Below are 70,921 nucleotides of genomic sequence, written 5' to 3'. Positions count from 1 at the left end.
GAACTAATTGAAAATAGTAACCATCATTCAAAAAAGTCGTTGAATGTCCAAAATTATCAACAGTTTAATTTCCTACTTTTTATCAATGGTTTTGTAACACTATTTTCAATTCATATTATTATTTTTTCAAATCTGTCCACTTACTGTATTTGTATATATATTTTTTTCTTTTCAGTATGGGATGTTGTTAACAAGGTGGACAATTTGATAGGAAAATTGGTTGTTACAAAAGTAGGAAATATGTATTATTTGAAGATTAAGTTTTTAAAATGCAGAAGGCAAATTTTTCTAAACGCAATGCTTGTTTTAAAGAGGTACTCAATAAAGAAATCCATTTTCTAAATCAGTTAAGGTGTGATGAAAGTATAACCTTTATGGTAATTAGACTTAATAATTGGATTAGTTTTATGTTTCATCTTTGCTATTCAAAGGAAAAAGATTTATTTTTTACTAGAATATTAGTGGAAATGTCTAGATTTTTTTGTTATTTAATCAGGTGTGACGTACATAATATAGTATGTCAAGTATAAATTGGGTAAACTTATTTGTGTTGATGTCAAATTTACTTGGAGTTGGTCGAATGTGCACTTCTACTTGCTTGCATGAATAATCCATCCACTGAGGGTTCGGTCAACTTCAAAGTAGATTTGAAATTGATACAACTAAGTTTATTCAGTCTAGACTTCACGAATTGTATTATGTACATTGCATCTAATCCAATAACAAAAAAACTAGACTTTTCCACTAATATTCTAATCGGAAGTGAATCATTTTTCCTTTGAATATCAAAGATGAAAAATACGACTAATTTCATTCTCAAATCTCATTACCACTTTTATCACACTGTAACTGATTTACATAATCGATTCCTTTATTGAGTACCTCCTTAAAACAACTTTTGCCTTTAGAAAAATTTGCCCTCGTTATTTTAAAAACTCCCAACTTTAAATAGTATGCATTTCCTGCTCTTGTAACAATTATTTTTCTTTTTTAATTGTCCACCTTGTTAACAATATCCGATACTGAAAAAAAAAAAAAACATATAATAAGTCTACAGATTTGAAAAAGTAATAATATGAATTAGAAATTGTGTTACAAAACCACTAATAAGAAATGTTATATTAAACCATTGATAATTTTGGACATCCGACTACTTTTTTGAATGCTGACTACTATCTTCAATTAGTTCTCTTTATTGAATTAAACTCTATTGATTCTATTATGAAGATTGTATAGAAAGTTCGAGACAAAGATTTTTGTTTGCTTATAACTCGAATGGTATAAAGATACTGAATGTTAGAGGAAATTCATTTTTATCATTCCATCAACCAAATCTAGCTTGTCAAACATGAGGGACTTTCTACCATCTATATATTATAATTTGTAATGTTAACTAAATCACACATTGAATATATCTACATTTTATCGATTTCCAAATCAGTTTTTAACCTTCTATGAACAATTTAAAAATAGTAATATATGACAAATAAATTTGTAAATGATACTGAGGTTAATTTGCACAAAAAACAAGTAAAAAAAGATTACTGAGATTTTCTGATTGAGATAAGGTTCTGCAAAATACTCAACAAATTTCATAACATCAAAGAGAAGTCATAGCACATCAAATTAGGCTAGATTATACAAAATTGAAGAAATGTACATTTTATCAATTTGAGATATTAGTTTTTAACTTTCTATGAACAATTTAAAAATGGTAATATATGACAGATAAATTTGTAAATAATACTGATTTCCACGAAAAACAACATTCAAGTAAAAAGAGATTGACTAAGATCATTTGATTGAGACGTGTGGCACTTTTTCCCATTATATTAAGGAATGATGTCGACCTTGCGACGTGAAACAAAACTGTGTTGCTCTACGGAGGATGAACTGCTCAAGGTTTGGAGTTGTTTCTTAAAGGATTTGCCACAATAGACAACTTGGCCCCTGTCATGGTTTAAGGGTGAGTTGTGCATTACAGTGGTTGTTGCTGGATGATAATTTAAAGTTTGCTTTCCCTCTGTTTGTAACGTTCTCTTTTGTTTATCATTGAACTGTACTAGCTGCTGTTCCTGGTGCAGCCAGTGATTTATTCAGCCTAGATTTCGTGAGATTTTGAATGCTGGGCGTCTTTCTTAGGTGCTTGCTTTTTGTTTGACTAATTTTCTTGACCAGGTTGCTCGATATGTAAATTAAGCAGATCAAGGATAATGTACTGACAATTAGTTTATTGTTTACTTGTGAAAGACCTTATTGGACCCATATTTTGTGGATCGGTTAAAGAATTATAAGAAGAGTTGAAAATGGTGGCATGAATTTTAATGTGAATGAATGTGTTGGTTTATATTCTGATATGTTTTATTCCATGTGAATACTGATTAGTTTATTCCATTCTTAACTGATTCCCACATTGAAATTTTTACTGCACGCTATTTTTTATTTTATTTTACATATGTTTGAATGTATCTTTGTGTTCATCTTTTAATACCAATTTCTGGCACCGCTTCCCTCTCAGGTTCAGGTGATTCCAAACTGTAGTATTTTGGCAGCAGTTGGCCAAAAAATTGCCTGTACACCAAGAGTTAGTGCAACTCTTTTCAATGCACTGGCAAAGGTTAGGGATTTATTATCATTTTGTTAATTTTGGCAACAAGTTGGATTATTTTATTTGATTTAACATTTCATGGTTTGTACACTGGTTTACAATCCGGGCTACTGTAGACTTTGATTCTACGCGTTTCTCATAATCCATTATTTACAATACGAAGGGATCTAAGCTGTTTTATGAAATGCAGGCAAACATTAATGTGTGCAATTTTCATGGTTGTACTGAGTACAAAATTACTGTAGTGATAAAGCAGGAGGATTGTATTAGGGTTCTGAGAGCAGTCCATTTTAGATTATATCTTTCAAGAACCGCAATAGCAGTGGGCAATATCCGACCTGCTCAGATTGGTGTCACATTATTCGATCAAGGGATCATGTACTTAATTTCCCTTTTTCTTCAGTTATTACGAGGCTTTTGTATAATATTTCACGTGTAAGGTCAACTGTTGTTGAAAATATTCATAGCACTTTGGAGTTCAAAATTTTGAGGTGCTCAGTTAGTTAAGAGTGTCGTTCTGCGTGCTTTGTTGGTGGCCTTTTCTGGTTATTGCATATGAGTTCCCATCCTAGTTTGTGCAAAGAAAACACGGTCAAATGACTGGTCAAAAACATTCCGAGACCATGCATGTTGTTCATTTACAGCCACATGCAATTCAAAATTTGGTTTTACGGCCCCCAATTGAACATAGAAAGCCAAGGGTTTTGGCCTAACTTTCAAATCATCAAATATGCTTATGTAGAGACCCATGTTCAGCAAGAATAGAAATCTTATTATTGATTTTGGTTTGATCTTTTATTTCCTTTTTTTTTTTTTTTTGTTCTTTTGTAGTATTTAAGTCTTCTCTTAACTCACACAATCAACCAACATTGCAATTTTGTTTAATAGTCTGAAATTCTTATTTCATCATATACACTGGGAGGTGTGGGGAAGTATATCTCAATATGAAATCACGCATTTGTGTTGACATTAAGCTCATGTTTGATATTTGTGAATGTACGAATACTTAATGTTAAGGTAAGTACTCATTATAACCACTTGATTACAGAATAGATTATGTCTGCTTGTTGTCCATTTAGATGAATATAGAAATTCATTGATGAACAAACACTGAAAGGCTTTGGAATCTTTCATTGTAAGAAATGATTTACATTGCTAGAAGTCAGGGGTAACCCAGAGTCTTTCCTTTATACAAGGATATTTGCTAAGGAGTTGGCTGATCCTTGGATTTAGGGAATTTGTGAGCCAAGGAGGGCAAAATATCCTGTAAGTTGATTTTCACCGTCCCATCATCATGCATTAGCAGGTGCACCTTAGAAATTGTCTCAGCAGAAAATAAAAAAGGTGTGGCTTTGCGAGATAAAAGACATGATGTTCAACCTAAACAATGTTGGACCTAAACAGTAGCAAAAGAAGTAGAGTTATTTAATATGCAATAGACAGCCGAAGGTTGTTGCCTTATGTAGAGACCCTTGATTTTGGTTTGATCTTTTGTTTCCTTTTTGTTTAATAGTCTAAAATTCTAGCTTGAAATCCTCTTGTTGGTTAGTGAGAAACAAGAAGAAAAAGAATTGGCATACAGTTGGAAATGTTTGGAAATTTGTTGTCCTGTGTTTTGAAAATAGACTATAAATTTCCAATATTTGTGGTTTGGTTTTGGTTTTGTGTACTGCCGCTTGCAAAAACTTTTGATCAAGATGGCTTCGCAATCGGTATGATGATGAATTTCCAGCCCATAAATATCCTAAATCACGCGGTTAATCATTACTTCCTTGGCAAATATATATAGTTCTCTTGCACATTTTTACTTATTGGACTGGCATTTGCTTTTTGTATGTTAACATTTGGATAACACATTTGGAATTGAAACTTGTATTTTTGTATGATCAAGGATGCTTTATTTTTTTAGTTAAGGATCAAGGATGATTTTAAGTTTTGACTGAACGGAATGTTGCTTTAAACTCAAACAAAAACTGACCCAACAGAATGAATCATTGGTGCTTTATATTCTGTCAGCACTTGCTTTTATGGCGTGTTGCTGTTTTCATTGAGGTAGAGATCCTCTGCCCCTGATTGCCATCGAGACTTAGCTTGCATGTAACCTAGTGACTGTTCTTGATTTGTGCATTTGATTCTTATTTTCCCACACAAGCCATGAACGTTCTGACCCAGAGAAAGGCTCTTCACTTTGTAGCTAGTTGGCTGATCATGGATTCAGGGAATTTGTGAGCCTATGAGGGCAAAATATCCTGTGAAGCGGAGTTTCTCCATCCCATCATCGTGCATTAGCAGGTTCACCCTAGAAATTTCTCAGCAGAAAATAGAAAAAGGTGTGGCTTTGCAAGATGGAAAACATAAAGTTCACCTTGTTTGCAGGCTTGGCAGTGGTAGACCTAAATTGTAGCTAGTACGTGATGTTTAACCGTCATTACGCCCAACCCTCCCGGAGTCATTAGATTTTTGTGGTCATCAAGAGAATACGTGTTAAGTGGATGATACCTAAAATTATAAACCGAGTAGCAGTCACTAGATTTTTGCATATGTTTCCTTTCTCGTATTTTATGTGGACACAGTTGTCCTAGTTGGGATAGAAAATGGCAGCAGCAGATACATATAAGTACGTTTTAATTATATATATATATATATATATATCTGTTTATTTGTTATATATATATATATATATATATATATATATGCTCTTCTATGTATTTCGGCTTCACTGTAAAAATTCTATTCAGTTGCTTGCCTTATGGAGTGTTCTTCCAGCAAAGCTTTGTAGAAAGGGAAGAGATCCCATCTCTCCCACCAAGTCCTAGGGATCTGGAGATCCGTACTCTTGAAATTTGATTCAACGGTTACAATTATTATAACTTTTAGAGGGGTCCTTGTTTGTAACCGTTGGATCAAAATTCAAGAACTCGGATTTTCGGATCCTTAGGATTTGGTGGGAGAGATCCGGATGGGATCTCTTCCCTTGTTGAAATGACCCATCTTACGTAGATTAGCTCGTTCTCTGCTTCTTAGGCCATGGGATATAGAAAATTTTAAATATTTGATTGTTATGTTACTAAACATGAAAAACATCAATTCTCTGATGCTGAAATCAATTCTCTGATGCTGAAATCCTACGTCTTTCCTTTGTTGCCTTACAGATTTTAATGTTGCAGCAAACTCAGCAGTGAAAGCTTTTGATTATTCAGGTTGTTACAGTTGGCATTGTATCGTGTACGAAATGATATGGTGTTGTCGATTTTGATTATTGTGAACCTTGGTCTCCTTGTTCCACTTTATGCATCGGAGGTGAGCGTGATTTTAAGTATCCGGTTGATCCTGAATTGACTAGCTTCGAATTGGTGTGTGAAAAATATAACACAGGACTCCTTGCTACTCTTAGAGATGGCATCACAATTGTAAAAGTAATAATCGAAATCCACTCAGAAACCCTAAGCATCGAATGCCATCACAAATCGCAGCTTCGCTGGTATAGAAGCTGTTGATGGTACTGCACAAATTCAAAACAAAGAACGAGGTTACCAGGAAAACAAATATTGTAGACTTCTCTTGGGTTGGTCGCGATAATGTCACTTCCTTTAAGACATTTTGTGGCTTTGTTCAAGTTGTGCAAGCAGTCAAAAGTACTACGACGTCCCCAGGATAAAACAGCCTAGAAAACACCTCTGTATAGACCTTCCTTTGCACTAAGGAAGATACCACTATTTTACTCAAAGTTCTTCCAGTTTTTCTTAGTTTTTCTCAGTGTGTTTTACGTAGCAGAAAACCTTAGTATTTATACACAATTGCAAGATTTTAGCGTTGAAGTAGTTGAGCAGATCACGCACGAAAAATCTGGCCACAAAACAGGGGAGTAAAGCCACTTTGTTGAGAAAGAATAGGTCTCCCAAAAAATGGGGCCCCAAAACAAGGGAATAAAACCTTACAGTAAATTTTCTCCATAAAATAGGAAACCAAAGTTAATCAGAAAACTAACTCTAATAAATTTAAATAAACATAAAATCCCAACAATCCTCCACTTGGTTATTTAAAGCTTGCTCCTTGAGTACATCATCATAGGGTTGTGCATTAATAATGGTGTTATGTAACTTGAACCATTACATAGTGCTTAAGCTTCAGATAAACAGGAGTAACACTTAGTTTTGAACTCAAAATTTGACAACAAAGCACACACAACCCTTCTTGGGTGAAGCTCGAAGCCAGCATGATTCGGTCATGTGCCTGTATCCCAGTTTAGTAATAGTGCTAGAAGTTAACCCTATAACTTCATAGTAGGCGGCCTCACCTTCACCATCACAAAGGTGAAACTATTAAAGATACTCCTATAGCTAGGTATCTCACAGACTCACTCAACTAGAGTATAGTTTTCATTAAGAGTATTATAACTCATCCTTTACATATGCTACAGGATTTCATGCCTCCACTCGAGTTTAACGCCTTCTATAAGAAGTATGGCATGAATCCATATCACTCCATGACTTGTTATTACCTATTGAACCAATTTCTTGGGATCTCTAGTCCAACGGTTAGGTTACCATCACAAGTGACTCAACTTAACAATAGCTTTAACCCCATTCCATTAGAGGTTTTCCAAATTTTCTCTCGTGCTAATCCTTTCATCAAAGGATCAGCCAGATTATCTTCATACCTTACATGGTCTATTCTGACAGTTCCTGTGGAAAGAAACCCTCTCATTGTGCTATGCTTTCGGCGAATCTGTCGTATCTTTCCATTATAATATCGATTTTCAACTTTTGCAATCGCTGTTGTGCTATCACAAGGAATAAGCACTGTAGGCAGTGGTTTTTCCCACAAAGGAATATCATACAACTGTTGCTTGTGCTATTATTTCAGATTCCATCGTTGACTGAGCAAGAATGGCCTGCTTCTTAGACTTCAACGAGATTGCAGCCCCAACTATGTTAAAAACATAGCCACTCGTCACTTTAGAGTCTTTTGAAAGTGTATTCCAGTTAGAGTTGCTATATATTTCAAGGACAGCAGAAAACTTTTCACAGCATAGAACAAAGTTGATGTCCTCTTAAGGTATCTCATTACCCCTTCAATAGCACACCAGTGCTCAACACTTGGATTGCTCGTGAACCTGCACAAGACGTCCATTGCATAGGCTATGTCTGGCCTAGTGCTATCAGTTGCATACCTTAGACTTCTGATGATGTTTGCATATTCAGTCTACTGCTGTCTCGAGTGTTCTTGAAAAAAGAAATATACTCCATTTTTTACTCTTAGTCAAAAGATCTTCCAAGACCTCCATTCTGAAATGTTTATAACGAACTTGCATTTGAAAATTGGAATGCGCTCAACAAATTGAATTGGAACTTGTATGAAATATTTGATTTATAGTTTCATCGTTTAATTTTTTTTCTTTTTATATTTTTTTTCTTTTTATTTTTTGTTTTACTTAGAGCAACTCCACCTCTAAAAAATGCGCTAGCACTCAGCCCATTTAATTCACTCAATAAATAGTTAATTGGCCGAATGCATCTCAATCCTTAAAAAATACATTGTCACAAAGTCTAAAAAATGCGCTGGCACAAATGCATCTCTACTCTTACAAAATGCGCTAGCATCCAGCCTATTTAAAATATTATTAATTTTTTTTATAAAATAATAAAAAATTTAGGGATGTAGTCCATTTGGATTTCACAGGATTTTAATAGACTTTTTTTAAGTGACAGATTTGAAAAGATTTTAATAGATTCACAATTCCGCGTGGATTTTGACAAATTTATATGGATTTCTATTATTGATTTTTATGGATTTGTATAGATTTCTTTCATGGATTTCTTAGTATTTTAGTTGACCTCTACAACATAAAATAAATTTCTTTCCTAATTCACAATTTGAAAGGAACATAAACATATATCTATTGATATAGAATACAAACCAATGAAATATGTAAATAGAATGGGTCATTGAGAAGGGTTATTATACAAAATGATCCCTGAGATTTGCATGATCAATAGAAATAGTCTCTAAGATTGAAAATCAATAGAAATGGTCCCTGAGATTGTCCACCATCCATAATTTTGGTCATTCCGTTAAAAAACGATTTTGGGCAATTTTCAAACCTTTGTAACTCAATCGTTTGTTAACCAAATTCAACTCATAATATATCAAAATGAAGATAGAAAAGTGTAGAATAAGACTATTTGGAAGCCCAATAGTTACCGGAGATGGTTGGAAAATAGCCTAAAAGGTGACTGATCCGCATGAAAACTGGAAAACTCGCTGGAAACTGGGTAAACTTTAAACGTTCATAACTTCTTCAATACTCAACTAAATCGAGTCATTCGAAAATGAAAATAATACTTCTTGATGAGATGAAGAGAATGGTACCATTTTCGAAGGCTAACTCGCCGTTGTTTGGCTGGAAAACTGCTCGAAAGTGGCTAACTCAAAAATGGTTAGCCACTTTTGAGCCGTTGTCTGACCAAACGACCAAACCACGGCGAGCTAGAAATAAAGAAAGATACCATTCTCTTTGTCTTGTCGAGAAGTATGATTTTCGTTTTTGAATCACTCGATTTCGTTGAGTATTGAAGAAGTTATGAACGTTTAAAGTTTACCCAATTTTCGGAGAGTTTTTCAATTTTTCCGCGGACCAGTCACCTTTCAGGCTATTTTCCGGCCATTTGTGGCAATCATTGGTCTTCCAAATGGTATAATCTTGTTCTACACTTTCTTATCTTCATTTTGATATATTATGGGTCGAATTTGGTTAATAATCAATTGATTTACGAAGCTTTGAAAATTCCCCAAATAGTTTTTAACGGAAGGATGAAAATCATGGATGGAGAACAATCTACCATTTCTATTGATTTTCAATCTTAGGGACCATTTATATTGATCATGCAAATCTCAAGAACCATTTCGTATAATAACCTCATTGAGAATATTGATCCAAGAGTTTGAATAATTGTAAAGGATAGCTTCTGCTTTAGAACATCATATCCATTCAAGAATGATGATTTCATATTCAAGAACAGCATATCCAATCATGAATAATAATATATGTGGAGGAGTACCAAATGGCAATCGAAATTGAATAGGAACACATATGGGCAGCAAAATCCTGGAATAAAAACATTTTAACCACGGCCAAAAAAAAAAAAAAGAAAAAAAAAAAGAGGGCATTTGAACTCAAAAACATGGAGACCAATTATTCGTGAAAAAAGAAAAGTGCAAATGGGAAATGCCCAACTCAGAAAATCAAAAGTGCAAATGAAAAAATCCCAGTTTGAAAAAAGCACGAAAGCAAAACAACAAACAGCTGTAATCCCAATTCAAACAAATTATGGTCCGATTGTTACTCATCTTCCTAGATGAACAAACCAAGAGCATGAATTCAGAAAAATACAAAAAACATGAAAAACGCGGGAGTCTACTGGGAAATGCCCTGAACTCATGGTAGGACTGTTCATCTTCTATGGTTTGGTGTGAAAAGAAATCTGAGGGGGAAAGGTTGGATTGTTGATAGCATTTGGTATTTATATCATCCACTCTCAAATCCATTAAAATTCTTCATTCACAAAAATCCTAGCAAATCTTTGACATTTCCACTACACTTAGATTTGTATAGGCTTTTTAAACTTTTAATTGACTACCTATGGATTTAGATGTATTTTTTAAATCCTCCAAAATCCTAATCTGACTACCCTATGATTTTAAAATCATTTAAAATCCACATTCAAACTCTTAATTGACTACACTTTGATTTTAAAATCTATTAAGATACTATCAAATTTTAATTTGACTACAACTCTTTAGTTTTAATTTCGGATAAGATTTTTAACCTATCTTGTCATGCCACGTATCATTATCCGAAAATACTATTTCGTGGATAGATTTCCAATAAGATTTTCAACCAATCTCGACGTCCCACGTGTCACTATCTGTTTATAATAATTTAGCCAAGATTTTGATTAGATTTTCAACCAATTTTGTCACGACACATGTCATTATCCGAACGTACTATTTTATAGATAGATTTCCAATAAGATTTTTAACCAATCCTGATACGTCACGTGTCACTATTTGTATACAATAATTTAGCCAAGATTTCGATAAATTTTTTTAACCAATCACATAATACCACGTGACATTGTCGAGAATCTTATCCTTCTTTTTTTTTTGTCTATATAAACCCTATATCCATCATCAATCATATACTAAACTCCATCCTCCTTTTTTTAGCTCATAATACTTTTTTATTGTTTTTAAATCTTGAAATCTTATAATATTTTCTTATAAAATCGATGAGCAATAAATTGTTCAACCCCTCACACTCACCCGTCCCAGGACCCCAATAACGATGCTGTATTCGACCCCTCTTCCATGACCCTCGACGAAGATCTCAAGCCCAACGACCACTCTCCCCGAGGCATCGCTGCCAATTTGTCCCGCAAAAAGGGACAGCCTCCTCAGCCCTCTACCAAGAAGCTTGTCATCAAGCTCGGCAAAGGTAAGCCTTCTCGAACCTAATACGATGTCGTATTTTGGGGCCAATTTTGATAGACTGGGATCAGATAGTATTTCTAGGTTTTGTAGGATTGGAGAGGACTCTGCAAATGGTTAGAGACGAAGAAGTTTGAAGGTTTTGGAATTCCAGGTGAAATGAATTAAAAATATTTGATGTTGCTGTCAAATTTGAAAGCAAAGTTATGGGCTGTTATTCTATATCATGACACATCAAATTTAGTTTTTCGGTTGAAAAATTTTGTTGGTGTCTTTTATGATTATTAAAGCTGATTTGAACATTTTGACAGCTTCTTTGAAGATTAGAGCATTGGAAAATATTTGTGTACTCACTACGGGGTACCCAATTTCCTGACCAAATGAGAACAGCTGTCCCTTTTAATTCTATATTAAACTTTTGCTATGTTGAGAACCAAACAGCCCTCTTCTTCCTCCTATTACCTTTGCCATGTCAAATATGGACAAACCCTATCCTCTTTCAGCCTTGATCAACCCCACCCCGTGACCTCGTCGGCTCCGGCATCATGTGCAAGCTTCAAGCTCACTGGCCATTCCTTAACCGAGATACCCCAATCCGTAATCCTCCCAAACAGTTAGTTTATTGTTTACTTGTGAAAAACCTTATCGGACCCATATTTTGTGGATCAGTTAAAGAATTATAAGAAGAGTTGAAAATGGTGACATGAATTTTAATGTGAATGAATGTGTTGGTTTGTATTCAGATATGTTTTATTCCATGTGAATACTAATTAGTTTATTCCATTCTTAACTGATCCCCACATTGAAATTTTTACTGCGCTCTATTTTTTATTTTATTTTACTTATGTTTGAATGTATCTTTGTGGTCATTTTTTAATACCAATTTCTGGCACCGCTTCCCTCTCAGGTCCAAGTCATTCCAAACTGTAGTATTTTGGCAGCAGTTGGCCAAAAATTGCCTGTACTCCAAGAGTTAGTGCAACTCTTTTCAATGCACTGGCAAAGGTTAGGGATTTATTATCATTTTATTAATTTTGGCAACAAGTTGGATTATTTTATTTGATTTAACATTTAATGGTTTGTACACTGGTTTACAATCCGGGCTACTGTAGACTTTGATTCTACACATTTCTCATAATCCATTATTTACAATACGAAGGGATCTAATCTGTTTTAAGAAATGCAATCAGACATTAATGCGTGTGCAATTGCTCATGGTTGTACTGAGTACAAAATTACTGTAGTGATAAAGCGGGAGGATTGTATTAGGGCTTCAAGAGCTGTCCATTTTAGATTATATCTTTCAAGAACCGCAATAGCAGTGGGCAATATCTGACCTGCTCTGATTGGTGTCACATTATTAGATCAATTAAGGGATCAAGTACTTAATTTCACTTTTTCTTTGTTATTATAAGGCTTTTGTATAATATTGCACGTGTAAGGTCATCTGTCATTGAAAGTATTTATGGCACTTTGGAGTTTAGAATTTTGAGGTGCTCAGTTTTGTTAGATTTTGTCATTCTGCGTGCTTTGTTGGTGGCCTTTTCTGGTTTTGCATATGAGTTCCCATCCTAGTCTGATTTAAGATTTGAAAGCAGCAAGATGTACTGATTCATTCTTCTCGTGTTTATGTGGTGGGATATGCACATCTAGTTTGTGCAAAGAAAACACGGTCAAATGAATGGTCAAAAACATTCTGAGGCCATGCATGTTGTTCATTTACAGCCACATGCAATTCAAAATTTAGTTTTACGGCCCTCAATTGAGTTATCCTCTCTGACTTTCTTCATGTTCGTCATAAGTTGTACATTGCTGCTTGCTTATTAACCAAACTTTGATGAAAACCAAGTACTTTGAATTTCTTTTATGTGGGTGGGCAATTCATTAAAAATTAATTTTTTTAAATCTTTGCATATAGCTACCCTCAAGGAAGAGTTTAACATTGATTTGCATGTTATGGGAATTACTGGCTCACAGACAATGCTTTTGAGTGAGGCTTAAGTGAAAAAGCTTTCAATGGAATATGATTTAATCAAATGCTTTGCATATTCTGAAGTAGACCTTGGAGTGGTGGTGGTCTTAATTCATACGCGTCGTTAATGAAATGTTTTTGAGTTGATAATTGACCAACGTGCTTCCTTTAGCAGTGGAAGTTGCTCTTTTCTACAGTTCAATTACTATATCTACGTACGTTTTATAAGTTTTTCTCTTTGTTAGTCTTTTCCAATTTCAACCTTTTCCATTGTATTTTTTATATTTAATTTACAAAAATAAAGTCATCCATTGCTTCCTAGAGGCCGGTAGTAATTAGTTAAAATACATTTACTTCTTAAATCATTGTCATTTTATAGTTTCACTTTGAGGGACATAATTTACTTTTTAATTTTTCATTGTTGTACGGGTGTTGACTTGTGTGTAGATGGTGAAAACTCCGAAAAGAGAAAGCAGTTGTAGCAGATATGGAAAAGTTTGTGCAGCATGCACATGGGAATCACGTTGTTCCAAATACCGTTTTGGTTGACTGCACAACTGACTCTATTATTGCAAGTCATTACTATGATCGGTCGCGGTCACGAAGTTACTTCTGACAAAAAGGTAAATTCAGGGTTGCTTGATCTGGTAATGTCTCTTTTTATACTTGCAAATTTCTTTCCAGTGTTTTTTCTTTGATGATATCTAATTGCATATTCTTGTTTCTGTAGTAGGTATAATTCCAATTAACTGAAAAGAACAAGAATGTCAACCATTTTTCTAATTAGTTGATCTACCCAAGTGCGGTTTGTGGTTTTAATTAATAGTCTTGCATCCAAAACCCATGAATTTGGGATTTGTTTCTTTCTGACGATTCATCATATAAGCATGATCCAGTTTATAACATGGTGGGATAAATATTGGATGAGCAAAAGAAGTAGGGGTATCTAATATGGCATGGAAAGCCAAAGGTTTTTGCTTTTAACTTCCAACCAATATTGCAATTTTGTTTAATAGTCTAAAATTCTTGTATTCATCATATACACTGGGAGGTCTGGGGAAGTATATCTCAATATGAAATTATGCATTTGTGTTGAAATTAAGCTCATGTTTGATATTTGTGAATATACGAATACTTAATGTTAAGGTAAGTACTCATGAAAACCACATGATTACAGAATAGACCGTGTCTATTTAGATGAATTTAGAAATTCATTGATGAAGAAACACTGAAAAGTTTTGGAATCTTTCACTGTAAGAAATGATTTACATTGCTAGAAGTTGGGTAACCCAAGAGTCTTTCCTCTATGCAAGGATTTCTGCTGAGGAGTTGGCTGATCCTTGGATTCAGGGAATTTGTGAGCCAAGGAGGGCAAAATATCCTGTAAAGTTGATTTTCACCGTCCCATCATTGTGCATTAGCAGGTTCATCCTAGAAATTTTCTCAGCAAAAAATTAAAAAGGTGTGGCTTTGCAATATAAAAGACATGTTGTATAACCTAAACAGTAGCAAAAGAAGTAGAGGTATTTAATATGCAATAGAAAGCCTAAGGTTTTTGCCTTATTTAGAGACCCTTGATTTTGGTTTGATCTTGTTTCCTTTTTCTTTTTCTTTTTTAGCATTTAGGTCTTCTCCTAATTCATACATTCAACCAACATTGCAATTTTGTTTAATAGTCTAAAATTCTAGCTTGAAACCCTCTGGTTGGTTAGTGAGAAACAAGAAGAAAAGTAATTGGGATACAATTGGAAATGTTATTAATTTTCACCAGTTGGAAACAAAAATTGGAAATTTCTTGTCTTGTGTTTTGAAAATAGACTATAAATTTCCAATATTTGTGGTTTGGTTCTGGTTTTGCATACTGCTGCTTTCAAAAACTTTTGATCAAGATGGCTTCGCACTCAGTATGATGATGAATTTCCAGTCCATATATATCCTAAATCACGCGGTTAATCATTACTTGTTTGGCGAATATATAATTTTGTTGCACATTTTGACTTATTGGACTGCCATTTGCTTTTTGTATGATAACATTTGGATAACTAAATCAATTTTTAAGTCACTTGTGAGAGTCATTTTTCTCATTTGATATAGCTTGTATCATTTCACTTTGAAATTAACTAGTTTCAGATCAATACAAACAAAACTCATTTCCTCGAGACACCCAAACTAAAATTGAGATCATTGAGTTACCTGGATGAGAGATGTGGATAGGGCTAAACCCAGCATAGAGATCAATGATCTGGAAATTTAACACATACAAAAACAAAAAAGAAAAATCGAAGAGAGCAAGGGCATCCTGACCCATTGACGACGTTGATGATTCCCCCAATTTTCTCTCTTCCTCTTGTTGTTCAGTCTTCGTATATATATCCCTTCAGTTCTAGTTGAGGCGACTGAGAATTAGTCCCATTAAATCTAGACCTTACGGGGTACAAACATAGGACTTTGGACAAACCCTTAGTCCAGTCCAATGAAATTTGGTGAAGGAAAACAAACACCCCTTGAGAGGTTTGGAGAGGGTAAAACGATATCAGTATCTTTTGGGGCTCTCCCACAACCAACCAACCTCATAGACAGTAAAATGGACTCCCATATATCATTCATACTTAACAGAAACGTAATGGCACTTCAAACAAGACCAGTAATTTAACACGACACTTACATGTGTTCAACGTTAATTTAAGTCATAATAATTAAAAGCCTGAAAAAGGAAAGCGTCGCGCCCTCCAAATTTCTATAGCAGCGGCAGCATCGGTTTATGATTCCTCAAGTTCCCCAGGCTCCATGTCCCTCATTCCTTTCCTCAAGCATCATATTCATTTTCCTCATCCTTCCTTTGCACGGCCCTAAAATATGGTTCTAAGTCCAAAAATTCTTTCTCGGGTTCCTGTATCAAACAATAACATTCATCCTCTTTAATGTCTTTTCTCCATTTCGCAACTTCATCAGGCCCAATGCGCGGGCAATCTGCAGTCCAGTGCTCACCCCATACCAAACAATGGCTACAAAACTTGAGAATAGCATCACAAGTCCAGCCCCGGCGACCAGGATGCCCACCAGGCCGACCACAACACTTGCAAACCATTCCATACCTACCATCAAGAACAGTTACCTCCAGAGGGTTTGGGATACGTTCTTTGCAAGGGCACTCATCAAGCCAGTGGTCTTTCTCCTTTCCGCAAATTCCACAAGGACCACATGTAAGTTTTTCCGCTGCTAATTCTGCTTCGAAGTCCTTCTTTCCTGCCATTATTAACAACCAAAAACAAAAAGAATAAAAATCACATCAAGGCCCATATTCCCAACACACAAGATAAGGCAGAACAACATGATATTAAGGTACACACACCAGCTGATCGTAGAGTAACATAAGTAATTCATTTCACAAATTTAATTTAAAGGACCGTTTGCTTTCTCAAGCTTAAATAAGTAAGCTTAGCATAGCCATGCCACCTGCTTAATATATTCCACTAAAAAACTGTTTAGCGGCAACACAACTGTAAAGACAGCCTACCAGAACTAAGAAAGAAAATTACAAACAATGAATTTCCGCTATGAAACTTTAAAGCGCATATTTTCAATTTTAAAATAGTACCACAAGCAGAAAGTTTGCTGAGAAAATAAAATCTTGCATGGTAACAAAAAGCAAAGACGAAATGGAGATTTTGCTGACAGAAAAAAAAACTCAATATATATGGGGTAGAAATTGTAGACGGAGGTGTTTACAAAATCTCATGAAATAATTATCACACTCGGAAATTGACATTCATAAGCAACAAAAATAGTCACACTATTGAACCAAGTACACAAACTCTCAGCCAACTCATTGTCATCGCAATGTTAATGGGTAGCCTATGTAGACTAGACATACTCAGCCAACAACAAATATCTACAAGAAATAAAACTGAATTCAACAATTTAATAATAGTTTAATATCTGTAACGACATAATACCCATATGTTTACAACTGAAATACATACTCTAGGGTTGTTGCTGGGGGAGGGGGAGAGGATTTTACAACAAAGTTATCAATCATTTAATAATAGTTTAATCTCTGTTACAACAACAAACCCCATAGAGTTACAACTGAAAAACATACTCTAGGGTGGGGGTACATTTTATCTGGTAGCAACGGAATTGAACTTCAAGGATAGTACGCAGATGGATATTTTATTTACCAAACTACAGGCTCAATTAAACTGCTAACCAAATAGAAGCCATGCACAGGCGTTGAAAGTAAAGACAAAGGGTAAAATGAAAAGCATACCTTGGGCCGCACCGCAAACAGGATCATCCACAAGACTGGCACGTCCCATACGAATCACTTCACCACGACTCTCTGGTTTTTTGGTTACATCTCCATGAGTTTTTGGTTCTATTGCCTTGTGATCTGTTTGAATTTTGCAATTCCATCTTAGAGTCAAATACAAATAAAATGCGAATTACATAATGTCTAGATCATACCAAGGAGCATCTCAAGGCCCGTGTAATAGGAACATCTGAAATTTTATTGCATAAACTCCCTAAAACAATTTATTTACATAAACTCCATAAAACAAGCCCTAGAAGTGCGTAATAAACCCTAAAAAAAGAAAAAAACTTACGATTACGAGTTCCTCTGTTCTGCCCCTGCGCCGATTCTGACTTGGCTTTCGCGTGGGCCTCTGCTTCTCCGCCGATTGCGCGGCGGAACATGGCAACGCATTCCTGAACGCGGCCGCCGATCACGGGAGCGGATCTGAAAGTCCGGCGGATCATGGCTCTCTGCGAGTGAGAGAGACCGAGAAACCTTTGTTATGGCTCGTTTTTGTGTGATAACAGATGTATAACTCTTCTGGGCGTTCTCGAGCAACAGCACCAATTTTCCAGTACGTGCGTTTACAGAATGGAATAATAGCCGTTAGATCGTTTTGAGCCTACCGATCTGACGGCTCCGAGCAACACAATTCAGTTGTGGGCCTGACGGGTGACCCAGCTTTTGGGAGGTTCTCAAGCAAGATATATATGAATTCGGGTGGGTAATCGGAATAAACCCAGAATTCGAAAGGGCATTAAAATACAGAAATTTGTATTTCTATGTATACTAAAACTGAAAATAGCCTTTGGGCGAAGAAAAAAAAAAAAAAAAAAAAAAAAACTCAAAATAGCCTAAAACACCGTTCATTGAACAGTTTGCTTCCAATTCTGCCCTTACTTATCTTTTATTATTTTAAACCTTGCCCCGTTTGTCTTGTTGTCACTTGCAGCACATTCTTTGACACGTGGAATTCCATTCCATAGACACTTCCCAGTTCCTACCTTTTAGGAAAACCAGGATGAGATGCCATTTTCCAATCAACCATGCTCAACTTACACCATTGCCCAGAAGGCTCTAAGGCTACCTCTGAGGAAGAAATTCTATGATGTTCATTTTAATGAGCTACAGGTATTTAGTGTCGTCACGTGATCCTGGACGTATATCGGGATCGAAGCGTGACAGTAAAGGATGTTGGGGCTAATGTTATTATGTTATCTCAGGTTATGTCATCCTCTGAAATTGTGTTCATGGTATGCTGAAGAAAGTAAATGCTGTTTCTGGGTTACTGTAGTCTAGATTTCGTGAGATTTTGAATGCTGGGTGTCTTTATCAGGTGCTTGCTTTTTATTTGACTATGTTCTTGACCAGGTTGCTCGATATGCAAATTAAGCAGATCAAGGATAATGTACTGACACTGACAATTAGTTTATCGTTTACTTGTGAAAAACCTTATTGGACCCATATTTTGTAGATCAGTTAAAAAATTATAAGAAGAATTGAAAATGGTGACGTGAATTTTAATGTGAAAGAATGTGTTGGTTTATATTCAGATATGTTTTATTCCATGTGAATAATGATTAGTTTATTCCATTCTTAACCGATTCCCACATTGAAATTTTTACTGCGCGCTATTTTTTATTTTATTTAACATATGTTTGAATGTGTCTTTGCGTTCATTTTTTAATACGAATTTCTGGCACCTCTTCCCTCACAGGTTCAAGTCATTCCAAACTGTAGTATTTTGGCAGCAGTTGGCCAAAAAATTGCATGTACACCAAGAGATAGTGCAACTCTTTTCAATGCACTGGCAAAGGTTAGGGATTATTATCATTTTATTAATTTTGGCAACAAGTTGGATTAATTTATTTGATTTAACATTTCATGTTTTGTACACTGGTTTACAATACGGGCTACTGTAGAGTTTGATTCTGCGTGTTTCTCATATTCCATTATTTACAATACGAAGGGATCTAATATTATATATACTAAAACCCAGTTGGGTTCCAGCACTGTTCAGAAATAGTAAAATGGCTGAAATGCCCTCGGTTTCTTCCTTGCTTCCCGTATTGTTTACGTTTTGCTACAGTATAAAGTCCATTTTACCCTCATTTGCCACGCGTGTACTTCGCGAACCGCAACCTTTTTCCTCTTCTGGATTCTTCTTTCCATCTTTCTCTCTCTCTCTCTCTCTCTCTCTCTCTCTCACACACACACACCCTTTTGTTTCTCTCAAACCTCTCTTTGCCTCGCTCGCTCTCCGATCTCCAGAGAACCTCTCTTTGCCTCACTCTCCGATCTCCAGTTCTCTCTGTGTCTCCTTTCTTCCAGAAAACACTCAAGTTAGTCAAATTTGTTCAGATCTTTTTGTCGGGGGCTACAGATGGCAGCGCTCTCTTGCTGAAAAATAGTGGTCTCGATTTAAAGAAAATTTGAAGCCCATAAAAGATCGTGTTTCCTGCTGCCGATTTGGTGTGGGTAATTCTCTGCTTTGAATGTTATGTGCTTGGGAGTGTAAATTTGGATTTATAAATGGGTTTTTTTGTTCAAATTTTTTGGTTGTGATTTTGGGGATTTTGTTTGTAGCTTCGGATTCTGGGTGATGATGGTTAATTTGGTTTTGCTTTCGGTTTCAGGAGATCGGGTTTTTCGAATTTATGACTTTTCTTTGAAGCCTGCGAAGACCTCTGTGTTTAAGGTGAGTGCTTTTGAAATTCCACGGTTTTGATTCGACTTGCAGGCTGAGGTGTGATTTTAGATATGAAATTTTCAGGCTTCAGATCCCTTTCCACCGTTACTACCACCAATTCACCCATACCTCAGCTTTCTTTCCACGATTCCTCAAAACGTTCATATCGGTACGTACACTCAAGTCCGATTCTATTTGAAAAGATCGATTATTTTCCTTTTTTTTTTTCAGCAAAAAGCACCATCTTTGTCTAATTTTTTTGAATTTTTCTCAGGATTTCTGGCCCATCATTGAGATTTTCTGTATGGGTTTTGGTTCTTTTGGATTTGGAAGGAGATGGAGATCGGAGTTCGTTGCTATCATCTATTCAACTTAAATTTTTGGGGATTTGGTTTGAATTTCTGGGTAGGCAAGTGTCACCTTTGTTCAACTTAAATTTAGTTTTTTTTTTTCCTCAAATTTATTTGATGGCATGATTTTATGATCCTTACTAAATAGTTGTTAAGAAATGTTGAAATTTTTAATAGTTCTGAATCTTTTGATTTCTTCTGAATTTGTTTTTGTGTTTTACTATCATGTCTCATGCTTTCGAATATAATTGGGTAAATTTTCCCAAGAAATGGGTAATAAATGGAAGGCTCATAACATGTAATAGAAGAGAGTTATCAATGATGATAATTATATTTTACTATTAAGTACTTCAGTTGGACATCTCACAAGACATAAAAGCCCTGTAAGTTTTCTTCTTTTTCAAAGTGCATGTCTTTTTGGTGATTCTTTCAATGCTTGGACATCTGTTAATTTTGTGTGATTTTGCTTTGGATGGTTGTTGGGTTTGATTGGATTGCACACTTATTTAAAAATGGATAATCATTCTTCGAGTTAATGGCTGAATTGTAGGCTTGGCTTGATTTTGCCTTTTAATTTCCTCTAAAGTTGTAGGTTATAATTCAAATTATGGCTATCTTGAAGCATGTATAATTTTTGTTCTCTTTTATCAATTCAGAATAGGCGTGTGTGTGTGTGTGTGTGTGTGCATGTGTGATTAAAGCAATGATGTTTTTGTTTGAAATTTTGAAAGTGTTTGTTTTCCAGATTTTTAATCACTAATCTGTTAGAAGCCAAAAGATTCATATGCAAACAAAATGTTTGGTGTGTAAAGTTTAAAAGAATTCATTTTTATGAAAAAGATAAATAGGTAACTATAAGAACCTACTTTGGTTATATTAACGGGGGAATGCAACTATAGCTATTCATTAAATGCGATGATATAATCTGATAGTATAGATTCTTTTAAAGATTTTTTGTGATTATTTTACAGTAAGTATGTTGAGTAATTTTCTGGAGAGTAAACCTTTTAGATTTGAATATGCAGCAATTAATGCACTAGAAGGATTCCTCTTTCAATGGTGATTTGTCTTTTTGACATATTCATTGCAAGGACAAATGAGAAGTAATCGGAGGCTGTTGTACCTTACATTAAGGTTCATTCGTTGTGTTATATTTGGATTTTATTATATAATACTGTCTATGTATGGTTTTTGAAACGGTGCTCAAAATTATCCTGTGTTCTTTTTGTATATACAGAGTGAACAGTTCATCCTTTGCGAAGGACAAAACAGGAGACAAGGTTTTTTACTCCATATGGGACGGAGAGGTTAGTTTGATTGTGGTTACTTTTTTGGTTTAGTTGAATTGAAAATTGGTCATATTGAGTCGAATTTAATCATTTGCTTACATGGATTGAAATTACTGGTTCTATTAATGCTGATGACGGAAATCAACCCGAGTTCAAATTAAAACAATATGATAATTTTGGTTATGGTAAGAACTAAAAACTTAGTACCCTTTTTTTTTTATCTTTCCCCTTTTTGGAATTAAGAAATTAGGTTACCTTTCTATACCTTTTCTGTGATCGTTCACTGAAAATTTGTTAATTTTTTTTAACATATATAAGGAAATATTTTTACTTTCTAGAATCCATTTCTAATGTTTAGAGTTTGCATGATTTTACATTGTCAAATAGTATATAAGTTTCCATGTTTAAGTGTGTCAGTGTGCTGTTGCACTACTTTAATTGGATGTGATAAAAGCTGACATGTTTTCGTCAAATTGAAGTTTTTAGTAATGAGTTTTTTCAATGCTGTTATTTTTTGAACATATAAAACGATATCGTTATGTTCATTACGGTGAGAATTGGGAACTTAAAACACTATTTTTTTAGCTTTTCATTTTTTGAAGAAATTGAATTACTTTTTTTTTTTTTTTTTTTTTTTTTTTTTTGGTGTTTATATATATCTTTTCTTCATTCAATTAAGTATTACACCATTTAGTTTAAATTGCAAAGATAGATGTATGAACCGTATTTGATATAGAACGTTTTTTCAACCGTATTTAGTTTAAATTGCAAACAATATTTTCTCCTATTTTTCAACCATCTTTTATCTAATATAAATTTGTCATTTTCAATCTTTGTTATACATCTAAGATAGTGAGCCAAAACAAATCACAAAGGCAAACACACAACAGTTTGATGAGGTGCTGTAAAATTGCTGAAAAAGGTAACAATACAAAATCCTTATTTTCTTCACGGTATAATTCTACTGTCATATAAATTCATTTCATGTGTTTCAATATTTTTGTTTCCTTGCCTAGGCTGCTTCCTCAACAATCAACAGAACTGGAGAAAACCTTTTAGCGTTGCAGTAAACTACTTTTCTCATATTTTGTTATTCTAGATAATACAATACAACTTCTGCAACTTTTGGTGTGTCTCCTGCATATATAAAATCTTTCATATGTAAAAATCATCATTTCCTTTTCAATGTAAATAATATTAATCTTTTATGTTATAGTCTTTAAATCTTTCAAACATAATCTTTCTTACAATTTTTAATCCCGCAGCAACGCGCGGGCACAACTTTCTAGTGTTTTACTAAATGCAGGCAAAACATTAATGTGTGTGCAATTGCTCATGGTTGTACTGAGTACAAAATTACTGTAGTGATAAAGCGGGATGTTCGTATTAGGGCTCCGAGAGCTGTTAATTTTAGATTATATCTCAATATCAAATTATGCATTTGGGTTGAAATTAAGCTCATGTTTGATATTTGTGAACATACGAATACTTAACGTTAAGGTAAGTACTCATTAAACCACCTGATTCTGTTTGTTGTCCGTTTAGATGAATTTAGAAATAAATTGATGAACAAACACTGAAAGGCCTTGGAATCTTTCACTGTAAGAAATGATATACATTGCTAGAAGTCAGGGGTAACCCAGAGTCTTTCCTATATGCAAGGATATATGCTGGGGAGTTGGCTGATTCTTGGATTCAAGGAATTTGTGGGCCAAGGAGGGCAAAATATCCTCTAAAGTTGATTTTCACCGTCCCATCATCATGCATCAGGAGGTTCAATCTAGAAATTTTTTCAGCAGAAAATAAAAAAGGTGTGGCTTTGCGAGACAAAAGACATGATGTTCAACCTAAACAGTAGCAAAAGAAGTAGAGGTATTTAATATGCAATAGAAAGCCAAAGTTTTTGCCTTACGTGGAGACCCTTGATTTTGGTTTGATCTTTTGTTTCCTTTTTCTTTTTTCTTGTGTTTAGCATTTAGGTCTTCTCCTAATTCACACATTCAACCAACATTGCATTTTTGTTTAATAGTCTAAAATTCTAGCTTGAAACCCTCTGGTTGGTTAGCGAGAAACAAGAAGAAAAATAATTGGGATACAATTAGGGATGGGCAAAATACCCGCGGTTACCCGTCCATTTAAACTTCATGGTTATGGTTATGGGTAACCGTTTAAATAAATAAATGGTTATGGGTATAACCGTTTACCCGTGAAAATTAAATGGATGGTTATGGATATTAACCGCGGTTAAACAGGTAACCGTTTACCCATTGTTTTCTATAATTTGAAATGCATATTTAGGAAACACAAGAAACATTAATTTGACTTGTATGGAGTGTTAGTCATTTTCAAATTTAATTCTTTTAAAACATGCTATCAAGCACATTTTACGCTTCGTTTTTATTTGAAAAACGAAAAATTGCTTTAAAAAACATTACCAAACGGGCAAAAGACACCTGTAGTCGTAGCCAAAGCAATAGACGAACATGTTTCTAACATATAACATGTATGCTGTCAATACCTGAATATTATATACGATGAGGAGTGGCATGCACAGTAGGAAGCAAATTAAACTCGTAGATAATATGGAAACTTATCACAGGTCCTTAAAGTAACAGACACAAACACAAAGAAGAAAGAGACTATAGACTCGAAATAAATAGCGACACAGCACCGTGCTCAAGTCAATTTGCCTTGCGTCTAAGCACAACCAGATAGACAATTGCCTTCCCTGCCACAACAATGGATTGTTGCTCTGCAAGTCTTTTTCCATACAAGTCAAAGAGCTCGTCCAAGATTTCATCTCCAAAATGCTGCTTGATGAGTCCCTCCAGGCTACCTCTGATGTGAGATGCAAGTAGTGGGGGATTTTTATAGACACTGTCATGTGCAACGAAGTGATGCAAATTTTCCCTTCTGTCTAAGCTAAAGCATCCATTTAGTTCTATAGCAGCTTCTAGTTCTTTGGAAGACATTAAGTAATTGGGTAGGTTAAATGAATCTACTTTCTCTTCATCAACAACTCCCTGCATGCATAAATTGAAAACACACATGTATGTATAGCAGCTTTGGCATTGTAAATATTCAAAACTAATGAGATGTTATTTGGATTATATTTGTACATGGTTTAATATAACAGTAAGAACAAATTACCAGTAATTGCTTACCTTCCTAGCCATATCCATGAGGCAAGATCCCAAAATTTGAAAGATCACATTTGGCAGAGTTTGAGAATGAGGGGTACCGTCTTGGCGACCTGGAATATTAAGTACCATGAGTCCTCCATTCACAATTTCTTGTGCCCTCGCATTGAGGAAGCAATCCATGTCCTCAACATGTTGTGCTTCATAAGCCCTTACTACTTCATCTGGGGCATCTGAGTAAAAGATTCGACCTTTATTCCAGGCAGGACTGTTTTTATTCACTACCTCTTTTGGGACTCGAGAAATCCATGGAATGGAAAAGGAAGAGTAAAAAAGGTGGATGGAATTATTAGGAAATAGCCGACCATAGAAGGAGCCTGGCACCCCAGCGGCATAGTATTGCCTATCGTGTGGGAGGGAGTTGAAAAGCAGATTAAAATCATTTGATGTAAGATCATTAAAGAAAACCTGAAACTCAGGTAATTGGGAGCTCAGCCCTTGGGTTTTATATTTCAACTGCAGAGCTTGAATTATGTTTTCAACTGAAAAAAATGTACTGGGCCCAACGGAGCAACCTAAATCTGCAATTCTAAAGGTCTTGGAAGATAACAAGATTTCCAGGCCAAGTTCTGCGATTGCCTTGTTTACAAATTCCTTGGAAGCCTCCGCACCTCCTCTCTGCACAAGGAGAAATGTTCTAATGTATAGCTTGTGTTTTTGGTTTCAACAAGTAATAACTTCTAATGCTGAAAAGCAATAATGATATATATGCTTATCAGTGACTAATTACCAGCAACTACATATATATAGTTTCTTACTTACAGTTCCCTTCCGTTAAGGATCCCTCAAATAAGCTTATTTGAGAGATCCTTGGTAGGGCCCACTCCACATCATATTTTAATAATTCAACTGTTCATCTTTTAGGTCTTTCTCTCAAAGATCATCACTCAAAAATCATCTTTACAAAAAATAACTTAAATCCGAAACTATTTGACGGTTGGATAACCGTGTTTCTTTAAAAAAATCGTATTCATTTGTTTTTTTCACTACAATAGGATGTCTTACCAATTCTGGATTTTTCGTCTAATTTTTTGGAAGAATAATCTATGAATGGTGTACTATAATATATACGGTTTAGATTGTCAAAATAAGTTACGGAATCTACACCACAAGGTGTCCTTCAAATAAATTATTCGAGAAATCCCTCAACTATAAATTATTTGAGCGATCCCTCAACGAAGGGGACTGTTCTTAATTTTTCATTGGCAATGTACACACTTTATGCATACAAGGAGATCAAAGACTTATTAGTGGAGGTTAGGACTAAATTCACATAATTAAGTTATAACGCCCATTTGATTACTATCTCGGTTTTAGTTTTGGTTTTATAAAACTTGTTTGGTGACTATTTTTAGTTTTCATAAATAAAACCAATAAATTTGATAGCTTTCAATATTGGTTTTAAATAAATAAAAATTTGAAAACTAGAATTGGAAAGAATTACAAAACAATTTTAAGTTACAAACAATTAAAATGGTTATCAAACAGACTCTTACTAGCATGCAATTAGTTTCGATATAAGGACCACGTACTATGAACATATTTTACATTTTATGTTTGAAATTCCAAGAAAAATCCCGTTCGACAAGGATGAATCGACTAACGTTTGGCTATCTCATATATACATGCCTATATATAAAGCTACATGCAACAATTGCAATTGCATTAATTAATGTTCTTCACTTCTTTGGTCAAATTAACAAGAGAAAAGGGACGTTACAAAAGTCATGCCCAGAAACAGACGCTCGGTCGAAATGCCTAGAGAAAAAGACAAAACGAAACAAACAAAGGCAAGCAAGTACCACTAAACCACCCCAGAAAGGAAAAAAAGAAGGCAATAAGTTACTAGAACAAGATTAGTTCAGAAGGAAGGATCTTCCAGTACCAGAGGCAAACCCTAGAGGAGGACAGATGAGAAATAATTATTAATTCGCCAAAAAAGCGATTCCAAACCAACAGGATTTTTTTTCACAACTCGAATTGTTTTCACGATCCAAACCCACAACCCTTCGATCAAATGACTATTCCGTTTCACAGAGGCTCGCCCTTATTATTAATTTGCAAAACTTGAAGAATTTTTTTGTTTCACACCTTCTCTATATATAGTTTCATGAGACGAGGTAATTATTTCTGGCAATTGATTAGTTCAAATAAAGTCTAGCCAAATGCAGTTACAGAGATTCATAGAGAACTGAAGATACCTGGTAAACGGAGATGTTGGCATAGCTGTTGGCTCTGTGTCCACCTTTCATTGGATAAGCTTCACAAACTTTGCTGTTTTCCTCTGTTCCTGCCATCTCTCTCTCTCTCTCTCTCTCTCTCTCTCTCTCTCTCTCTATGTGAATATTATCAAGTTGTATGATACGCGTTTAGAGAAATGAAAATGATCAGTTCCTGTTCTGGATTAAGTGAGCTGCTATTTTGTTTGCATCCCCAACCCAGATGCATGCGTATAATGTGTTGTCAAGAATCTGCAAGCACAGTACGTGTCATATAATAAATGAATTTGATAAACAAAAACCCAGAAACAAAAAGTTAAATGGTAGTGGACGCTTGTATCGACCATGTATGCGTCTGCAAAAGTTGTCTGTACGAATTTATTATTATTTTTTACTTTTTATATAGATTCTTTGTTTCTTTGGAGGCCAACATATAGTGCTGAAAGATGGTAGATAAAGAAGGAAAATTAATTCTAGTGGAAACAAATCCTATTGTCGATTGATTATAGTAAGAAATGTATCACAATAGGTAATAAATCATATTTACAATACGAATTAAATCTTAATAACAAAGGATTTTTGACAATTAATATTACAATTTAATGATATTAACAAGAAGATGATCCCGTACGACGCCGCAGGTTTCAAAACTATGTGAAACATGTAAAAAGTTAGAATATGTGTCAAAGAGTAGTATCTATATACATATATTATATGAGAAAACTGAGGATGTTGATATGCTGTAGCTAGAGAGTGCTAGTTAGATTCTTTATTAAATGACAAAAATCAGGAAGGTAGTATGCCATAGTCAGGGAGTCCTATTTACATTCATATATTACATGACAAAAATTGGGGATGTTAGAACGCCATCCTCAAGGTTTGTTTTTCAAACGCTATGCTCCTATCTCAAGGAATATTTTACGTCTAAAACTGTACAAAACTCAAAAATTAAGGTTTGTTCTATCAAAACACCCATATGCGTAACTCTGCTAATGGTGTCTCTTTCGTCCTGTTGACAATGATGAGTTGAAAATAAAAATAAAATTCAATCACTTATGAATTGAATGACCCTATATTGCATATGAATAAATTGAATGACAACTTTGTGCCATATTTAAGTATGTTAAATTTCATTTGCAGCCATACAAAAAATATAAAAATAAAAATAAATAAATAAATAAATAAATAAAAGGGGGAACTTGGGTTCTTCACATTTTGTATCAGTACACTCCTCAGAAAAGCATAAGCAAAAAACAATTTGTCACCTCAATCATTTGTTTTGTTTACGTACGTAACTCTAAATTTATTTATATATTTTACGTCCATTAGTGACATTGACATAACGATGTACGCTGACCGACATCCAAAGGTGACGTAGTCAAAAAGATGAGTGATGTAAAAATATGGATAAATTTAAACCAAACTAGGATTTATTAAAGCTAATAAAGTGAGTGCGCAGTAGTGGGAAGAACCCATAAAATATAAATATTCAAAGCATAAATGACAGTACGACATAAGTAGAACAATCAAGTCTAGTTAGGATAATTATTACACAACCAGGAAATAAGCTCCTACATTTATTTAGGGGAATGTCAGAACCACCAGAGATCTCTCGTACGCCATAGAGAATTCAGCTATCTAAGTCTTGGAGGGGCGAAAAACAGAAGGGTGAGTGGGCAAAAACAAAGGTTTATAAAACATAGTTATTTTTCGAACATACTAACCCCTCGCTGTAAAACAAGTATAGTTTCCAGAAAATTATACTACGTATAAGTATGAAATCAAATGCAATTCAACAGTAAAATCAAGAAATACACAAATCATGATGTCTTAATCATGGCATAAGAAAATCAAGTGCTCATCCGTCTATGCTGACACACGAGTTCATGCAAAGGATTTCTGACATGAATAGAATTGGGTGTAATATATATATATATATATATATATATATATATATATATATATATATATATATACGCCCTAGTGCTACAATCACATAAAGATTGGCACTATTCGCGGTGACATATGAGTCGGAGTTATCAATTGCAACCTATACGACAGGACTGGCACCTACTTGGATCCAAGGCGAGCGTGTGGTACGAATGTGAACATACACGTGAAAGAATGGCCCTGGCCCTGGGCGAGCACTAACACCTGGTGCAACAATGTATGATGAGTAAGTAAAATGTATATGAACATGTCATGACAATATATAAATCTCAACAATATAATGACATTTTTAAAATTAAATAAAACATGGCATGATCGGCATAAATCAATCCAAAAGCATTTTTGGAAACTATAAAATTATATATATATATATATATATGAAAACAAATGCCCACTCACTGATACGTAGTCGGATCGTAGCCTCCTTACCTTGCTTGACCTCGTACTTCCTCAGGATAATTTTCTCTTATATGTGAAATAACTAAAGTAATTAGCTAATTAACACATACACAAAGAGGCTAGGAAAACCCCCCATAGTTTGCTCAAATGGAGGATTTAAATATACGAAAACGTTCTACACGAAGTCACGGACCCGTACACGTCGACACACGTCAGCCGAAGGCCGAACGCGCCCTCACAAGCCGCCTAGCCCACGGCCACACGTGCTCCCATGCATAGGCCACATGCTGACAGACCCAAGGAATATTCCGTCAAACTTGACGAAACATTCCGCTAACAGTAACGGCGTTACCTAACGACGTCAAAATAGTTCGTCAACTTTGACAAAATATTCTCCTTCTTCTTCGGTTGAGCTCCACCGTCTAGTTCGCCAGTTTTTTGGAAAAATTTCAAAAATTCATATCTTGTTCATTTTTTAACCATTTTTCGCATACTTTATATGGAAATGAAGCTCTTGAAGAATAGAACAAGTCTATACATTTCAAAAGTCCAAAAAATGGACGAAAATGGACTGAAAAAGCCTGAAGCTCTCGGACCTATTTTCTTCGTCTCCAAAATCGTATGTTTTCACGTTGGCTCCTCTTCAAACTAAGGCTAAGGACTACAGGGAGTTGTGTGGATGCTTGCATCACGTCCAAAACCTTGTAACACGGCCGAGAAATCGTCGGAAAACTCCCACCCAAATCAGAGCTCCGAGTTGCTCCAAGTTGCTCCAAGTTGAAGGTTCAAAACTCATCCATTTTAGAATTGGCTCATACGGCTGGGTTCATGGGAATGAGAGGAGCACGATGGTGGTGATCTGAGGTTCGATCTATGAGATTGGATGTTTGTTCATGGTGGTTGCAGAGAGGAAGGAGTTACGAGGTGAGAAAGAGAGAAGGAGAAGAAAAGAGAGAGAGGGAGAGAGAATCTGATTGGTTGAGAGAGAGTGAAAAATCTGATTGGGTGACAGAAATAAGGAAAGTGAGTGATTGGTGGTGAGGGAAAATAGGTCACATGTCCAATTTTAAAAGGAAAACTAATTAAAATGGCTTGAAAACTTTGAGTTTTAACCAAAAACCATGTAATAACTTTATTTAATGGTTAGGACAAAACCTAATACTAAATCAGCCTAATTAAAATCGCCCAAATATTGAGTTTACGATTTTATCCCTAATGGCAAGCTTTTGTCCGTCAATCTCTCTTCATTATGGATCTCTCTCATATTCTCTCCCCCATTTTTTCCTAACATTCAAAACCTTCCATTTTTCTTTCTAATCTCGCATAGCAACTCCATTTCTATGACTATGTAAAAACCATGGCTTCGACCCCAAACGTAATTTTGAGCCGTCTCCATCTCTGTGAAAATCGGAAACGATCTCTTATAAGCAAAACAGTATGATTTTGTCACTCTCTCTCTCTCCCTCCCTCCCAAAATTTCTCACACACACACTCTCTCTCTTCTCTGTAAAGATGAGAAAGGGATTTGCACTTTCACCGACATCGGCAAAAAAGCCAAAGATGAATTTCTGCCTTTCCCTCCTCATTCATCTGATTATTAACCTTTCAATTTGATAAAGAAGAAAAGAAGAATTCGAGGTACTGTTTTTCAATTTTTCTTCTTTAGTGGAGTTCATCGTTTGTTTCTCCAGAAAATAAATTTGAGATTTGTTAGCTTTTTGTTCATTTTTTTTTCAGATACAATATTTTTTTTTTTTCCAGATATAATTTTGCCAACATTTTTTTCCAGAAACTATGTTATTTTTTTTGTTTACCAGAAACAATGTTATATTTTGGTTTTTTTTAGATATAGTTTTGTTTGTACACAAACAAAACAAACTTTGTATCAGATTATTTTTCATGAAACAGTGTTATGTTTTGGTTTTTCTAGAAACAGTATTATGTTTTGGTTTTTTTTTTTTTTTTTTTTTACAAAGACTTTTAGTTTTTTCAAAAAACGGTGTCATTTTTTGGTTTTTCCAGAAACAGTTTTATATTTTGGTTTTTTTTTTTTCCAGAGACAATGTTAGTTTTTTTCCAGAAACAGTGTGATTTTTTTGTTTTTCCAAAAACAGTTTTATATTTTGGTTTTTTTTTTTTTCCAGAGACAATGTTAGTTTTTTTTCCATAAACAGTGTTAGTACATATTTCAGTTGGTTTATAGTGTTCAAGGGGGTCTTTCAAAGAGAGCATAAGTAATTGATATATAATCACTTACATAAGTAAGAGAGCATAAGTAATTGATATATAATTGATATGTCATCAATTTCATCACGAACACCGGCTACGGATGATGCCTCGTTCTCAAAAATGGTAACAATTTTTCCAATCAAGAGGTCTGCTATGGGTAAAGCCATATTTGCCTTTGATTCAAACTGCATAATCACTTACAAATTCATATATGAAAATTAAATGAATCAGTATTTACAGAAGGTTGGAAAAGCAAATTCCTGGTGACCGATTTGAGTGGAAATCAAATAACAAAATAAAGAAGTTTGAACGACGAGCCAAAATATTCAAAGGTGAGGATTCCAACCGGTGGTGCGGGAATCCAGTGCAGTGGAACGTGACTAGAAATTGTTCCATTAGTCAATGTTGGTTAAGTAATTGTAAGGCTATCTTGGAAGAATAAGTCAATGTGGGAATGCACTATTTGTGCTGTCATGATATATAAGTCAAAGTCCACTATTTGCGTTGTGATGATATATAAGTCAAAGTCCACTCTTCCATATTATATAAGGATAGTGCTTGCAATCTCCCCTTAGTAATGAGCTCATTCCTTTACTTGTAAATAATGTATTTTTACTACAGAAATTTAGTAATCAAAACTGTTCAATTCCTTAAGATTCATTAAGATCATCCCTACAATAACTAAATTGAATCGAAGTTCGTTTGTCATCCAAATTATCAAATAAATGAACAATTAATCATGAATATGTTATTTAGTACCTACACCGTTGATCTATTTGATAAACTTGAATAACTAAACGAACTCCGATTCAAATTAGTTTTTGTGGGTATGAACTTCAAATGGATCTTAAGAAATTGAACAGTTTTGATTACTAAATTTTTGTGGTGAAGATACATTATTTGCAAGTAGAGGAATGAACTCATTACTAAAGGGAGATTGCAAGCACTATCCTTATATAATATGGAAGAGTGGACTTTGACTTATATATCATCACAACGCAAATAGTGGACTTTGACTTATATATCATGACAGCACAAATAGTGCATTCCCACATTGACTTATTCTTCCAAGATAGCCTTACAATTACTTAACCAACATTGACTAATGGAACAATTTCTAGTCACGTTCCACTGCATTGGATTCCCGCACCACCGGTTGGAATCCTCACCTTTGAATATTTTGGCTCATCGTTCAAACTTCTCTATTTTGTTATTTGATTTCCACTCAAATCAGTCACCAGGAATATGCTTTTCCAACCTTCTGTAAATACTGATTCATTTAATTTTCATATATGAATTTGTAAGTGATTATGCAGTTTGAATCAAAGACAAATATGGCTTTACCCACAGCAGACCTCTTGATTGGAAAAATTGTGACCATTTTTGAGAACGAGGCATCATCCGTAGCCGGTGTTCGTGATGAAATTGATGACATTAAACAGGAGCTTGTGAGCATGAATGCCTTCCTACATGATGCTGACCGAAAGAAAGCACAGGCCGAAGGAGAGGCGACGTGGGTTGCAAGCGTCAGAGACTTGGCCTATGATGTTGAAGACATCATTGATGAGTTCATGTATCACATGTATGAGCAAGGAAGTCGTGAGGGTCGATTTGCAAGGTGGTTCAACCAAACCATACGCATTCCCAAGAATGTGTGGTTTAGACGCAAAATAAGCAGCAAGTTAAAGAACATCTCAAGAATGATTAAAGCCATTCCGGAGAGGAATCAGAGATTTGGTGTTGGTGGATTACAAGGGACATGTAGTAGCACTTGTGATGATGCTTGCAGATGGGTGCAGAATCGAGCAGAGTCTTCACTTTTTATTATGGAAGATGAGCTCGTACGGAATGAGAGCAAGAAGCAAGAACCGATGGATTGGTTGATGAATGAAGATCAAGAGCAAATGGTAGTCTCTGTAGTCGGGATGGGCGGATCAGGGAAGACAACTCTAGTTGCCAAGGCCTTCAACGGCGAAACGGTGAAGAGACATTTCAATTGCTGTGCGTGGATTACTGTTTCGAAAACATATGTGATTGAAGACTTGTTTAGAAGCTTGATCAAGGAATTCCACCAAGGAAGGATGGAAGAGGTACCTGCAGACATCAATTCCATGACCTATAGAGAATTGCTACAAGTTATAATCAACTACTTGGAGTCTAAAAGATACATAGTTGTGTTGGATGATGTGTGGGATACAAAACTCTGGGAAGAAATAAAGATATCTCTTCAAAATAGACGGCTTGGAAGTCGAATTATTCTTACTACTCGAAAAGAAGATGTTGCATCCTATTCTTATGGAGTACAAAGTCATATTCACCGCATTAAACCCCTAAAATTGAATGAGGCTTGGGAGCTATTCAGCAGCAAAGCATTCTCACCTTTCCAGAATAAATGTTGTCCATCACAGCTTGAGTCATTGGCTTGGGATCTTGTAGAGAAGTGTGAAGGCCTACCGCTCGCGCTCGTGGCTTTAGGTGGTCTGATGTCTTCCAAGACTTCATCGGAATGGATCAATGTTTACAACAGCTTAAACTGGCATCTAACTAACCATCCATTACTAGAGCCAGTGAAGAGCATTTTGTTGCTTAGTTTTGATGATTTACCATACCGGTTGAAACATTGTTTTCTATACTGTTCCCTTTTCCCAGAAGATTATTTGATCCGAAGAAAAAGGCTCATTAGGTTGTGGATAGCTGAAGGGTTTGTTGAACATGTCAAAGGGATCACACTAGAAGAAGTCGCAGAGGGCTATCTTATGGAGCTCATTTTCCGCAGCATGCTGCATGTCGTTTGGAGGAATGAAACTGGAAGGCCAAAGGCATGTAAGATGCATGACCTTATGCGGGAGCTTGCTCTTTCTATATCAGAAAAAGAAAAGTTTTGTGTTGTATATGATGGAAGAGAAGTAATGGAGGAAGTTCGAGCACGCCGCTTGTCAACTCAAACCACTGAAGGAAAAATTAAATTTTGCACTGGTATGTCACAACTTCGGTCTTTTCTTGTGTTTGTTACTGACACGTCCTCATTGTCATTCTCAAATACATTGCCTTCTGGATTCAAATTGTTGAGGGTTCTAGATTTGGAATATGTCCCAATTGATATACTGCCAAAAGAAGTTGTGTACTTGTTCAACCTAAGATATTTGAATTTAAGGGCAACTCCAATTAAAAAGCTCCCAGAATCCATAGGAAAGCTCCACAACCTTCAAACTTTGGATATCCGGAACACAAAGATAGAGGCACTTCCAGGTGGAATTTCAAAGTTGAAAAACTTGCGCCATCTAATCATGTACCGTTACACGAGAGAGCATAAGGGCTTCAGATACGTCAATGGGACAAGAGCGCCAGCAAACATATGCATGTTGAAGAAATTGCAAGTCTTGTCATGTGTTGAATTAGAAGGAAACATTGTTAGACTCGTGGGAAATATGACTCAACTTACCAGGATTGGGATTACCAATGTAAAAGAAAGAGACGAGAGGGACCTATGTGCCTCAATTCAAAAGATGAAGCTCCTTCACTACTTGTTTTTAATGGCAAGCGATGAAGAAGAAGCTCTTCAAGTAAATGCCCTGCAGTCACCTCCTCCCTACCTTCGAATGGTTATTTTGGTCGGCAGACTAAAAAAGGTACCACGGTGGTTTTTCTCACTTCGGAGCGTCACAAATATGTATCTACATTGGTCTAGACTTGAGGAAGATTTACTACCTTACATTGAAGAATTGCCCAATCTCGGAAGGCTTACACTTATTAATGCATATGTTGGCAAAGAGTTATGTTTCAGAAGCGGCTTTGAAAAGCTTACTCATTTGCAATTGTTTATCTTCCCCTTGTTGAATAAGATAATCATAGAAAAAGGGGTGATGCCAAATCTCCAATCCTTGTCCCTTGATGACTGCACAGAATTAAACGCATTGCCAGAAGGTCTTCAATACCTTGCTAAACTAGAAACATTAAGACTGGAGCTTGTACCAGAGCAACTTGTAGATTCTATACGAAAAGGAGGGGTGGATCATGGAAAGGTACAACACATCCCTGAGATCATTATTCCAGATGTTTTATGAAAGCTTGTCATAGTTCTTTGTCGAGGAGGTACATAAGGTTTTTTCTTTTCTCTCCATTTTTATTTCTTTTCCCCTTTGGTTTCTCAAGTTCCATATTATTGTTCTCATTCACAAGTTTGGAAGGGCCATGTGGTTTTGTCCATGGACTAAATTTGAAGTGCTTAGTAGTTAGTTCCAATCAAGAAATATTTGTACTGAAACTTTGTTTGATTAGCATTTTGGTTTTGTCATGTCTTTTACCTTGCAGAGTTTATCTGGGAAGGAAACGCTTTTACCCAGTTGCACCAGGACGAACACTTTCTTGTGTGGCTTCGTAATCTTAATTGTTTTCCACCGCTATCACAAGTTTTATATGAAGGCATTGTGATCAGTAGTGAGTTCTGTGTGGACCATGGAATTGTATTTAATTTCCCAAGTAATATTTTCATTTGGTTGTGTTTACCATCAAATTGCATCAGCCACTGCTGTACTTGTACAATGCTGTTCATCTTCTGCTGGTATATATTGTATTCTTTTAATTCCGTTGGACATGTAAAAATACGTGGTTGACAATGTTACCGAAGATATATATTTGACTAAAGTTCTGCAAAACCATCCATTCTGTGTTGGACTCTGCTTTACCTGGTAAAGAAGAAGATGCAGAATGATCGCTAATTCGGTACCTCATTCTTGCCTGTGAGCCTGAGAAAAGAAGGACATTTTGAGTATAAGGTGGAACTGTTGTCTCATCAGTCATCACTATGGATAGTTTTGTTAGATTTCACCTAAGTTTTTTGCCCACATAAGCTCTTTTGAATCCCAAAACATTTCAATCTGTATTTGTTCAAGTCGACGAACTTCAGATTACATAAATTTATATTTTGTTTTAAACTGCCTCGAGAGACTACTAAACACTACTTTAGACGACAACATTCATTTGTTAAGAAAATGGATGCAGACCATGAATATGGATTTGCTTCATAATTTTGTAAAACCACCCTTTCTAATTAACTTGACTCTGTTCTAGTAATTATAACAGATGAAAGATGCAACATGATCGCTTATCGGTACCTCTTTCTTGCCCGATAGCGTGAGAAAGCAAGACATACTCAGTATAAGGTGGCTTCAATTACAAAAAAAAAAAATATATATCTCAGGATCTCATGGAAATGGGTTGGTTATCATTATCCACTTTGTAGTGAGTTTTGTTCTGGCCACCATCATGTGATTCACCAGTACTAGGAATCAAACCTAGAACATGACGTGTGGAATATGCGCCTAGAATTCGTCTCAACCATTGGGCCGCCCCGTGGTGTTTTGAGGATGGTCGTTGACATGGGGCTCACTGCTCAAGCGATTTCTCGTTTGATCAGGGGCGGTATCATGTTGCCTTATTTCTTTTACCTGGTTATACTGAACATATCTTATTCTGAACATATCTAACCGGCTACAAAAATGATCCAAATGTTAATTCTCTTTTGTTTTCTGTTTTACTGGTCAATATTGTATATGTTACTTCTCACTTTTACATGAGATATGAATATTACAAGCAAGCAAAGAACCCATCTGTTTTCCAAATTCAGTGAATGAAAATTATAAACAAGTTAATAATGTTTAACTCATAAAGATGTATTTACTGGAGAAAATCATGGCAGCACCATGCACGGTAAGTTTAGTGAGTACTAATAAGTCCTTTTAAGAGGACAGTAATTTGAGATTACTCAAGTTTTACACAAAAGAAGTAGAAAGATCAAAATTATTTGAAGTGATACATATATTGGGCATCAAGGAATGCCAAATTTGAAATAAAAGAAGCTCTATATATAGATCTTACTGTCCCAAAACTTCTGATTGCTAATGCATCTTATCCAATAATAAATCCACTCTGTGATCTTTACTTTACAAGGGACTGTATCAGCGCAGACTAATTACGTCAAAAACAAATCAACAAGGATATATAATTTTGTTCATAATTAAGCAGCTCATCAAACCAGCATATAACTAATTTCAAAGCTCTGCATGCTTCCCTCCGATTAGTGCATTGCCGTGGATTACATATTTGTCGAAGATTAGAGATAGAATCAAAACTAAAGTAGTTCAAATATTACTGTAGTGGCCAGTGGCTAGACCTTTCCATCAGATGAAGGGACGTTTCTATGAGCTTCCAAAGCATTGGAAGAAGATTTCTTTGCCGTGGATTGCATATTTGTTGAAGATTAGAGATAGAATCAAAACTAAAGTAGTTCATATATTACTGTAGTGGCCAGTGGCTAGACCTTTCCATCAGATGAAGGGACGTTTCTATGAGCTTCCAAAGCATTTGAAGAAGAGTTCTTTGCCGAGTTCGTGCCTTTGGAGGGAGACGACGAAGGAGTTGGTAGCTTCTTCGGCAGCATCTGATCCCAATTAGGCAACCTTGATGCTTCCGAGAGAATAATGAAGGAAACAACAAGAGTGAAGAGCAAGCACTTGTGACTCCAAGAAGTTGACATTTTGTCGAGAAGTTGGAACAGTAACATGAAAACTTACAGGCCTGCTGCTTTAACTTGCAAAGATGGCAGCTGCAGCTTTAGAAGTACTGGTGGCAGCAGACATGTTGAGTAATGTATGGAGACCGCCAACTCGTGTTGCTTGAGGAAAGTGTGGCAATGGCAGACAATGGGGTATTTGATTATTCTAAAATCTGCGTGAAGCAGCTCATGTTGTTGCCCTCTTTGTGCAGAATCTGTTCAAGTGAAAAAAGAAGGGTTTAGGGCTTTTTTTATAATATCATTGGACCCTCCTTTGTTGGGTACAAAATTTAAATTTTCCATGTCTGGTAACAAATTCTTGTTTTAAGGATTGTTCATAGTGGTATAATTAGTAATGCCACCTGTACAAGTTGTGACCTAACTATAAAACAATTTCACCAAACTTTGTAGATTTCCATTAATTTTGTTGTTGTTGTGAAATATGTATTGACAGTTAAAGTATCATCAAACCAATTAAATTCAATGAGGTATGCATCATTCATGAAAAATAATAAAATATAAAAACATATGGTTGAGAAAACCCAACCTAAAATTATAGCACTATTACTATTATTGTTAGGATTGGATTTCAATCATGCAAACATGAGGGGAGAGTTTCCTTTTCCATTGTTTGAGATTACTCACAGCAAAACAAACAAGCCTAGCTATTTAACAGTTGACGAGAAGATTTCTAAAGGAGTTCAAAGGAAGCATCTTGACACTTTTTGTATGCTATTTTGCCAACAAAATAAATAGTTTTACAACAAAAAGGTAATGGCTATCAGTGGTGTCAGTGAGATTTTAGTATATTTTTATGAAAAGGGTTGTGATTAGAGCGCCACAATTTCCTAGTTAGAGGTGCATCCCTTGGTCGAAAAGTGAATTCATTTCGACAAGCAACAGAAAACTTTAAGGTTAATCAAACTTAAGTCAAAAGCTATGAGTTCTGGCTCAATAGGAATACAATTTAGTGGTGTTGTTCGATATTTGTAAGTGAAAGTTTTTAATTCGATTATATGAATATGAATCACGAGTTTAATATCATATTATTATCAAGAAGAAAAAAAAAGTCCTGATTTTATTACAAAGCATTACAAAATTCCATCTCGATATTATGACATGATACTTTTATTAAATTATGAATTATACCAGATTAGCTCATCGGGTCATGTTACAATGATGCAATCGAGAATATAACATAACTAGGCCCTTTATGCAAAAGGATTCCTATTTTTTTTTTTCAAAAAATGGAGATTAGGTGTGAAGCCCACTCCACATTGAATTTCAACGATCCGAATAGTCTATTTTTTAAGTCTAGATTCATAGATCATCCTTGCAAAAAATTAATTCAATTCGAAACTATTTGCCTATTTAATGATCAGGATAAAATTTCATTATTTCTTATATAACAAAATATTCGTTAATTTCTTTGAACTTAATTAGATGTCTTAAACTTTTTCGATTTGACTAATATTTTACAAGAATGATCTATGAGGTGTAACTTGAAAATAGACGGTTCGGATCATTAAAGTTTGATGTGATGTGGACTCCACAACTAATCTCTATTTTTATAAAAATATGAGGATCCCTTCTCGTAAAGGTTTCTCCTAACATAACAATTCAACATTTGCAATAAATAGATATTTCAAAACAAACACTTGTAAATGGCAGCCGTCAACAAGTATCCACAGTGCTAGTCTGTCATTCGGCAGTCTATGATTAGGATCGAATAACATTGTCCTTGTGATATACTAACAAACTTTCTGCGCATTCGATATAGCTAGGTCCTGCACAGATAAAGAGAAGATATTGCCGATATAAAAGAAATTTTCAGCGCATGTGTGTCTGAGAATTATAAGATCGTAAAAGGTGGAAGAATGTCGGGTGAAAGATTATCTTTAAATTTATGCAGGCTCATTTGGGACAAGAGGAGTTGGAAGGAGATGGAGACTGCACTCTATCTCAAAGTGGGAGGGTCAGTGTTAGACAAGAGTCCATGGTACAACGTAATTAGTGATTATCCTGGAATATTCTCTTTGTAATTTACCACGTATAGGACTCTTGTTGATCATGCACTATAAAACTCATATACGTTGATGAATGAAAGCAAGTAAATTCCAACTATTTCTCTACCTGTTAAACTCTCTCTCTCACTCTCACTCACGTTTATACTTTTTTACAGGCAGTTGCCACTCAAAATACTGAACTATGTCTAATTGGTCAATATTTTTAATAGAGTCATTTTCTATTCTAATCTTAGTTACCTAGAGTGTGACTCGAACTTGAGTGCAGAAGAGAAACAGCCGGTCTCGTCATATGGATTTGCATGGTATGGCCCGTATGGGTACACTTTCACTGTGTCAACGATACAATACATGAATAAGTTTTTCTCCAATTGACGTTGTTTGAATGACAGAAGATGCATGTAATCAAGTTGCTCTCCAAGTCTAGGGACTCGAGATTACATAATATCACTGTTATAAAAATATCAGCCTAGCGCCGCCTAGGCCACGCTTAGGCACTAGGAGGATTAGTCATCGCTCCGATTAATTTCAAGGCATTTAGAAATTAGGAAAGGGCGTCTAGACCACCTGTTTAGGTTGCAACTCTTACTTAGACAAAAAATACATAACTTTTCATTTTGCATTTTTATTTTTTAATAAATTGTAAGAGCCTTGTTGAATACTTAGATGAACACACATTATGGGTTTGTTTCCCATGTTTTCATTATGTTTTAATATACTTTATGATCTATATGTCATTCTATTTTGTATTTTATGAATTCCAACGAAATTATGTATTTTTTGAGTTTAAGCATACACTTATTTATTTATACGATATATAATAAATTTACTTAAATCCACCTAGCCCCCACTTAGTTACATAAGCGCTAGGCGCTAGCCCACCGCCCGAGTAGCGCCTACTGTCTTTTAGAACCTTGCATAATATGCTAAGCTTAGAGTACACGACAAGCCTTTAAGCTAATATCTTCCAAATACTCAATGGTAGGGAATGAGTAATCATGCATTTCTTAGTAGATGTTTGAGCAAGTTGGTTTTACAATTTCAGCAACCCTTCCATATTGTGTTTAGAAGATGAATTACTTAAAAACAAAACTTATTAATCCCAGTCCTTACCAAAATGGTGAGAGAACGAGAAGTTTCTCCTCTACTTTCAACATGCCTTGAATTTAGAGAGTGATTCACTCCAATCCAATCCAATTAATTTTCAATACCGAATTACAACATTTTCTTTTAACTAAAATGATGTTACAAATAGATGATATACCATATTTTGAACATATACCATATCCATAATAAATACCAAAAAGAGCAATTTCAGTAATAGTAGTAGTAGTAGTAAGAAAAGAGCAGTAACATGTCAAAGACTACAATAATGCGTTCGAGTATCAGTTTCCATTTGTCCTCGAAATATAAAGATAAAAAAGCCAAATAATCCCTCTTTTCGACAGGGATAAGTTCACTTAGCAAGAATATTTAGAGAGAGCTTCTGGGGGACTCTGAAAGAATGACAAATTACGTGAAATTTACACGTTAACGAATTGCTTTAGTTTAAAGATGCTTGATCCTCAAACGTTAATGGCTAGGCAAACAAAACAATACTTAACGGGCTACAATACCAGTATTGACTAAGCCTTAGGCCGTCAAAGATGCAGATTGAAGCATTTAAGCAATGGCTGACAAAATTTTCTCCTTGTCTGCGGGACGCCAAAACGTCTTCTGAATGCACAGCAAACCCTCATTGTCTTTTGAGTAAGTAAATCGGATGTTCCATTGCAGAGATTTAGCCAGACTCTCAATCTCATTTAAGGTTTCAGCATTGTCCCATACAATTAGTTTCCCTTCTGGCCTCAGTATCCTATCAACTTCTGCAATCGCTGCCACTAAGCTGCATCTGTAGCCAGAACACAATAACCACATTGAATCAGAGGAAATGTTGGAGGAATTTATTGCGTATAAAACTGCAGTAGATGTCTTTTTTACAAGTCACAAAAACGAAATGTTGTATTACATACCTTTTCTTAAGGACGGAGAATAGATGATCTGCATGTAAAAGATCATAAGATCTGGGGTAGGTACTGAACGATTCACACCAATCATGATATATCCCAATGAAACCGCGCTCATAGATTATTGGAAGTGTGTCATGAGAGTCAACTGGGACTACATTCATAACCCATACTTTCAAGTCTTTTAGTGCTGCAGCAAACCTACAAGCATTGCGAAAGAAAAGTCAGGCTATGTGAAAGATTTCAACATTCTTCACTGCACTGGAAAAGAAAAGCATTTTGCACAAGGGAATAAGAATCACAAAAAGTAGCCGAAGGAGAGATAATAATATGATGACATGCAACTCCCACTGATCTGAAATTCTTAAACCAAGTGCTTGCATCTAAATCTAAGAGGATGCCCATCAGAATTTTTCACCTTCAGCCACTAAGATATTAGAAATACAGCGTATAATCGACAGAAAAAAGGAGGGGGGAAATAGAAGGCGGGTTAAGAGACAAGGCAGTGATGCTTACAAAAGGAAACTAAAAGATTCATAATTGCTTACCCCCCATATACAGCTCTCATGTCCATGACATTCCTTACAGTGGACCAGTTGATTCCCATCCCATTCAAATAGGTCTCAGAAACAACTTTTTTCCAATGCTTGTAGTCAGAAACGAAATCTTCTGGGGCGGATTTCCCATTAACATCAAGCTGAGACTTTAACCAGTATGGTGGTTTCTGCAACCTTGATGGCCATTGCAGAGGCCACTGAGATCCACGGTCTAATACACCTTCTGGGACTTTGTGCATGCATGCCTCCAATGTTACATTCCTGATGATGCAGAAATAAAAAAGAATACTTAAAACAGTGTTGGAGATTTAACTCATAGAGACTACTATAGAGGAGGTTTCTTAACTACATGGAGGTACTTCAACAATGTAAAGTATTTTCTGAACCATACATTTGATGGTGTTTAGCAGACCAACTTACAATAGAGACGAACTTGAAAAGTCTATTGACATCAATTTACAATTATTTTTTGTTCAAATGGAAGTTATCACCTCAGATTTATTTAGCAACTTAAAAATTATGAGAAGGGAGATGCTATCATTTAAAGTTCTTTCAGTTTTAACACAGTTTGTCAATCTCCCAATTGCAAGTACAACTTAAAGTTTTGGAAAGTTATGCATCTCAAGTTCACAACACATGAAGAATTTTCTGCACTACAAAATCCTTCCATTAGTCAACTTAAAAAGTTTTTCCAATTATTTTCAGTCTTTCTTTGATGTCATTTCCAATTTTAGTACTAGAGGCCACCAATAACAAACATAAAGAAATGCCAATCCTTAGGAAAAAGGGTAAAGTACCAGCCAGCATTTGGATCATCAGATTCACTGCAGAGAGGAGGGTCATTGTGTGGTCGTTCATTGTAGCACTCATTGGTAGAGGGTTTTCTATATATGGCAGCAGCCACTCCATTGAGTGTGTCGTTTTTAATCACCACTAGATCCCAGCACATTGACTTTGTTAATTTCGACATAGCTGCCAATAATTACCATGAGAGAGGGGGAAAGAGTATGTTAGATAGAAGCAACCAAAATACAACTAGCTTCGGAGGCAAAACATGAAGTAGGAAGTACCTACCTTTCCAAATGGCAACATCGTCAGGAAGCTTTTGGTAAACAGGAGTAGCAGACCAGACAAAGTAACCACCAGGTCGCAAAACACGATTAAGCTCCAGGAGCAGTTTACCACCTGCAGTGCAACTCAAATTACATTTCTACAAATATATAAGAACTAAAACAATACACATATACACACATAGAAAACAATATTTTATATATATATATATATATAATGAAAACATTACCTTCAATATGCCAAGGTACTCTACACCGTGCACAGTGGATAAGATCAAACACAGAACTTGGGTAGGGTAGTCTTTTGGTACCCATAACAGCTGATATGGCAGGGATTCCCCGTTCTAGTGCAAATTGTACTTGGGCTTCGTGCTCATCCTTGGGAGCAAATGACATAGCAAGAACATCTCTTTCAAATAGAAATCCTCCAAAGCTAGCTACACCACACCCAACATCCAATATCACACGGCTTCTTTTACCCCATGCAATATCAGGAAGAGACTACATAGCCAAACAAAATATACGCTTTAAGCATTGAAATATTTAAAAAAAGAATAAAACTTTCACCAACAAATAATACTATTTTTGTAATATTGGAACTTTGGAGCGGTAAGATAATAATGCTGAAACTAGACTAAGGAAAAGAACAGCAAAAGGAAAGATAAATATATAAGATCAAATGAAGCACAATTGGGTTATTTTAAATCAATATAAGTGCAAAAAATAATCAGTTTGGCTTTCCAAAGAACAGACTTCACACAATCCATGGAAAAATGAAGACAATGAGATGGACAAATATGAAATCAGATGGAACTGCATCCCATTCAATTCAAACCCACTATCAGGTAATGGAATAAAACTCATGTGTCTTCTTTTAATAGCTGTTGGCTGAATGTATACTACACTATAGAAGATATGTAGAGTAAACAACGTATGCAACCTAATGTGAGGACAGGACGAGGCAAAATAAGATGATACATCAAGAGGACTCACTTTTTGAATAAAATCAATGTAATGAAGAGCGCCATTCTTAAACTGAGTTCCACCACCAGGAAATGTGAGGTATTCACCGGTAACTTTAACCCAATTTTGGTGCCCTTTAACTGCTGCAAGCTTTGTGTGAGGGACATTGTGGTACCATATCTGCATCATGCACCAAGAACATATTTCAATTTCAAGGATTTAAAGAGGTAACTGTTAATGTTCTACTAGACATATGATATACCTTTTCCCTGCTTGTGGGCCACTGAATGGGCCGTTTATATCCTTCTGGTAGGGGAACAAGACAGGTAGAGGCTTCATCAGGGCAGTGCCTCTCTCGGTGTTCATAGTGGCCTGTGCTTGGAAGCTTCCTGATTGATCCCCAATTGTCAAGACAAGGGATGTAGTCTGGTCCAGCCGTGACATCACAGACTTTCCACCTCCGTTCATCATGCCCACTCTTATGTTCATCTGACAAAGATTGTTGTGTTTCTTTTGCATTCTGCGACTCTATGACTTCAGTCGACCCTTGCTCAGTTTCAGCTGTAGTTTCCTGGCCTTCTGTTTTACTACTGGTATCACTTTCTTCCTGGTCTTTCTCAACCTTTTCCTTCTCATTCTGACCAGTAGCTTCCTCTTCCTGCTTTACTTCATCAGAAGTTTCCTCTACAGATGTCTTTGTACCTGAACTCTCCTCCACCTCTGTTTTTCCAGCTTCGGAATTGGACTCCCCATCTCCTGAACTAGCTTCTTGATCATTTATTTCCTCCATCTTTGTTTCCTCTTTGGTCTCAGGTTTCTCATCAGATCTCTCTTCCACAAGCTTCTCTTGCTGATTTCCCTCACCACCATTGTCACTTTCTGGCTCAGTCTTCTCCTCAGATCCCTCCCTTGAAACCAATTCTTCCTGTTTTTCTTCCGTTGTATTCACAGACCCATCCTCAACATTTTGGTCATTCTTAATATCCGAATGACTTTCACTCTGCAAATCACTCCCATTTTCATCCTCTTTTGTTACAGTTTCTGATAGTTCCCCCAAACTGTCTTCGAATTGCTTCAAATTTTTATCAGTTATCGTTTGCCGTTTTACCTCATCCACAGTCTCCTCAGACGGTGACCCTTGATTCTGAATCGGAACAACTGTTGACATCAACATCCAGACCCCGATTAAACAAAACGCAACAAAAACAACCAGACTAGTCGTTGAACAGCAATTCCACGACTTCCTTCCATCAACTCGGGAATACTTCCCCACAGCCATCTTTACAACGTGAAGATCGATATCCCAAGTTATTAAATCACCTGAAAAGGGCAATAACAAGACAGACTCAGCTACCAATCGAATGGTGTTACTGTTCTCACTTCTCAAAGATTGTTTCTTCAAGGTGATATAATTTGCCCTAGGACTTTGATAAGTAAATTACTGATATAGCAAACTGAATCATCCAAAGAAACCAGATCCATCAATTAACAAGAAAAAGAAACCCAGAAATCTGAGAAGTAAAATATAACTTTTTCTGTTGGACATCAAACAGAAAAAACGCACTGTTTGGTTGGTGAGAAAGGTGATTATAACCCATTTCTCAGCACCAAAAAAACCCAACAAACAGAAACGAGAATGGTGGGTTAACAATAAGAAGAACGCACTGTTTGGTTGGTGAGAAAGTTGAGGAAAATACAAGCGAAGTGATACAAACTACATACTGGGAATATTCAAAAGCTACAAACATGAATGTCTTTGCATTAATTCATCAGAAAAACAAGAGTACTTGGACCATCAAAACAACCAAAACGAAGATCTGATCAAATAATGACAACCGACATAATACACGAGAAGATTTAGAGTGAGAGTTTCCTTACTTGCCCCAGTGGGTGATTGAAGAAGTATAGGGTCCTGCTGCTTCTCAGTCCATTACTAATTTGTAAAGAGAGAGAGAGGGAGAAAGAGGGAGAGAGAGCCGGTCGGTCACTCAGTGGGGGATCTCACTCAGATTTATAATAGAAGCCGTCTCTCCTCTCTACTACTATCTCATTTGGAGGTCTCTTTCATTTCAATTGCCTTTCACCATCACCATTGAATATTAAATTAAAGGATAAAATAATCGAGTGAGGAAAGGAAGGAGAGGATTTTTCAATGTGACGGGACACGAAGTGGTATATCACATGTCATTATATAAATAATGGAATATGTGTGTTGAAAAGTTAATAACTTAAAAAATACAATTTCTCACTACTTATATAAAAACACGTGTTGTAAATTCGTGTCACAAGGAAAAAACTTTCGAAGGAGAGGAAGGAGGAGGGAGATCTACTTCATTTTCTATATACGCTTTTTCGTGGGATCTGGAAATTCCAGCTCATGTTTAGTTGATAAAACATGAGAGAGCCAATAAAGTCCAATGTGCAGTGTACTTACCACCAGACGAGATTTATATGTAGAGACGGTGATCCACCGGATTCTCTTCATACCAAAACTTTAAAAATAATACAAGAAATTTATTATTATTTATTTTTTCCTTTCCTTCATTTCTCATTTATTTGAATGGTCATGATTAAGTAACGTCAACATCTTATATTAATTTTTTATAGAAAGAGAAAGTCAAAATAGATAATGTAATAAGAGGGAATGAAAGAGGATGGAAAGAGAATCATAGTCCAATCTTTAGAAGGATTGAAGCGCAAGAATTAACCTCACATCAAGTAAGAGCCACAAGACGTGGCAATCACGACAGATGGCTATTCCCATGATTAGTGGGAGAATTCATCCAACTTGGGGGCAAGCATTACACTATAAGTGGCAACACTACGCTAAACACATTTAATCCCACATTGAGTTAGCTCCATATAGAAAGTTGTTGAGTATATAATCAGATTTTTAAAGTATGCGTATTCTGATTCGCCTTAATTCGACCCTAGAAAATCATATTCTATTGCCTGCAATTATGGCTAATTACATAATAAGGCAGTAAGTAACTAAATATCAAGTTACAATATTTGACAGAAGATTGTTCATCTTCTATCTTCAACTCTCGGAAAAGATTCAGAGGGAAATGTCATTGCGTGTAAGGTTGAAACATGAACCTACTGTCTAGTTTGTCGGTGCATGCTTTGAACCTTCGTTGATACTACTTGTTGAGATTTTGATATGAGGTGACATTCAGAAGTACTTGGAGGACTAGCGCCTTGCTAAGTTGGTTGACTTTGGCCACGCAAGAGAAGAAATATCAGGAGCCATGGCCTCTGAGCCTGGAACCTGTAGATGGATGGCTCATCTGCATGGCTCTTGAGTTATTCACCCCATAAATGGAGTGCCAATAACGTTACCTTAAAACAAAAATAAGAATTCAATTAAATAAATGAACAACTGAATGCATGTATAACTTGTCTTCAATCAATTTTAAAAGATAACCAAATTGTTGTTTTTTTTCCGTCAAAAAAAGATAACCAAATTGTTAGAAACGCCAAAAAATAAGAGGGAAAAGTTCAATTCACCCTTCTTTTTCTTTTATTTAGAGAAGAAAAAAGGGTATTAAAAAAGATATAAAAGAGTTGTTTAAGTTAGGAATAATCGTTCGCTTTGCTAGACAAAGACCTAGATTCGAGTTCCGTGCCGGTAATACTTCTTGACTAAACCAAAAAATGGGCTAAGGCCTGGCCTTGGGATGGGTAACTTACCCTCCCCTACACTTTTTTTCTCAAAAAAAAAAAAAAAGACTGAATTTAATTGCACATTATCTAGTAGATAGTGTGTTGGGTTTCTATTCATGCGTCTTAGGTTCGAAACTCCTCCCTCCCCTAAATTATTGTATTAGTTTCGAACTCTTCCCCTTATTTAGTAATAGTAAAAAGTTGCACACAATGTTATAAATAAAATTATAATTAAGATATATCTCTGGTAAATCATGAATGCGATGTTGGAGAATCATGCATACGTCAAACCCTTTAGAGATGGATTCATATTCCGCCTAATCTCGGAGGCCTCAATACCTTGCATCATTTCTCTACATTAATCAAAATCTAAAGAAATTCAAATCAAGTTTATAATTGTGCACGAACGTTAGAAATCAAAGATTCCTTTTATTGGTAAAGAGTGAGGGACTGAACGATGGTTTTGAAAATACAGTGGGCATATATCTGTGCGTGACATTATGTTTTGATAATTCTTATATGGTATTTATTTATTCCAACCAATTTGGAAAGTGAGCCCTGTAGACATTACCATATTTTTAGTTCATACTTATCTTTATATTAAGAGTAAATTGTAGCAATAATTCATCAATTTTAATCCAATTGCAGCAATGGTCCCTTAACTAAAAATTCATTATCATTGGTTCTTTAACTCATCAAAACGTGTAACTATGATCATTTTTGCCAAATCAATTAGAACTTTTGTCAAATGAATCACGTGAAACACACGAGGCTGAATCAATGGGCAAATATGTAAAACCAAATGTGAAAAATTGTAGCAATGATCACTCAACTTTAATCCAACAGGAGAAATGGTCCCTCAAATTTAGCCCAATTGGAGCGATGGTCTCTCAACTTTAACCTAATTGTGTCAATGATCTTTCCAACGTGGCTTATTTTGATGAAATTGACAAAAAAGATCATAGTTACATGTTTTGATAAGTTAAATAACCAATAGTCAAGGATTTTTATTTGAAGGACTATTGCTCAAATTGGATTAAAGTTGAAGGACCATTACTACGATTTTCTCTTATATTAATTACTCAATCAAAGATATAAAGATATGAAAAAGATATGAAAAAGAACGTCATGAAGGACTTTATAGATTTGAAAAAGAACGTCATGAACGATATGAAAAAGATATGAAAAAGATATGAAAAAGATATAAAGATATGAAAAAGAATTTGCATATGGTCTTTATAGATTTGGAAAAAACATATGATAGATTCTCAAGAGACATTCTTTGGAGGATTTTAGAGAAGAAACGAGTACGAGTAACATATATCCAACTTATAAATGATATACATGATGGAGTAAGGACTGCTGTAAAAACTCATGAAGGACAAACCAAAAGCATCCCCCATAACTGTAAGGTTACATCAAGGTTCATCTTTAAGTCCTTACCTTTTTGCATTGGTAATGGATGAGCTATCATGAAACATTCAAGATGATATTCCTTGGTGTATGCTTTTCGCATACGATATAATGTTGATAGATGAAACTCAAGAGTAAATGCGAAGCTTAACTTTTGGAAAGAAGTGTTGGAATGTAAAGGTCTTCACCTAAGTCGGTCAAGCACAGAGCATATGAAGTGCAAGTTCAGTGCAAATGGAGGCTCAAATGAGTTAGGGGTGAGGATTGGAGATTAGAAAGTACCAAAGATTGACCGCCTGCGCTACCTAGGATCTATCTTGCAAAAGAATAGAGAGTTGGATGGAGACCTCAACCATAGAATATAAGCTGGATGGATGAAGTAGAAGAGTGCATCGGGTGGGTTGTGCGATCGTTGTATGCCACTAAAGCTCAAGTGAAATTTTTTATTGGATGGCAATAAGGCCAGCAATGCTTTATGACACAAAATGTTGGGCGGTGAAGCATCAACACATGCATAAACTGAGTGTAGAGGAGATAAGAATGCTTTGTTGGATGTGTGGGCATACGAGAAATGACAAGATTAGGAATGAGGATATCTGAGGTAAAGTAGTAGTAGCTGAAATTGAAGGAAAGATGAGAGAAAATTGGTTACGGTGGTTTGGGCATGTGAAACCAAGGCCTACAGACGCTTCGGTTAGAAGATGTGATTACGAGACGGAGGTTCAGGCCCGAATAAGTAGAGGAATACCTAGGAAGACTTTGGAAGAGACTCTAAGAAAAGACTTGGAGTACTTGGATCTAACAGAAGACATGACGCAGAACGAAGCGCAATGACGTTCTAGGATTCATAGGTTAAAGGCTTTGTTGTCATTGTATTAATTACTCAATCGACACATAAATCTTCACAATATTTAAAGATTATGTCACACATGATGTAAAGAGAAAGAAGAAAAATAAGAAAAATAGGGAAGAAAAATAAAATTGAGGTAATTTACAATTACATACCATCCTTGAATATCGAAAATAATTTAATACATTAAAGGTTTATTTGGGATTGCATGTCAAGCACAAAACCCGCATTTAGTAAAACTTACAAATCCAAAGAGCAAGTTAAAATAAATAAATAAAATAAAATGATAAAAAGGTGGGAGTGAGAATAATAAAAGTTTATTTTATTTTTTATTTTTTGACCAAACGATATTATTTACATTAATTAAAAAAATTTCTAATAAAGTAAAACAAAGTTTATTTTAAAATATTTAAATAATTAAAAGTGCTTCTAATGGTGTGAAAAAAATGCACACATCATTTAGTTAAAGTAGCACCGATAAACGAACGCGTAGACATCCCTCTTCTGCAACAAGGGAAGGGATTGAGGGTCATAATGGAAGTCACTTTTGATGGGAACGTGGGGCCTTGGCCCCACCTTATTCCAACCATATAGAAATTGGCTATGATGCAATCTCAACCGTTTAAAAATAGTGACAAGCCTGACCGACACAGCCTTGTGCCCACCAACAGCTGATGAATGTTGGGTGTCTTGAGGAAGCTGATGAATGTTGTAGGGATTTTGTCGAGAAATTTGACCCTGTTGAAGTTGTTGCTAAAGTGGAGTCTACGCTGTTTGAAACCTGGGTGCTCATCCAGTGAGTCTACCGCATCGAGCTATATGTAAATTCCTGTGGAGCCCTTCGATCAAAGATCTCCGCAGAGAAGTCCTTCTTGGAAATAGGCCACTAAAGACGTTGGTTCGCATGTCCAATGAAGTACACGAGCCATGTGGTTTGGAGGAGGATCTTTATGCGTGAAACTATGACTGGATGCAGTGTTGATCCCTTGGAATTCAAGTTGTGGTGTACTTGGACCTATACGCGATATTCTGCTTATTTCTACTTTGTGTGTAAGGATATTATTATGCGTGAAATTTGGCAAAAACCCACTTGATTTTAGTGGAACGGTCTTCTTGTAGGAAAAAAAAAATATTTAGTCAAAATTTTATACAAAGAAACATAAGAGAAAGACTTTTAAGGAAGAAAAAAGTTATATATGTCACCATTACCTTACCATAGTCATCACAACTAACACTCATCTATCATTGTCGCCGCCATCACCCTACTCATCTCTACCACCACCATCACCAATGCAACCATCAACACACCCAAAATCATTGTTGTCATCCACGCTGCAATCACTCCCACGACCATAGCCGCCACCATTTTTACCGTCTTCAAGCAACCACTACCACCACCAACCCTCATTACCATTCTTTTCACAACCAGCCTCTGCCATTAGCTCCATCGATACCATCAATCAACCTCTACCATAACTAAAATCACCATCTACTAAGCCATCATTCCCACCACATTTGCCCCTGCCACCGCCCATACCCACTACTAGATCCACTACTAGCACCACCATTTTCAGGGCTGGTTTGGTATTGTTGTGCTTTGAAAAAAAAAACTGTTTCTGTTGTGCTGTGAAAATAAGTAACTGTGAAATAAAGTAGCAGAGTGTTTGGTAAACTTTTTTGTAAAAGTGCTTTTGAAAAAAAAAAAAAAAAAAAAAAAAAGCAGTATTATAGTGTTTGGTAAACTTTTATGTAAAACAGATGTGGAAAAATGCCCGTTTTTCAAAGCTGGGTTTTGCAGCTTCTTGTTTTTGGTTTTTTTTCACCCAAAACTGTGAAAAAAAGCTGAAGCTGAATGTTTACCAAACACAAAAACAACTCCCAACTTTTTTCAGAATCACCTTAGTACCAAACCAGGCCTCACTATCACCAACATCATTGCAACCGCTACCACTTCTACCACTTTATAATTTATATTACAAGACTTCACTACCAAACATGACTTCATATTTATTTATTTTTTTCATTTTAGACACTTTTACCAAACACACTTCCAATGTGCTCGTTTTCAAAAGATTATTCTCGTACTAAACTATTAGAAGCTTCGCTAAATCATAACAATGCAAAATTTTACTTGTTTTTGTTTTACAAACAAGTTCTTCTAAGATCATCTGTTATGCAAGCCCTAAAACTTGTGATAAAATTGCACCAATTCTTTTATAAAAATACACATTTGATTTATTAAAGGACTTATTTACCTTTTGGTATGCCACCGTGACTTCCTAAACAAATAACATCTCCATAAGTAGGTGTTAATAAGCACACCACCGATACGTAAAAGTCTATTTTCTCTGCATGACATTGTATTATAGTCCAAATGCCTCCATGGGTCAGTGTCAAGTAGTACTCACGAATCATATTTGTTTTGGGCTGTGTGAGGCGACTGCCACCCATTCCACATTGGGTTCGTAAGCTTAATGGGCCATGTAATGCTTGACTAGTGTAAAAATGCAGGTGTGGATGCATCATGCGGCACCCATCTAAGTCCACGTAATCATATTATCCACACTGGTTTATCAAAAAATCAAGCTGCTGATGACGTGTCAGAAAGTCGGATTTCATGACCAATCACCATACACTGAATCTCTCATTTAAAATTTAAATCAAACCATTTCTCAGAAGAAAAGAAAAAAAAAAAAAAAGAGAAAAAAAAAAAAATGTGTGGTGAAGGGGCATAAAACACATAGATTTTGGAGTTTTGGTGCAAAGGAGGTGCCTCGCAGTCCACCACACGACCACAGCTATGAACTACAATCCTCCACACATTCTTCTTCCTTCCTCTTTCCTTTTCTCTCTCTAATTTCTCATCTCTCTCTCTCTCTCTCTCTCTCTCTCTCTCTAACTCTGCAACCAAATTCAGAGGAGGAGAAGGCAAGAAACAATGGTTGCAGGTGAAAGAAGATGACCAAAACAGGGTTATGCATCTTCCATGGCCACTCATTGTGCTTATTATGTATTTCCACCATCGCCACTGAGGACCTTGAACAAAACCACAACTTTTGTCTCCCCAAAAAAACCCAATAAGTCTGTTTTGCTTTCTGCCATCAACAACAACACAGACTCCTACAATGCCTTTGTTTCTGAGGTACATATATCCATTTTCTCCCCTTTTTCCTCAATATCTTTTTTATTATGCAATTTCTACTGTTTATTCATACAGGCATTGCAACGTTTAATTTGTATTTGACTATTTGTAGTTAGAGACTTGTAGCTCATATGGTCAAGAGCGTTTACCTTGCAGGCGAGGTCATGTGTTCAAACCTTCCTCCCAGTATTGCTTGCTAATGGGATTGTTCAACATTACAACTTTTAGACAAGTTAATCGAGTTAGCTATGTCATAGAAGTTGCTTTTAGCTACCAACATTTTGTTATTTTTTATGCTTAATTATGTCCAATGGATAATGTTTTAATTTGTCAATATATTCATCCCCATGAGAAGTCCATATTTGTTCCTTGGTTTTCATTACAAAAAGATATGATGTGGTTGAAGACTCGACACAGCCAAATTGGTAACAGCAGTCTGTTTCCCCCTGTGCACCCAAGTTCGAATGCCCCTTTCCGTTGGGTTGCAATTTGTAAAATATGCCTCCCTGTTGCAGAGAGTTGTCTGTGTAATTATGATTATAATGCTCAGCTACTGCTCCAGATTCGTGTAAATGATGGAAACGAAACCTTTATACCTTTAGGTTCATTAATTTTTTAGTGCATTATTGATGTTCTCTTGCTGGTTTAAGAAGCTCAAATTGTTTTCTGCAATGTGAATGTTAAAATTGGGTTCATGGAGTGCCGAATGAAAACATTATGTTCTTGCTTGTAGGCCGCTAGTTTTTTGGGTCCAGCGAGATTCGAAGCCTCCAAACTAAAAGTTGAATTTATGGGAGAAGAGATGGATAATTATGTTGGAATCACCCCGAGAACATATATCCTATCTCACTGTGACTTCACAGCTAACCTGACCTTAAAGATCTCCAATGTCATCAACCTCGATCAGGTATGCTTTATACTTTATTTCTTCTCAAGGCTCCTAAAATATGTTATGAGAGATTTTTTTATTGGATCCTTATTGCAGCTAAAAGGATGGTACAGCAAGGATGACGTCGTTGCAGAATGGAAAAAGGTGAATGGTGAAATGTGCCTGCATATCCATTGCTATGTGAGCGGTCCCAATATGCTTAACCTGGCTGCCGAGTTCAGATATCACATCTTTTCCAAAGAAATGCCTTTGGTAAGCATCTCTCGTAAGACACTACTCTGACGTGTTATGAAATCTTCCCTAAATTTAGTCCTAATATCAGATATAATGCTTCGCTTCTCATACCAAATTCAACTTAAAGGACAATACCACACTATAGACGGCCATTGGCATACCTGAGACCCGGTGAAAAATGTTTTACGTCATACTGATCATCTTAGTTTAGCAAGTTTTATGGTCTTCTTACCTTCATTCTGATATGTACTGCAACTCCTCATCATCATTATTGTTTTCAAATTGCATACTTTGCCTCTCTTTACGCGTACTTTTTTGTTTGAAACGCTAAAGGATATTCTGATTGTTAAATGAATGAAGCGGTGTTTAAACATTTCCTATCTTTTGGTTTCCATACAAACCAGGTACTCAAAGCTTTGTTACATGGAGACTCGCTACTTTTCAGAGAGCATCCCGAACTATTGAATGCTTTGGTTCGGGTTTACTTTCATTCTAGTTTGAAGAAGTACAACAGAATTGAATGCTGGGGGCCTCTCAAGGATGCTGTAGAGGTAAAATTCCACATGTTCCTTCTTTTAAGAATGCTTGTCGATTGTCATGTCACCATAGCTTACTATGTGAAAGATCAGTTATGAAGTAGAGGTTTTATTCTTCGTTTGTGAATCAATATTTCAGGGAAGACAAGGGGATCACACCAAACGAATAGCTGCACGTACAGATTCTTCCCATCCTCGGGACAAGTGGGGAACGCCAAAATCCATATTTCAAGTTCTATTTGCATTCCTTCTTTGATTCTTTGAAGTCTATTGCATATAAAACATAACCTTGAAAGTTTTTAATACCCTTAAGGCTCTGCGACTTCAGCAGCCAATGCCAGAGGAAGAGAAGGAATCGGTTTTCGTGTGTAACGTTCAAAGAATTGTTTGTGAAGTCTCATAAGGCCAAATGCTCATGTTGCTATAACACACAGATTGTTTGGGGGGACATGTAACTGATTCAAAATAATTTCTGCGACTAAGACCAATTTGTTCATGCGTTAATTCAATGGCAAATGTCTTTGTTCCTTGACATGTCTTTTGCTTCTTCTGTATTTGCATTCCATTTAATTTTTACATTTTTTTTCTACTAATTACTGTTGAGAGTTGTCCTGAAGCTGCAGAGAATAGGAAGGGAAATAACAATACGCAAGCTAAAAAAAGAGAAGCTATAGGAAGCTAACTCAATAGAGATAAAATTATATTCCAACTTCGTCTTCGCATCCAAATCACAACCTATTTATATAATAAAAGGAACTTAATTAGACTAGTGCATGAAATAAATAAGGAAGCTCAATAGGTAATACCGTTCCCAATGTTATTAATCTCCTTGGTCATGGAATCTGATGGGTTTAGTGATCATCCCCCTAGAACATTCCTTGAAAATAGAATGTCGCACCTCAGACTTTGATTCTTTCAGCGACTCTTCAGATGATCCCCCGTCTCTAATTCAAGAATGATGTCGGGTTCAATCATGCAATCCAAACAATAATAGAACACGAAACTTCTTCTGCTTGATTTACTATGGTAATTATTGTAATGGTTGTTTTATTGACATCCCACAAGTTGATGTAACTGCCCCACTATGAAACACCGATTATGAATCCACTTCGTTGTTTATGTTTAATAGTAATGGGAATGGGTGGCTATAGGGTTTTTTTTTTTTTTCTGTTGATCTTCGGCTAAATGATTCAATTTTGACACTTGGTTGCTTAAAAGATCCGTTTTACCATGTCATAGTTATATCATCGTTGTTTCATTGATATATTGACTGAATGTTATCAATATTTGATTTCAATTATTTCAGCAACCAAATGTCAAAATGAATGATTTAGCGAATTGCCTTTTTGAATTTGATTTCTAGAGGGGGTGAATTCAACATAAAAAAGAGAGGGTAGGATTGGATATTTGAAGACAAATATTGATGGTGGGGTGGTTTAATCAAATTGTGGGTTCAACAGAATAAACCGCACTCTTATTGTAATTATGCGTATGTTTGCTTGCACGCCAAGTATTCAGTGGGAATCATCCTGTTATTACAAATCCATATGTTCCTCCTATTGTGGTTTTATATTGGATGCTCACTTTTTAATATGGTCTCTAAAACAGAGACTATTCTTGAACCGTCTCTAAGTTCCACAAGCCTCGTTGGTATACAAGATCATATTAAAATACGGATAATGCACTATTTTTAAGATATGTTGAAAAAAATGAAATTTTTTTAATTACAAACTTAGGTAGTAGCCAGATTACTTAAGAAGAAAACTTATTCATTTCAATTCTCGCCAAAATGGGAGGACGAGAAATGAGAAATTTTCTTCATGCACAATCCTCTTCTAATCCCCTTAAAATGAAAACTCATTCTAATCTACCTTCAATAGGCCTTGCATTTAGAAGGTTATCCATATCAAATCCAACCCTTTGTATAAAATTTCTCTCATATTGTCGAGGTTTCTCAAAAAAAAAAAAAAAAATTAAATAAATAAAATCCAACCTTTATGCCAACCGAGCACATGACATAAGAAAGGAAAAAAAAGTAACACCAATAATCTTTTAATATTTATAATCTGTCACGAAAGCTTTTGAAATACTTATTAAATGCATTTACAATCCTTGTATCTAACATTTTTGTATTCCATTTCTTTGTAACTTGGCCTCATCCAATTCGTTCCACAGTAAAGTATGACTCGTGTAAAGGTACCTAATTTACATCTTAATTATATACAAACTTAAAATAAAAACCAAAAATTTAAAACTCTTTTAAGTTTGTATACATTTCCTACATTCTCTTTCAGTTCTCTCTCATCTCTTTCACAACCTTCTTCCTCACTCTTTTCCTCGATATAATTTCTCTCTACGTCTAATGAAAGAAAATAAAAAGTAAAAACTAGAAAACAAAACAGTTACCAGTCGTGCCTCCACACAACAAAACATGCAAGGCAGGCATGCACGAAAGTGCATGAAATCGGAACGAAGGTTCCTTCTCTCCCTCCTACTCTCCTCCAAAACAGATATCTGCTCCTGCTCGACTATTTATACTTCTCATATGCAACTTTCTCTTATTCCTCTCTCACTCTCTCTCACACACACAAACACTTAAACACGCACACATGTACATACGTAGGCGCACGAATGTACGCAGTACTACTCACCGAGATGGAAAGGAAGACGGTCATCAAGGCTATGGCCGTCGAGTTGGAAGTAATGTTGAGAGAGTCGTCGGATTAGGAAGGAGCAGCAAGGGATACTGCCTCATGCCTCCAGTTAGAGGGAGAATCAAGCGCAAGATTTTTGCCCTTGTATTAAAGACATTGAAGCTTGCAACCCAACATTCAAGTTCTTACTAATTACTGATACTGTGAACTTGGACCGACCGTATGGCACATGATTTAGTTCTCGTGCTAATTAATTAAAATAAGGTTCAAGCCTTCAAGGCCTTTGTTTAATTAGATACAAATGCTTGTATTAAAACTATATTCATGTATATATGCTTATAAATCTTTCTCGTGCGTTTAGTCTGCCTAGTAAGAAATGAAACTAGATTCATACGTATATGCTTATAAATATTTCAAGTACCAAGACTCCTTTTATTCTGCACTAGATTCATGTATATGCATTTCTTACTAGTGCAGACTAAAGGGAGACTTGGTACTTGATAATTCCTCATCCAAATACAAAAGTAGGGTCACAATTAAGGGACTTGGATAGCGTTTCTACAATGTTCGTTGCTACCACTATACGTTTAAGATTTTCACTTTGGCTCTTTTGGCTATTGATATTTTTCATTTGTTCACTTGTGTTTACGATAAAATACTCCAACTATAAATTTTATACGAAAATACTTTAAAAGTTCAATTAGAAAAGAAAAAAAGGACCTCATTTGTCCACTTGTTATGATATTTGATTCGTAGTAGTAAATTTTGAGATTGGGTACACTACTTACATATTTCATACACTCATTATTTGGCAATTGGATATAATTCATGTGAATATATGTATTTAATGCAATCATCATATGACCGTGTGTATTGCCATCGTGAAATGACAATATGAAACACGGCTCCTGTCATTGAATTTGTGAAATGACGACTAATTTGGTGGAAATTGAGGTCGGTAATTCGCTTCCCCATATTTCACGTTTTTTTCCGCGTGTATTGCCATTATGTCAGCAGAGGCCTTCGTTTCGTACAATTAAAATTAATTGTCATGGAGCTTGGGTTAGAGAAACGGGACGAGGAGGATATGGTTGGGTGCCACGGGATTATGCTGGAATTTTCAAGGAGGCATGAGGTGTGGGTAACATTCTTTGTGAGTCTAGTCTTATGGAGGAGGCGAAGGCAATACGGGCAGGATTGGTGGCATGGGTGGATAAAGGGTTTGATGTTGTCTAGGTGGAATCGGATTCAAAGGAATTTGTGGATATGATCAGCGGAATTACTCAACCAAACGTCGCGATAGAAGGTTTCTATTTGATATTAAGTGTATACAAATGCAATTGAAGTCAGTAAATTTTATTTTTGCTCCCCGAGTTTGTAATCGGGCAACACATGTAGTGGCGTCTTTTGTCTTACTGTTTGGGTCCAAAATAATATTTTTGGGCCAAGCGTAGGTTTGGCCCAATGCTTTTCCAAATATACTATGGGCTGCCTGGTCTCGGGCTGTTCAGTAAAGGTGGTTGAGTCCTATTGCAAGAAGGAGTAGTTTGGATGAGCAGATGGGTCGAAGAAGTCCTAATACGATAAGGGGTCCTAGTGTAATATGGATTCTCGGCCGGCAATGAATACGGCCTGAAAAGTGGGGTGAGTTCAAAGTCCTAATAGGAGTAGAATTGGTCGAGATAAAGTTGGAACAAAATAGGAAGTCCTAATTTGAATGTGGTTTCAACTTGATCTCAAGGAAGAGTTGTTGCTATAAATAGAGAGCAGAGTGCATCATTCAAGCCCCCTCCAATTCAACACACAACTACACTGCGCAAACCTCTCAAACATTTTGAAATTTTTTATTTTCTTTTTCTGCCGACACATCTTCAGTTTGGATAAACAACACTGTGAAGGCAACCGGCGAATATCTTCAGTTTGGATAAACAACACTGTTGCCGTATAATCAGTCGACCTAGGAGCACCTTCAGTTTGGATAAACAGCACTGCGTTGAGGTCGACTGGTTATTTATCTAAGTCTCGGTCGAGAAGGGTTTCCGAATCCTTATTGGCAGAGATCATCTTATTAGCCTTCTCGGCGAAGTAAGGTGTCACGAGTTACGACATTCAACGCATTGAATGCCGAGTGATTTTATGATTGGATACTCACAAGTAAGTTTTAGAGTTCAGCATTCTGTCGGCCGAACCACATTTACCATCAAGACATACATTTCCTTTGAGTACTTGTGTCCGTATAGTCTAGTGTCAATTTGACGTGCTTATACTTTCACAAATATAATCACTGTGACCGAATCCGGCACCGACGATTCATGAACTTTGTATAACTAGTAGCCTTGTCTTCAGGCTTGAGAATCCGAAGACCGTGACTTGTTCCTTCCTCGGCCGCAATCGCAAGATCAAGAAGTCAGCAACTCATTCAACGCAACATCAGCAAATTGTACTCCTCGGCCAGGCTCAGCCGACGAGTTGGCACGCCTCGCATCAACAGAAGGACGTAGTTAGCTCATTAGTTACTCGGCCTGCGCACCACGTAGGCTTTGTAATTTTTAGGGTCAACACTTACGTATGGAAGGATTTCATACATGGTATTTGTTTGAGCTAGAATGGTTGTTCAACATTTTGGCTTCTGATGTAAACATTTATATTCAAGTTTAATAAAATCTTTCTTTTAACAAAAAAAAAAAAAAAAAAAAAAAAAAAAAAAAAAAAAAAAAAAAAAAACAGAGAAGAAGCCTCTAGTTGCCGACCAAGGGAAATGCAATTTCAATGCTCAAATTACTGAGTTATAGTCAAATCTCGAGTTATTTTAAAGCATAAAACACGAGGAGATTTGCTTTCAACACTTCTTTCTCATGTATCACGTATATTATTAATTAAAGTAAGTATTTTGGTACAATTATATACTTACCGACCATAATAATTTGTTACTAAATTTATTAATATCGTCATCAATAAGACCCAAACTTAAAACGTACCACTTATAAATGAAGATGTATATCAATCAATTAAATATTTGTATTGATAAGGATACTAAATATTTGTGAGACTTATTTTTAGCTATGCTCCTTGAACTTGATTTTATTCTGTCTTCTGAAACTTGAAAGTTGTTTCTATAAAATTCAAAATTCGTTCCACATTACCTTAAATTTGTTAATTTTTTATGAAACATAACTAAAAATAAGCTTATTTGGGAAGGAACACAACTTGGCTGTTGTAAATTCAGCAGCTGGTCCTGTTTACAACCAATCCGGGATGGACATGTGTTTTTAATAAAAAACTTAGACACGTGTCCATCCCGGATTAGTTGTAAGTAGGACCAGCTGCCGAATAATTCGGCAGCCAAGTTCTTTCCTTTGTGAACAAAGTGAGAGACAAATGGAACTTGGAGGATGAGGCTGATCGCTGACCCAGTCAAACGTGGTACTATTTTCGGTTCATTTGACTTTAATTCTACGGCAAGAGTACGTTGAAAATAGTTCATTTGACTTTTATGATAAGAAGAGATTTTTCAATGTGTCAGAAATACGATTTATTATACAAAATATAGTAAAATAATTAGGGAGAAACTTGAAAAAAAATTCAAATAATCATATTACGATACTTAGTTTATCAGACCGTGTTTTCGACACATAACATAGATGAAAAAATTCAATGCAGATGCTAACTCAGCCGTTCCCATTCCACATTCATGTGGGCCCAGTCATCACTTAACGCGTTCACGGTCCGGATCATTTCGCAAAAATAAAAGTCAAAGAGGAAGCTCCTAGAAAATTAGAACTTCCAATTTACATACGAAGGAAAAATTAAAGAGAATATTCAATTGAGATCATGGTAAGATGTTTCAAGCATTTGGTTGAGAAAATTAATTCAAAAAAAATTATAACTTGTAGACTAACATATCAATTCATCGTTATAGTATAGGATTTCAAAATTTTCGCTTGGAGAAAATTTAGAATTTGAAAATCATAAATTTATCATCGTTATCACACATCACCAAGACCATCCTTATAGCTACCACAACTGCATCACTATCTTACTTTCATCATGAACACTGCCATTGATGTCGCCCTAGCACTCTACCAGCATTGCTACCATTGCAACTGTCAGCGCTACTCACTACCATCACCATGACCTCTGCAACTTCACTTTCTCATGAGCATCACGGTAACCACCATAAATATGACAATTAAAATGTTACCACTACCACTTTCCAGTCAGAGCCGCCCCTGAGGGTAGCCGGAGTAGGCGCCCGGCTAGCGCCCCCACTTCGAAATGGCCCCTAATTTTTAGGCAGGTCTAGACAGAGATGGGCGGGAGCTATGTGGGCTTATATGTAAGCACCAAAATCTAGAAATCCTTTGTTGCAGGGTCGGCCTTGTGCTCGAAAGAAGACAATTCTATTCCTAACCTCTTTTTAATTGCACGATTTTACTTAAGATGGTCCCAACATTTTTTATTTATTTTATAGATGCACGTCTTCTCCCTTTTAAATAGTTCACACCATCTTATTTTTACTTTTTTGCTTTTTTCTTAAATATCACCGTTATGTTTATTTTGGTTTTTATTACCCTATTTTAATATCACTCCACATATATCTTTATTATATACCTAAAGGGTTAAAACTCTCACTTTTTGAAAAATGACATTATTTAATGTTCAAATTAATTAGTTTATATAATATATAATAAATTATTCAAATCCGCCTTGTCCGCCTAGGCGCGTATACGAAAATTATTATCCTCTTCACTCTAGTATTTTCCTTAGCTGTAAGAAGTTGTCACTGTAATCCAACCATTCATTCATTTATTGAATGTAATAATTAACATTGTAACAATAGAAAAATGATTGGAATTTGGTGTACTGGGTAGGGACTTCTTTCTCAGTTTGAATTGGTTGAAAAATTAGATTATGTAAACTTAATAAATGCATTTGCATTTAAAAACGCGAGACGGGTAATATTTGAGTAATGTTTGTATATCTTTTTTTTTTTTTTTTAATATTAATTTTTAATGATATTTAATGTAGAAATGGACTTTTCATGTATTTAGTGAATTTTTTTTACACATGTCAATGTGCAAAGGGTCGGGAGTCATAGAACTCTAGAGCCTCACTTCTAAGGCTCGCCTAGGACCCCCGAGTTCTTAGGGCCGACCCTGTTTCCAGTGGCCATCACCACAATAACCACCACTACTAGCACCCCCACACCTATCACCACCGCTTTTACTACCCCATTTCTGTACCCCCTCTCACCATCGTCATTTGGTCCACCACCCTTTCACCAACACCCTGCCACCACACTCCTATCACCACCACTTTTACTACCCCATTTCCATACCACTCTCACCATCATCACTGGTCCACCACTCTTCCACTAACACTACTGCCACCACTTCCACCGCCCGTAATCATCCCCATCGCTAGCACATTTGTCAACTATCATCCTCATCTTTTTCAACACAAATGACATTATAGTTACACTAGACTTATCTAAATAAAGGGAAAAATATTCGAACTTGGATACAAAGGGTGAAGCACAACTGTCTGCTCCAGCTAACTTGACTAAATACATATTTTCAACCCACATTTATAGATTGACAAGCACTAGTGTATTATTTTCTAAGTATGACTTTAAGACTTGTAAACATTAACCGTAATGATCTTCAGAAAAGTACATTTTGGTTTGTATGTTTTCAGTCGAAAGTATTTTTCCTAATGTTTTAGTTTTGTCAATTTGTTAAATAACCTTAACTAAGTTTGCTACTTGAGATTGGTGATAACTACTCACTCGAATGCACTCTATTGTGTTGTTTTATAATTTGAACCTTCATCTTTAATTTGTCTAACTATGAACAAATAGTAGGCTTAATACAATACCTCCTATAAAACAACACTCAAATAATCAAATGATGAGCGAGCGATGAATTAGTATCAAACTTGTTAAAAAAAAGAAAAAAAATTCAGGGGCTTGACACAATTTTTTTAAGGAAAACTAATGAAAAGGGTTTGAAAACTTTGAGTTTTAATGATAAAGATAAAATAAAGGGTAGAATTGATATTTTAGTGTAAAAATATGATTTTTCGTTAAAATGAACAGTATCGTGAACTTTTCGTTAAAACTCATTTTATTTTACTTTTATTTTATATTTTTTCATTTGGTAGAAAAAGTTTCCCAAGTTTTGGTTCTAATTTCTAAACGGCAAAAGCTGACGCGAAGAAACTACCACCAAACAAGCAAAAACAATCCCCCAACCCAGAGAAAAGGAAAAGTGAAGGAAAACCCACTCCCGTGATTATCCCAATTCCTCTTCTCAAATTCTCAAATCTTGGCATTTCGGTGGGTTCTGATTCTATTTGATACTGGGTTTTCACAGGTACGCTTTTTCCCTGAGATCCTGACCCAAAATACTCAAATCTTTTCATTCCCTTGTCTTATTCTCTGATCGTTTTGTCAACTGGGTTTCAGCGCAGGGCCATTTTCTTGCTAATTCGATTGTTGATTTTCAATTTAATACTAATATCCAATTGGGTTTTGCTTCCCTGTGTTTTTTGCGTTCAAATTTTTGTGGGTACAGAGTTGACGTTGAACTTTGATTGGTGTTAATTGTACTTTATTGACGATCTGACTGTATGTTCTTTTGATTTGGGATTTTTATTTGTGATTGGGATGAGCGAATGGTTGAATTGTTTAGACTCTTTTCGATTGCAATTTCGGGTATTCATACTTGTGGGTCAATTTTCTAGTGGAAATTCTAGTTACGCTGTTTTCAACTATGATTATTGAATTGGGATTCTCATAAGTTTTGCCTTGGTGGGTAAGAAAATAACTTTTGGAATTGAACAAGATTACTGACATCCAGCTAATTAGTGATAGGTGTATGAGCTTCCTTTTCTTGCGTTTATTGAGTTCTTTTACATTCACAACTAATGGGACTGTACGTAATTGAACTCGTTTATGGCTTATTTTCTCAGGAAATTTTAAGGATAAAGGACTTAAGTGAAGGGGAATTAGGACTTTCGACATGGCTGGTAATGCTGCAGCTTGTGCTGAGAGGGCAACAAGTGATATGTTGATTGGTCCAGACTGGGCAATAAATATCGAATTATGCGATATTATCAATATGGAGCCTGGGTATGAATACTTTGTTTTCCCTCAGTTTTGTTTGTTAGATTTGAATTTAATGTATAGGTATAACCACCCATATAGAGGTCACATTACTTAAATTGTAGAGTACGTTGAATCTTTCTGAAATATTGATGGCGCAGTCGTTGGTTTAAACTTGAAAGTGCTCATAGTTTATTACGTGGTAATGCATGGATAGATTCATCCTAAATGTCCAACAAGGGAAACATTTTCTAATGGATTCTACGATATGGTAAAAGCATCTGCTGTCGAATAAAATTTGCCAATTATGTTCTCTGTTCACCTCTCTTTCTCTCTCTCTCTCTCTCTCTCTCTCTCTCTCTCTCTCTCTCTCTCTCTCTCTCTATGTGTGTGTGTGTGTGTGTGTGTGTTCGTGTATTCAAATATACACGTGCATGCACACACGAAGGTTACTATGGCTCCTGATAGAAGAGGTGATCTCCTCCTGATATGAATATGTGGCTCATCTCATAAGGAACTCCTGTCCTCATGGATAGTAACACTTGAAAAATTGACAGGGTAGTAGAAAGTTTTCGTTACATTGATTTGGGATGAACTGGAAACTTTGTAAAAGTAGTCATTTATTTTTCACTAGATTCTATGAGCATCTTGGTGTATCCGGCTCTTTTGATATCTTGAACATCTCTTAGCTCTTAAACCCCGCAGAAGACTATCCTCTTTTATCTTCTTTTGTGGTAGATTATTATTATTTTTGATAGAATCTCTTTCCCAATTTAAATATTCAGAATGCAAGTACATTTATTTTGCCAATGAATTGGATTGAAATTTCAGGCAAGCAAAAGATGCCCTGAAGATACTCAAGAAGCGCCTGGGCAGCAAAAATCCAAAAATACAACTCCTGGCTCTTTTTGTTAGTACTATTCCTTTTCTTTTGAGACTTTCAATATTGTTTGTGTTATTCCTTGTCATAAATTTTGCCTCTTTCTTTTAAAATATGAAATTCATGATGTGAAGTTTCTGGTACTCTTCCCATCCCAAAATATGTATACCTGTGAAAATCTCAATAAATTTGTGATTATTGATGGACCGGTCATGGCTCCATGGTTGCCTTGCTATACCCTATCATCAGCACAAAACAAGCTATTTCTGAGCAATGATATCTTTTTGCTTTTCCTAATTTATTATTCGATGCAGGCATTGGAGACTGTGAGCAAGAACTGTGGTGAGAGTGTTTTTCAGCAGATCGTTGAGCGTGATATCTTGCATGAAATGGTCAAAATAGTAAAGAAGAAGGTGCTGAATTTCTCTCTCAACCTTTTGTTTTTTTGTTTTTACTGACTTGTTGCTTCATTTTCCCCTTCCAGTATGTGCATGAATAGGATACTAAGTTTCTTTCTGCTTTGTTATTCTAATTCCATTATGCAGCCGGACTTGAATGTTAGGGAAAAGATACTAATTCTGATAGATACATGGCAAGAAGCTTTTGGGGGACCAAGGGGAAGATTTCCCCAGTACCATGCAGCATATAATGAATTGAGGGTAATTGTTTTTAGCACATCTGTGTTATACTCATGTTAAGCTTTTGTTTGTGATCTGCAAGCAACTAGGGTTATCTTTCCTTGAGATATTAGCATTTATGGTTTGTATGAAGTTTAACTTATGCGGTAAGTATCTTGTAGAAGTCGTGTAAGTTTGATAAGGTTAAAACTCAAGCCATTATAAAATTCAATCTGTATTATGTATATTGCATGTGTACTTAAGCTGTGTCCCCTTTGAACTTTCTAAATAATTTTGGGTAAACTGATCAAAGTAGCCCATTTTCTGAAATGTATTTCCTTTTAAAACTGCCTTATAGGATATTTCTTTCATCTGGCTAAGAATGGGAATATAGAGAATATAATCATGTTGTTATATCTTTATGATATCACCAGTCTGACCCTGCTTGGCCCACTGGTCCAATAAGTGACATTCGACGCTGTTATTTTTCTTTTGAGTTGCTTAATAGGCCATGTTTTCAAATATTTCTGTTTAATTATATGACCTAATCAAATTAAGATTAACGGGTAAACATGTTCAGCCCAACTGCCGTCAGTTTTGACAAATGATGGTAAATGTTGTGAACGATGGAAGTAATAGTGATCTTGCAAACCCTCCTCTAGTGCAAGCCATTGCTATACGTCGTTTTTCACATTAATCGGTTGGACCAATATGATAGTGATGTTGGTATGAGTTCTATTCACCATGAGTATTGGGGTGAACTGAGTTTATCTTTTGGGGTTTGAATATTTTATGACCAATTGAGTTTTTAATTTTTGGGATTGGTTTTATGCTTGAATGACTATTATTGCTTATATGTGGTCATTTTGGGGTTGATTATTATACTTCAATAACTCACTAGTACTTCAACTTATTAGTATTGCATTATTTATATACTTCCTATAAGATTTCATGTCTGAGAGGCTTACCCCTCGCCTTGTCTGACAAAAAAAAAAAAAAAACAAAAACGCAATGCCTCTATGCCTCAGCTTTCACACTATTGGATTTCAAAGCAGTTACCTTCACACCTTTTAATGATGTTTAATAGGTCCAAAATAACATTTCCATCATTTTGGTCAGCTATAATTAGATATAAACTTGCTATTCAATATTTGGTACAAACTATGGATTTTAATTATTTTCTTTTTATTCAGCTTCTTCTTCCCCCTAACTCTCTTCTTTGATAACTGACAGGCTGCTGGAGTTGAATTTCCACCAAGAGAAGAGAACAGTGTACCAATATTTACTCCACCCCAGACCCAGCCAGTAGTTTCCCCTGTTACATCATATGATGATGCTGCCATTCAGGCTTCTCTCCAGTCGGATGCATCTGGCCTTAGGTACTAGCTGAGAATATTGTTTCCTTGGAAACATACATTTTTTGGGCCTTTTCAGTATGATATTTATTCCCTTTTCAAACAATTGTTGTTTCCTTTACATGCATGTTGATCATAACGATAAACTTGCGAGTTGATTGCATGAAAGAGGTTAAAAATAGATGTAGGCAATTGGAAAATGTCCCAGGATTAAACCCCTCAGTATGACATGTTATACATATCTTGTAAGGTTTTGCATAAACTGGTGATTCGATTGTTTCTCGTTCACATTCTTTTCTTTTTCTTATAAATAGAATCACTTTTTCCGTAAACAAAATTTATACCTTTCTCATTATCAATTTTGAATGTGTTGTGCGTGCTTTAATAGTGCAGAAAAATTTGACTATATGTCTGAAAGGCCTTAACCTTGTCAAGTATTTATCAAATTCCCCCCTTGACATGAGGATGTCTCTTACATACTTTTATTATAAATCCCATTAGTTCTAGGTCTTAATCTTTAATAAAAGCTGTCAGTCAGCTTTGATTTTTTGTGCAACTATTTCAGCTGCTGCTTGTTGAATGTCCGTAACTGTAATTTATGACAGAATTCATCTTTGCTTGGTTGAATTTTGTGCTAATAAGATAATTGAACGATAGACTTCAAGGCATTTCTTTCCTTTGTATAGTTAATCCATCATTCGCATAATTCAAACATAAATGCGTGATATTGTAACAGATGCTATCTTTTTTTATTCTTTGGGATTATTTTTTATTTTGGTATAACTTGTTTGAATTATTATTGAAGCTATGATAGATCCATCCAGAATCCCTGATTGAAATTATCTTTAATCAGCTTGCCAGAGATTCAGAATGCCCGAGGAATTGCAGATGTGTTGATGGAAATGCTTAATGCGTTGGATCCTAAGCATCCTGAGGTAATATATTTTCTACCTATTTTTGAGTTCTGATTAATTTCTTTCCATAAAGGTATTATTAGAAGATAGTTTCTCATTTATGTTTTTCTAGAAATATTTTTGTTGAGAGAACAATGATTCTATTTTGCAAAGCTCACCCATCTGAGCCCTTTCTTTCTCCCTCTCTTCCCCCATACAATTCTACTTTGGCTTTTGCTAAATAATAAAAAATGAACCAAATTCGTAAGTATTACCCGCGGGCTCTTAATATATGCAAATTTAACGGTCATAAATGATCAAAATGTGGCAGGGTTTGAAGGAAGAAGTGATTGTTGACCTTGTTGATCAGTGCCGTTCATACCAAAAGCGCGTCATGCTTCTTGTGAATGAGACTGCGTAAGTGATTTAATGAAATGTTGAGTTTGACTTATAGATTTGATACAATAGTGACAGTTGTGCTGCTCTCCTTTCAGAGATGAGGATCTTCTATGTCAGGGATTGGCACTGAACGATGATCTGCAGCGTGTAATTTCCCGGCATGACGATATTGTGAAAAGAACTACAACTGTAGTACGAGGAGCAGAATCTTCGGTTGTGCCACTTGTGAATGTGAACCATGAGGACGATGAGTCCGAGGATGAATTTTCCCAACTAGCGCATAGGTGATTGTTAGAGGAGCTCTTCTGAGTTTTATTGTTTCATTTTTGCCTGTTTTTGTTTCTACTAATTTTACTTATATGTGTGCGATTAAGAATATGAAGATTGTAAGTTCCGTTAATTTTCTATTTTTAATATTCTTGTTCCTCTTAAAAATTCGGTGAAATTCATTGCAGGTCATCAAGAGATAATTCACAAGGACAGGGCCAGAGATCAGCCAATGCCAAGGCTGAACCTGTGCGAGTCAGCCCACTTCTTCCTCCTCCACCGTCTTCGCAAAGGCCAATCACTCTAGGTCCTGGCCTGATTGATTACCTCAGTGGCGAAGCCTACAAATCTGAAGGATCCTCTGCAGCATCAGAATCCACATCCTTTGCAGTTCCAGTTCATTCCAGCTCCACCTCACGATTGGCTCCACTATCACCCTCACCCCCTTCTTCCCAAAACACAACTCCATCACCTGTATTCGTGGGAAAGCCTGTATATGATGAACCGGCTCCTAGAAGCAAATCTATCGATGGGCTACCTCCTGCTCCTTGGGATACTCAGTCTTTGGGGAATCCTCAGTCTCCTGGCAATGGTCACTCTCCTGTCAGCCTTCCTCCTCCACCTTCCAGGTATAACCAGAGACAACAGTTTTTTGAGCAACAAAACGTTCCAGGCAGCGGATCTGGTTCCTCTGGTGCATCTTATGACAACTTAGTGGGACAGACTCAGAATCTCTCCCTTAATTCGTCTAACCCAACAAAACAAGTGAAAAAGGAAGATGCTCTGTTCAAGGACCTAGTTGATTTTGCAAAAGCCAAATCATCTTCGCCTTCAAACTCGAATAGGTCATTTTGAGTTGTGCCCATCAGCGTATCAGTCAGTCCGGCTCCGGACCTTGTTCCTCATCTTTACATACATGAGATCATGAGATTACGTGTTGCTAAATAAACATTGGTAGGAACTTTTTCGGTTTTGGTTTGTCTATGATGTTTGGTTGGTATATTTCCGACATGTCCAGCACGCATTGCATATAATTGATGAACCTTATTGTTTGATTTCTTTGATCTCAGCTTGTTTTTGACACTCGGCCGAATTTTCTTTCTTCTTGTGTGTGTGTGTTGTATGTATGTATGTATGTATGTAACCACATGGAGTG

General features: G+C 35.9%; 5 protein-coding genes, 2 long non-coding RNA genes and 1 pseudogene across 11 annotated transcripts; 5 read left to right on the top strand and 3 right to left on the bottom strand.

Annotated features, from left to right (window-relative positions):
* The first annotated feature begins 10,926 nt into the window (after positions 1 to 10,926).
* LOC137725984 (uncharacterized) lies at positions 10,927 to 14,831 on the top strand. Its single transcript, XR_011067573.1, has 3 exons — positions 10,927 to 11,252; positions 12,006 to 12,103; positions 13,518 to 14,831. It is a non-coding gene; the product is annotated as an uncharacterized lncRNA (long non-coding RNA).
* Positions 14,832 to 15,645: 814 nt separating this feature from the next.
* Positions 15,646 to 18,120, bottom strand: LOC137725983 (uncharacterized). The gene is made up of 3 exons (XM_068464832.1): positions 17,678 to 18,120; positions 17,341 to 17,463; positions 15,646 to 16,316 (listed from the first exon to the last, which is right to left on the bottom strand). The coding sequence occupies exons 1-3, from the start codon at positions 17,829 to 17,831 to the stop codon at positions 15,877 to 15,879; spliced, it is 717 nt and encodes a 238-aa protein (XP_068320933.1). The 5' UTR covers positions 17,832 to 18,120; the 3' UTR covers positions 15,646 to 15,876.
* A 1,437-nt stretch (positions 18,121 to 19,557) lies between these two features.
* Positions 19,558 to 22,980, top strand: LOC137725929 (uncharacterized). Of its 4 annotated transcripts, none has more exons than XR_011067554.1 (8): positions 19,558 to 19,845; positions 20,004 to 20,065; positions 20,141 to 20,225; positions 20,331 to 20,461; positions 21,432 to 21,540; positions 21,644 to 21,713; positions 22,545 to 22,617; positions 22,712 to 22,980. It is a non-coding gene; the product is annotated as an uncharacterized lncRNA (long non-coding RNA). The 4 variants fall into 4 exon arrangements; XR_011067557.1 differs by having other exon boundaries at positions 20,331 to 20,465; positions 22,549 to 22,617; XR_011067553.1 differs by having other exon boundaries at positions 20,331 to 20,465.
* A 1,396-nt stretch (positions 22,981 to 24,376) lies between these two features.
* On the bottom strand, positions 24,377 to 27,222 carry LOC137721567 (loganic acid O-methyltransferase-like). The gene is made up of 3 exons (XM_068460664.1): positions 27,097 to 27,222; positions 24,860 to 25,513; positions 24,377 to 24,718 (listed from the first exon to the last, which is right to left on the bottom strand). The coding sequence occupies exons 1-3, from the start codon at positions 27,190 to 27,192 to the stop codon at positions 24,377 to 24,379; spliced, it is 1,092 nt and encodes a 363-aa protein (XP_068316765.1). The 5' UTR covers positions 27,193 to 27,222.
* Positions 27,223 to 33,026: 5,804 nt separating this feature from the next.
* On the top strand, positions 33,027 to 36,073 carry LOC137725113 (disease resistance protein RPM1-like; annotated as a pseudogene).
* Positions 36,074 to 41,605: 5,532 nt separating this feature from the next.
* Positions 41,606 to 46,885, bottom strand: LOC137725147 (probable methyltransferase PMT24). Of its 2 annotated transcripts, none has more exons than XM_068463736.1 (9): positions 46,744 to 46,885; positions 45,128 to 46,185; positions 44,896 to 45,045; positions 44,133 to 44,403; positions 43,907 to 44,017; positions 43,630 to 43,804; positions 42,824 to 43,093; positions 42,282 to 42,476; positions 41,606 to 42,160 (listed from the first exon to the last, which is right to left on the bottom strand). In XM_068463736.1, exons 2-9 carry the CDS (start codon positions 46,142 to 46,144, stop codon positions 41,932 to 41,934), a joined length of 2,418 nt encoding a protein of 805 aa, XP_068319837.1. In that variant the 5' UTR covers positions 46,145 to 46,185; positions 46,744 to 46,885; the 3' UTR covers positions 41,606 to 41,931. The 2 variants fall into 2 exon arrangements, with proteins under 2 accessions (XP_068319837.1, XP_068319838.1); XM_068463737.1 differs by lacking the exon at positions 46,744 to 46,885 and adding an exon at positions 46,588 to 46,708.
* A 6,752-nt stretch (positions 46,886 to 53,637) lies between these two features.
* LOC137725322 (magnesium dechelatase SGRL, chloroplastic) lies at positions 53,638 to 56,129 on the top strand. The gene is made up of 5 exons (XM_068463969.1): positions 53,638 to 53,936; positions 54,670 to 54,843; positions 54,922 to 55,077; positions 55,464 to 55,610; positions 55,735 to 56,129. Exons 1-5 carry the CDS (start codon positions 53,781 to 53,783, stop codon positions 55,849 to 55,851), a joined length of 750 nt encoding a protein of 249 aa, XP_068320070.1. The 5' UTR covers positions 53,638 to 53,780; the 3' UTR covers positions 55,852 to 56,129.
* An 8,323-nt stretch (positions 56,130 to 64,452) lies between these two features.
* LOC137726268 (TOM1-like protein 3) lies at positions 64,453 to 70,829 on the top strand. The gene is made up of 10 exons (XM_068465169.1): positions 64,453 to 64,623; positions 65,222 to 65,381; positions 66,186 to 66,264; positions 66,549 to 66,647; positions 66,780 to 66,893; positions 68,085 to 68,230; positions 69,060 to 69,141; positions 69,431 to 69,516; positions 69,594 to 69,782; positions 69,954 to 70,829. Exons 2-10 carry the CDS (start codon positions 65,272 to 65,274, stop codon positions 70,618 to 70,620), a joined length of 1,572 nt encoding a protein of 523 aa, XP_068321270.1. The 5' UTR covers positions 64,453 to 64,623; positions 65,222 to 65,271; the 3' UTR covers positions 70,621 to 70,829.
* The last annotated feature ends 92 nt before the right edge of the window (positions 70,830 to 70,921 follow it).

The sequence above is a fragment of the Pyrus communis genome, chromosome 2 (assembly GCF_963583255.1).
Source record: "Pyrus communis chromosome 2, drPyrComm1.1, whole genome shotgun sequence".
In the NCBI taxonomy this organism is placed as follows: Eukaryota; Viridiplantae; Streptophyta; class Magnoliopsida; order Rosales; family Rosaceae; genus Pyrus; species Pyrus communis.
Note: the sequence above shows the minus strand (reverse complement) of the source record. Positions and strands in the feature narration are given on the sequence as shown.

What these genes read in the sequence shown, in the direction of transcription:
- LOC137725983 (XM_068464832.1), bottom strand. Translation starts at nt 17,831, where the DNA reads ATGATCCGCCGGACTTTCAGATCCGCTCCCGTGATCGGCGGCCGCGTT. An exon ending in GAACAGAGGAACTCGTAATC is followed by an intron (nt 17,464 to 17,677) that starts GTAAGTTTTTTT and finishes AAATTCAAACAG; the next exon opens with ATCACAAGGCAATAGAACCA. An exon ending in TGTTTGCGGTGCGGCCCAAG is followed by an intron (nt 16,317 to 17,340) that starts GTATGCTTTTCA and finishes TAATAATGGCAG; the next exon opens with GAAAGAAGGACTTCGAAGCA.
- LOC137721567 (XM_068460664.1), bottom strand. Translation starts at nt 27,192, where the DNA reads ATGGCAGGAACAGAGGAAAACAGCAAAGTTTGTGAAGCTTATCCAATG. An exon ending in CCAACATCTCCGTTTACCAG is followed by an intron (nt 25,514 to 27,096) that starts GTATCTTCAGTT and finishes CTCCTTGTGCAG; the next exon opens with AGAGGAGGTGCGGAGGCTTC. An exon ending in TCATGGATATGGCTAGGAAG is followed by an intron (nt 24,719 to 24,859) that starts GTAAGCAATTAC and finishes TTATGCATGCAG; the next exon opens with GGAGTTGTTGATGAAGAGAA.
- LOC137725147 (XM_068463736.1), bottom strand. Translation starts at nt 46,144, where the DNA reads ATGGCTGTGGGGAAGTATTCCCGAGTTGATGGAAGGAAGTCGTGGAAT. An exon ending in GGCCCACAAGCAGGGAAAAG is followed by an intron (nt 45,046 to 45,127) that starts GTATATCATATG and finishes TGCATGATGCAG; the next exon opens with ATATGGTACCACAATGTCCC. An exon ending in CGATGTTGCCATTTGGAAAG is followed by an intron (nt 43,805 to 43,906) that starts GTAGGTACTTCC and finishes AATTATTGGCAG; the next exon opens with CTATGTCGAAATTAACAAAG.
- LOC137725322 (XM_068463969.1), top strand. Translation starts at nt 53,781, where the DNA reads ATGGCCACTCATTGTGCTTATTATGTATTTCCACCATCGCCACTGAGG. An exon ending in ACAATGCCTTTGTTTCTGAG is followed by an intron (nt 53,937 to 54,669) that starts GTACATATATCC and finishes TCTTGCTTGTAG; the next exon opens with GCCGCTAGTTTTTTGGGTCC. An exon ending in ATGTCATCAACCTCGATCAG is followed by an intron (nt 54,844 to 54,921) that starts GTATGCTTTATA and finishes TCCTTATTGCAG; the next exon opens with CTAAAAGGATGGTACAGCAA.
- LOC137726268 (XM_068465169.1), top strand. Translation starts at nt 65,272, where the DNA reads ATGGCTGGTAATGCTGCAGCTTGTGCTGAGAGGGCAACAAGTGATATG. An exon ending in TGGATCCTAAGCATCCTGAG is followed by an intron (nt 69,142 to 69,430) that starts GTAATATATTTT and finishes AAAATGTGGCAG; the next exon opens with GGTTTGAAGGAAGAAGTGAT. An exon ending in TTTTCCCAACTAGCGCATAG is followed by an intron (nt 69,783 to 69,953) that starts GTGATTGTTAGA and finishes AATTCATTGCAG; the next exon opens with GTCATCAAGAGATAATTCAC.